The sequence below is a fragment of the Lissotriton helveticus genome, chromosome 4_1 (genome assembly GCF_964261635.1).
Source record: "Lissotriton helveticus chromosome 4_1, aLisHel1.1, whole genome shotgun sequence".
In the NCBI taxonomy this organism is placed as follows: Eukaryota; Metazoa; Chordata; class Amphibia; order Caudata; family Salamandridae; genus Lissotriton; species Lissotriton helveticus.
Genome location: NC_136063.1, coordinates 594,421,199 through 594,493,287, shown reverse-complemented (window position 1 = coordinate 594,493,287; position 72,089 = coordinate 594,421,199).

Sequence of the window (72,089 nt, the reverse complement as noted above, 5' to 3'; positions counted from 1 at the left end):
CGCTCTTTGGATGACCTTTTTGCTTTCAGAAAAGCTGTCAAAACTCATTTCTTTCCTCTGCCTTATTAATCACTCCATACTTTTTCTGTGTTGTTTGTTATGTTACCTTTTCCAGATATAGCGCCGGGACGCCCCTTAGCTGGGGCAGCTGTGCGCTTAAAAAATCCAAATAACATAACATAACATAACATAACATATATACATATATATATATATATATATATATATATATATATATATATATATATATATATATATATATATATATATATATATATATATATATATATTCACTGGAAAAGAACATAGGTTTCAGGGGCGTTATAGTTAGCTGGACATTTCACTCGTACAAATCCATTGAAATTCCCCCGTTATAGTTAGTTCAGCTAACTATAACTCGCACGCCCGCAATGCACTGCTGATGATGTCACATATTACATCACTCATGACAAGGTCAGTGACATCACTTATGACATCATTGATGACATCTCAAATGACATCACTGATGACATCATCCAGTGAATGTGTGTTTTTCTGAAAATTAAATATGTTTTAATTATGTATATCTCAAGGTCGATGGAAGAATAAATGGGTATATAAATATCTAAATGGATGATTTTTTTTCTAAAATTGTTTATATAACTGATTGATTTGGTGTTTCTTAGTGAATACATGGGTTAGCGAGTAATGTTTAAATATGTAAATATCTATCAGTCTCTCACTTTGTGTATAAGCAGCTGCATGGGTTGGTGAGTAGCTACATAAGTGTCTATATGGGTTATTTCTTGGTTTTTCGAGTAGCAGTATGAGTGTCTGAGTGTCTGTATGGTTCAGTGTGGGTATTACTTAGTGCATAGATGCATGAATGAATGAGTCACTGTTTGTATGTGTTGAAGACAGTATAAGTGCAGGACTGTATGGGTAGATGAGTGTGTTTATGGGTGTGTTAGTGAGTGAATAACTGTCTCAATAGTGTCTTTATAAGTAACTACATATATTTTAAACTAGTGTATGTGATTAATGGTGTATATACGTGAGTATATGTGAGAGTGAGAGATTGGAAGAGTTCCTGTAAGAATAAGTATGTGTTTCTATAAGTGATTGTTTAAAAGAGTAAGTATGTGTAAGTTTCTGTATAAGTAAGTGTGGTGGTGTGTGTATAACTGTATATGCAAGTAAATGGATGTTTGATTCTTTATTAGCATGAGTGACTATGTGTGTGAGTAACTCTATGGATGAGTGGCGGTGTGTAACTGGATGTATAGGTGTATGAGTACATATGATGAGTGAGTACATGTGTGAGTGACTGTATAGGACTGTTGGTGAATGAGTGGACGTGTGTGTAGATCTTGGAATTACTGAATAGGTGTGTTGTAACTGGTATTGGTATGTCCATTGTTTTGAAAATGTTAGTTTGTATTTTTGAGTATGTGTATCAAAGGTTATATTAGGGTGAGAGGAGGTTTGCCACTCTATCACAAGGATGGTGTCATCAGTAATGTCATGAGTGATGTCACTGACCATATCGTGAGTGATGTAATATGTGACGTCATCAGCAGTGCATTGCGGGCGCGCAAGTTATATTTAGCTGAACTAACTATAATGGGGGAATTTCACTGGTTTTGCGCGAGTGAAATGTCCAACTAACTATAACGCTCCTGAAACCTAGGTTTTTTTCAGTGAATTTCTAAGGTTTTTTAATTGCTAATTTCTAACTATAACGTGCCTGAAACCTGTGGTTTTTTCAGTGAATTTCCAGGGTTTTTTAAATGCTAATTACTAACTATAAAGTCCCTGAAACCTATGTTTTTTTAGTGGATTTCAAAGGTTTTGTAAATGCTAGTTTCTAACTATCCCTACAGAGGTTGGACATGTGAAAAAATAAGAAAAATACAGAAAAAAGCAAAGGAAATGCAGAAAGAGGCAACAGAAGTCCTCAAAGACAGAAAAGTCCAGGAAAAGCAAGACATGTGCAGAAAGAACCAACAGAGGAGCAGAAAAAGGCCTTGTTGCAAAATCATCCTGCACCCACAACTTTTTCAGACGGGTACTGGTGGTAACTGACACTGACTAACGAGACCTAGAGCCAGTACTATGCTAAAAGACACTTAGAATACAGTGAAAACACCTACATACACTAGGGAACACTATGCGTTGGGGGATGTATGACGTTACAACGCAAGCTATTACAACGCCTACCTTTACAACGCGGTTTTTACATCGCAATCCATTACAACGCATAATGCTTTTTGGTGTTGGATAGTGAATAGTTTAATTTACTATTCCAACTCCAGTCCCCGTGGACACTAGGGAAGGTTATTGGATAGTAAATTAACCTATTCCCATTCCTAGAGCGCCCCCCAGCGCAATGCGTTGTAATGGTTTGCGTTGTAATGGTAGTGCGTTGTAAAAGTTTCGTTGTAGATTCAGATTCAGATTAGCTTTATTCGATTTTTAGTTAAAAACCATAAAAGCAACAACAATACATACATACATAGATATCTCAACATTTCATTACAAAGTTTTAAGATCAACTATTAAAACAGGATTAAATAAATGTAACGTATCAACTAATCAAATGTTCGTATATATTCAGGACTAATTACAGGCTGGACGATTAATAGCACAGGGTACACAGGATCCCCTTCTCCAAGAATTAGAAGTCATAGATATTGTCATTTGTCTTGGTATTGGAATATGTTGGGAGCCGGGATAAAAATCATACAAGTCCCAAATGCAAATGGGGCCATCTCCTTCTTTGGGCTGGCAAAATCGTAGATAGGGGACAATGTTCCTATTCTTAAATTTAATTAAAATCAAGTCCCCCGAGATGTCTTTAGGCAACGTACCTAGCCACCCCACCCTCCTGACACTCAGGATTCCGCCGTCTAGGTCAGGTGGCAACGGTCTGTTGTGTTCTAGCCAAAAAATGACTTTATTTAGCAGGTCCTGGTGTGTTTTAAGCTTGCCCCGGCTAAGTGCCGGGACCCCAGAGAGGACAGTCACGTATGGGGCAGCTTCGGGAGGTAAGTTAATACGATGCCTTCTTTCTAGAGCGACCCTGGGAGCTCTATGAGGTACGACTGCGGGGTTAAAAGTAATATTAGGGCCAGTAGGTGTGGGAGAAGGAGATTCAAGAGTTTGAGCTTTTCTGCATGCAGAGGGCTTGGACTTTTCGTGGTTGATGGGAGTATTAGGGCAAATAGGTAAAACAGTTTTTTTGGTTGGTATACAGTTCTTTTTAAGTGTTTTTTCAATGCTGGTCAGCCTGTCCCCCAAATCATTAATTTTTGTGACCAGAGGTGATACAGCAGATGTTAACAATTTCTCAAACTGGGCCAGTAAGGACGATAGGTGGGGTGATACAGGGTCGTATGTTCTGTTCACAGCCTTGTCTGGCATAATAGTAGTTGGGTTAGAGGGGGTTAAAGAAGGGCTGGTGCACGATTTCTTAGCGTTAATTTGGATCTCATTGTCATTATCATGCTTCCTTTTACAGTTTAAACCCCGGGACAGTGTGTTGGCTAGAGATTGGACTTTGTTGGGAGAAAGAGGTACATGAGGTGCCGTTTAGTTGGTCAGCATCTCTACCCATTATAGGGGGGGGGTTGATATGTCCGGGATGTACTTAGTGCCACACAGGGCATTCAGCTCCTCCCAGATGGACATGATTAATGGAAGAAAGAAGCCCGAAAAACTACAATAGGCAGTACAATGGGAGATGGATAATGAGTTAAAAGCGTCTCTATACCTCCTCCTTGGAAAGAATCAAGTGGGGAGGCCCGTCCCGTCCTTATCCGGCCTCTGAGGGCCGTAGAGGGCCCGCCCTTTGCCCGGGCTTCGCCCGCTCGCGTCCCACGAAGTGAAGCAGAGCGCTGTTTGTAGGCGCCTCCTGGCGCTTGCGGTGCGTGGGAATGCAGCGCCGCCGCTGAGGCAGCCGGGAGTTGCAGTCCCGGGGCGGCGGCGCTGTCTCAGCAGTGATTTGACTCCTGGCGGTGGCGGCGGCAGAAGAGGACTCCCCTCGTCCCCCCCTGCGCAGGTAAGTATGGCTCCCCCCTGCTCCGCCAAGCAGAGCGCTGTTTGTAGGCGCCTCCTGGCGCTTGCGGTGCGTGGGAATGCAGCGCCGCCGCTGAGGCAGCCGGGAGTTGCAGTCCCGGGGCGGCGGCGCTGTCTCAGCAGTGATTTGACTCCTGGCGGTGGCGGCGGCAGAAGAGGACTCCCCTCGTCCCCCCTGCGCAGGTAAGTAAGGCTCCCCCCTGCTCCGCCAAGCAGAGCGCTGTTTGTAGGCGCCTCCTGGCGCTTGCGGTGTGTGGGAATGCAGCGCCGCCGCTGAGGCAGCCGGGAGTTGCAGTCCCGGGGCGGCGGCGCTGTCTCAGCAGTGATTTGACTCCTGGCGGTGGCGGCGGCAGAAGAGGACTCCCCTCGTCCCCCCTGCACAGGTAAGTATTGTAAAAGTTGTTTACCGCGTTGGGGTACCCCTGTGATTAGCATTACCTCCTCTGTAAGGCCCTAGTACATAATAGGGCAGGGGGATTAAAACTACCTCTTAAAACATGCTACGGGGCGCGTTTGCACAGTGGTGAAGGGAGGGGCGCCTGAGGTGACATGTGTGCAAATACGCCCTGTGGCCATTTTAAGTTGGGAGATTAAGTCCCCATGAATCCTGAGAGTCCCTGGGTCCAACTAGCCCACCATGTACCTCCAGTAAGCACCACAGAGCTGCATTGCTGAGAGGTGGTCCAAGGCCATGCCCCATTTTACACCTCTCTGCAATGCAACTCTTTGGCACTTACTGGATGTACCTGGTGGGTTATTTGGCCCCCAAGGACCCTCAGGATTCAAGGGGACTTAATTCCCCAACTTAAAACGCGCCACAGGACGCGTTTGCACACTTGTAACATTAGGCCACACCCCCTCCCTGCACCAATGCGCAAACGCACCCCCTGGTGCATTGTAAATTGGGGGATTAAGTCCCCTTGAGTCCTGAGGATCCCGGGAGGCCAATTAGCCCACCACTTACCTCCAGTAAGTGGCACAGAGCTGCGTTGCAGAGTGTGTAAAAAGGGGCGTGGCCTGGGCCACCTCACTGTAATGCAGCACAGTGGCGCTTACTGGAGGTAAGTGGTGGGCTAGTTGGCCCCCAGGGACCCTCAGGATCGAAGAGGAATTAGTTCCCCAACTTAAAACGCGCCACAAGGTGTGTTTGCACACATGTCACCTCAGACCCCGTCCCCTCCCTTCACTACACTACTACACCCCATGGTGCATTTTGAGTTGGGGGATAACAGCAGCTGCCTCGTGCATACTGGAGGTACCTGGTGGGCTAGATGGCCCCCAGGGACCCTCAGTATTCAAGGGGAATTAATTCCCCAACTTACAACTTGCCAGGGGGCGTGTTTGCACAGTGGTGAAGGAAGGGGACGGGGCCTGAGATGACATGTGTGCAAAATTGCCCTGTGGTGTGGTTTAAGTTGGTAAATTAATTCATCTTCAATCCTGAGGGTCCATGGAAGCCAAATAGCCCACCAGGTACCTCCAGTATGCGCCACAGAGCTGCGTTGCAGAGAGCTGTAAAAAGGGGCGTGGCCTCTGAACACCTCTCTGCAACGCAACTCCCTGGCGCATACTGGAGGTACCTGGTGGGCTAGTTGGACCCCAGGAACCCTCAGGATTGAAGAGGAATTAATTCCCCACCTTAAAATGCACCACAGGGCGTGTTTGCACACATGTCATCTCAGGCCCCGCCCCCTCCCTTCACCACTGTGCAAACACGCCCATTGATGCACTTTAAGTTGGGGGATTAAGTTCCCTTAAATCCTTAGGGTCAACTTGCCCACCAGGTACCTTCAGTAAGCGCCACAGAGTTGCATTGCAGAGAGGTGTAAAAAGGGGCGTTGCATGGACCACATCTCTGCAACGCAGCCCTGTGGTGTTTACTGAAGGTACCTGGTGGGCTAGTTGGCCTCCAGGGACCCCCAGTATTGAAGGGGAATTAATTCCCCATTGTAAAAAGCGCCACAGGGCACGTTTGCAGAGTATTGCTGGGAGTAGTCGGCCTCCCGCACGATCTGTGTTTTGCATTCTTATATATTTTTAGAAGGAGGCTGTGTTGCCCCCCTTTGTTTGGGCCCTGGGGACCCCAGGGCCTTACCCCCATTTAAAAAAAACCATTTGAATAGGAAGGGGCCGCGTGGTCCACCCTCCCATGGCCAATCAAGGCCTCGGGGACACCATCCCCCAGGGCATAGCCACATAAATATTTTTGTTTTTTGGAGGTGGGCTGTATGGCCCCCCTCCTGAGGCATCTATTGGCCCAGGGACTCATCCCCCGGGGCCGGCCTTTACTTTTGTTTGGGGTGGAGAGGGGCTGCGTGCCCCCCGGGCCACTTCTGGCCCTGGGGACCCCATCCCCCAGGGCCTGGTCATTGGATTTTTATTTTTTTGAGGAGGGGGGCTGGGTGGCCTCCCTCCTCTGGCCACTTATGGCCCCAGGGACCCTAATCCCGGGGGCCGGCCTTATTTTTTTTTTAAAGTTTGTAGGGGTGGGGGGGCAGCCGGGTCACTTCTAGCCCCGGGGACCTCATCTCCCGGGGCTGGCCCTCTCCATTGGGGACCGTGGGGGGGGGCCCAATGCCCCCACGGTCCCTGCCGGCTCCCCGCCTCCTGCGGGAGCGGGCATTGCTTTTCCACACAGGGAAGATGCAGCTCCACGTGTGGGAAAACAATGTGGTTTGATTTTTGAAAGCGAGAGCAGGTTTCCTGCTCCCGCTTTCAAAACCCAAACCACAGTTTGCTATGACAGGGCGGGCCCTATAATAGAAAATTGCAGTGTCCCGGGGCTGGTCACCCCGGGACACTGTAGGAGCCGGCCCTGGGGTGTGGCGGTCCCCAGGGCCATCACTGGCTCCATGAGAGGGGTCGTGTGGCCCCCCTCCCACATATTGCAAAGCTTATATATTAGTGCCCTGGGGAGGTGGGGGTCCCCTGGGTGTGTGGGGGGGCTCGAGCACCCCCATAGAGGTTTATTTTCTTTAAAAAAAGAAGCCCCAGGGGTGGCTGTCCCTGAGGCTGCGGTGGGCAGTGTGTCCCCACGATTATAATTGATGAAAGCCCCGGGGGTGACGGTCCCTAGGGCTTGGGGGGCCTTAGAGGCCCCCAAACTCTAAAAAAACAAGACCCGGGGTGGCGGTCCCCGGGGCTGTGGGGGGCCGTGTGCCCCCTGCATATATTATTGCAAAGCCCAGGGGGGTGGCGGTCCCTGGAGCAGTGTGGGGGGGATTGGGACCCCCCACACATTTTTTTACTGCCCCCGGGACCTGGCCCACCCGGGGGCTTCAATTAAACCACGCTTCATTTTTTTTAAATTTCTGCTGCCGGATTCGCGCACTCAGTGCGAATTTTGGACGATTGTTGTTTTTTGTAATGCTTTTTTGGGCCCTGGGGGTCCTTGTGGGACCCCCTGAGCAGGCCTAGGGGGTCAGGGTGTTTCTATCCTGCCCCCTTTTCTTGTTTTGCACTTTAGTTTTTCTTTTTTCTTGTGCCTCGGTTCTACCGAGGCACAAGATGGCTGCCAACACTTCCTGGTTTGGAGTGTTGACAGCCAATTAGCTTGAAGCTCGTGATCGGCAGGGTGTGCGGATCCACCGCGCCTCTATATATCGATATATATATATTTTTTCTTTGCAACTACTGAACGGATTTACAACATTTGAGAAAAAGAGTTCTTTCTAAGGCAAGGACTACCGTTATGCCAAATTTGGTGTAATTCCGATCAGCAGTTCGAGCTGTAGCCGTGTCTAAAGTTTCCTATGGGAAATACATTTTTTCATCTCTTTTTCTTGAATTTCTCAGGAACTACTGAACAGATTTACCCCATTTAACAAAAAAAGGCTCTTTCTGAACCAAGGGCTACCTTTTGCCAAATTTGGTGTAATTCCGTTCAACAGTTCGGGCTGTAGCCGTGTCTAAAGTTTCCTACGGGAATTAACATGGAGAAAACATGTTTTGGGACCCCCCTTTTTTCTCAGCTCCCGCTTGACTTATCACCCCGAAACGTTCAAGATAGGAGCTGACTGGAGCAGGCCATAAGTTTTTAAAATATCGCGAAGATTCGTCAACCGGCGCCAAAGTTATTGGGAAAAGAATGTTACGATTTTCCTAAGAATAGGACCTAAATATAACTACATACTGGCGACCGCCAGTAGGTTATATATATATGCTACTGGCGTTTGCAATATAAATATATATATATATATATATACGCGTATGTACACTGAGGAAGAGGCTGTATATTCAAAGACAGTCAAATAAGAGATAAAATGAATCTGCGACCTTGGCAAGATTTGAACCCGTCACCTTCAAGCTGTCATTAAGCAACTGAGCCTCTTTGGCACTGGGGGGGTCACCGTCGGTAAATGTGAGTTCAGCGACTGTTAAATAAAATAAACCATCTGCAAATGAGAGTGCACAACCTATAAAACGGGAAAATGTTCATCAAAAGCCTCTCTTGCAGGCTGATAAATCCTACTGAAGTAAATGCTTTCCTCATCTCCCTGTGTTTTAATAAAGTATTCACTTTTTTCTACTCACTCAATTACAATGCTGCCATCAGTTCAAATTACAGGTCAGAGATATGCTGCCTAATGTATGTACAGCCAGTTCTCTCCCACTAATAACCTGTCATTCCCAGGATTTGAATGTCACAATACAGGCCGCTCTGGTAATGCTCTCCGGCAGTGCTCTGATGAAAACTTTGGGCAAATCATGAAAAATATTTCAGTCCCGAATCAGCGGAGGGTTACCGGGGAGAGCCTTTCATCCTCCCCTGACCCCGTGATCTGACAAGTGACACCTGCAAAATGAACGGTCCTCCAGCCGAAATTGTTTAACTGTAGCCTGATCAGTTTTATTATCTTGCTAATCCGGATATCAGCCGTTTCATCAGAATGGGAGATATGCATATCGTGAATTATTTTGACACGGAGACCTTTTAATTTTCGCCGGCAATATTTCACCGCTCCAATCAGGGCCTGCAGTCGGGGATGCGGCTCGCCTCCTGGGGTGTCAGAGGACAGTGCACTCCTGACAGCACCAAATCATCTGGGAGCTGTAACGAGCTATTGCTGCAATTATTATTATCTCCCCTAGTCATGCATTTCATTACAGCGCGGGCGGCCGGAGATTTCAGATGCAGGGCAGTGTTATTTGGCGTCGCCGCCATTTTACGAGCTCGCGGGCCTCGGTCGTGTCATTCAGCCCCGTCTCCATGGACAGCGCACGAGCATGTCTCGTCTAGAAATAGAAAGGAATTAAACAGGCATGAAACATGCAAGACACAGAAGTACACTAACCCGAGAAATTGTTTAAAACGGCAACTCTACAGTAAAGGGAAGCTTGGGCCGCAAGACAATATGCTCCCCGGCAGAAATAAATCACATTATGATAGAGAAAATAATATTCTATCTTTATTCTGCCTTGCCGGACCAAGGCTTGCGTTCAACACAGTGGGGCTCTCTCTGTCAAAAAATAAATCGGACAGCGACCGACATGGTTTTCTTGAGATTATGTTCGAGTAGAAATGCCCTTGTTTTCGCTAGTTAGTTGAAAATGAAGCCATGATCACAGATCTGCAGTTTGAATGAATGCCGGGTGAATTCAACAGTTTTAAAGTATTGAAGGGGAAATATATTCACGCTATTGAAAGTCAAACGTATACACTTCATATAAATCGGTCACCAGACTGCAATACTTATTACATGTACAAAATGAACTTATCATGGAGCCAGGGCACATTAGGATTGGCAAAGCCAAAACGAGTGACCTTTCATTGTGATGGACACATTTGTTTTGTGTTGTGACGGATGGGTGAGTGAGTCAATGCAGGGAGTATGTGAGCGGATGAACTTTGGTAATTGTGAATGGATGAATGAATGAGCATGGTCACACATAAATGAATGGACGAGTGAGTGGATGGCTAACTGAACAGAGGTGGCAGGAGTGAAGTCTAGCCTCCTGCCTTTAACTTGACTGTGGCCATCCGTAGTTAATCGTCCTACCATCTCATCCATCCATGCATTTACTTACTAATTCATCCATCCATCAAGAGTTGTTTACAGCAGAGTAATGAATTGGTGTTACAGGGCTGAAAAACGCACTGAGCAGCAGAGCGGCATGCCCAGCAATTCTGAACGAGTATCAGCAGTGCTTGAATTGGAAAAATAGAAGTGCAGGTATCCTGCAACAGAGTACCTGCAACAGAGTACCTGCTTGTTTCTGAGAAGTGCCAGCTTGCATCTAAGAAGTGCCGGTACTGAGTATCAGGGGAAATGCAAGTCTTCCTCGTTCATTAGGGAAAAATAGCGCTTACGGTGGCATATTACCAAGGAGATGCGATAAATATCGCAAAGAGTGCTTAATGCTGTTATTGCTATCGCCGGCTATCGCTGGATTAAATCGCTGAGATAGCATTGTATTATCAACGTTTATCTCAAAGGCGATAAGAAATCCATTGATAGCAGGGTTTTCCATGGAACATCTCTGGTTTTCCAGCGATGTTCCATGGAAAACGTCGATAGGCTTGATAATAAGGCCCTGTGGCATTAGCCGCACAATCCGCCCCCCATTTTAGGTGTACCTTAGTCAGGAATTTAACAGACATTAAATTCCTGCATTAAGGCAGAGTTAGCACGATTCAAATTATTGCCTCAACTTGTTGGTAGTATCGCGAAGCTGCCTTTGCGATATTTACCCGTGTTGTTTCGACAGCCACGCCTACTTTGCATCTCATTAGCGATGCAATGGTAGGCATGCTTGAAACGGGCGCAAAGTAAGAAAAACACGTGCTAGCATGTTCTTGATGATATTGCGATATAATTATCGCCGCTTTTCGCCCGAAAGCGGATGCTAAAGCGGCAATAATCATATCGCCAGCCCTTGATAATATGCCCCACAATTTGCAAAGGAGCAGCGGTAAAAGGAGCCCTGGACAGCAAGAACACCATCTTTTTTCCGATCTGTTTTTTCTTGTCTTCTCACTGAAGGGGCTAAACTCTGGGAAGTGAAAGCCTTCTTGTTCGCCCTGACAACAATTATGACTCTTGCAATAATTCACACGCAGTAGTAAAAAGGCACAAAAGCTTTCCCTGATAGACGCCGAACATATATTATTTCCCATCTAGCTAGTGATTTTAATTGACAGCTGGTCTGGAAATCATTGGATGTACGTTTAATCAAAATAAACACTGCCAAACTCAAGAGCAACAAAAACATGTTAGACTCTTCAAGTTATTAGATAACTGAGGGCTGTACGTGGCTCAGACCTTCCATTAAATTCAGAACCTCATTATGAGTCCCACACACCAGAAATTGGGGATTCCCCGTTGTTTTTCCAGGAAAATGGAATAACATGACCCAGGACGCTGGGCCAAAATCGATGTGTTTTCCCCCTTTTAGGGATAATACAGGCCCCAAATCCACATCCTTTCACTAACTGCTTAGACTAGATTGTAAATGGATGTGGTGGTTTTGTTGTGGCCTGTGGTGCTAAGGCGGAGGAGCGTCAACCCACTGCTGTCAGAGCAGTGGAAAAAGGAAACATAAAATTATAATAACAAGGTTATTATCATTTTATTTTTCATACCGGCTACGGGGCTATGTTAGACAGGGTGGGAATGGGGTCACAGGGAGGAGGAGTTGTTTGTGCACTAAAGGTGCGCATGATCGTTTGCTAGGCCATCTTGGGCTGGTAAGTCATGCGCACTTAGTATTTCTCCACCTGGCTGTGTTTCACAGCAGGGTGGAGAACAGTCCCAAGGCTACCAGGCACTGTCTGAGTAGCCAAACAGGCACCTCAGACCAGTCATGCCGCTGCTGTCATGCTGGTGACAGCAGCGTTGTGATTGGCTTAGGGGAGCCTGTGTGCTGCCTGGAGCTAGGAAGAGAAGAGGACGTACGAGAAGCTGCGGGCATAATCAGGTAAGTGTTTTTTTTACCCCCAACCCCATCCCCCGGTTCCACAGCAACCGCCACTGGGTGCAGGGGTGGTGAGAACGCAGAGCAGGTGAGGTGTGAGCTGGAGGAGCACGCGCCACCCTTTGAATAGTTCTTCTCTGCGCCCCAGGGATGAATCAACAGCGGTCTAGTCCCTAGACGCACTTTCGTGCTCCCACTTAACTCTGCTCAAATTTTAGAAATCAAACATGGCAATTTCACATGACAGAAATGCTGATCTCATTAGGTCCTACATAGATGGCAGACAATAAAAGTCCTAACCTTAATGGTTTTATTTTAAGGATTTTTGGTGTACAGAAGTTAATTCAACATAGTAAAAAACGCATTAGTCTATAAATCAAAGTACAAAGCTCAAAGTGCAGAATTAATCAATAACTCGGTAGAGTTTAGATTAGTAAAATGCAGAGCAATAGATAGAAATCAAAGAGAGATTCACTTCATAATGTAAGGGAAAGTAGCTCTCTCCCACACCACGAAATCACACTTTTTTTTATATGGAACTAAACAAAGGATTTCATACATTCAATACAGTAGTATATGTTTATGGGGTGCTCAGCTAATTAGAGTAAGGCAAAAGACACATTACAAATAAATACACTCAATATTTTTCTGATAATTTTACTACATAGAGTTTCTCACAAGCAAGCGTCTACAAGTGGAACAGAAATGGTTATCTAGTACATGGTTTCCTTAGGACACCTAGCTATGACCTTAAGTAAGTACACTTTGTGCTGAGCAGTCATTGTCCTTTTCAGTGAGGTAAATTGAATTTGTATTCTAGAGGGACATGAAAATACAAGCCTATTCACATGATACAATTAAACGCCAAAGAAAAAGATGGCTTCTGTGGCCTAGTTTGTCTAAAGGTAGCTCAAGTACGAGTGTGAATTGTACTAAAGCATCAATTTCAGCAAAATACTTCGCTTCCTCAATTTTCCCCATAGTGCCGGAGCTGGGCTGATTGGGTCAGGCGCAGTAGCGAGGCACAACCCCAGCAGCTCCCCTATAGTGGTTAGGATCCATGTCTCCAGCCCTGGGTTTACCAGGCTTGGTATTTGGAGGCCTAATAATTCTGGGCCCGGAGATACCAGCAAAGTTTACTAAGATCGGCATCCCTGGGTAGAATACTTCAGACTGTCTAGAGCAGAGGTCTTCAAACATTTTTGCTCTGAGCCTTCCAAAGCAAAATGTTTTGAGGTTGGGCCCCCCTCCAAAATTTTATGGCAAGGATTGAGAGAGCAGGACGGACATGGCTGTGTGCAGGAGGCGTGGCTTATGAGATGATTTCATGAGTACTTTTTCTATAGTTCATAAACCACTCTAAATATGAGACTTATAAAACAGCAAATGCATCAACACAAAAACATGTATTGTCCCAAAAACTGCTCCCAAGAATTGAGTTTGTTTGTGAGGCCCCATACCCTTGGACCTCAATGCAACTACGCCTACTGTACTAATGATAACTACAGTCCTGAGTAGCAGGCTATCTCCTCTGCATCTTTCACCTCTTCCCCATCATGACTGACCATCACTCCAATCTTGAAATAGGCTCTTTGTACCGCTCGAAAAAAAGGCCTCCCATGTTCTATCCCATTCTTCTGCAAGGGTGCCCTCGGTCATAATGCTAGAAAGGAAAAATATGTCCCATGCCTATTTCCTAAGGGTAGACAGTCATAATTGTGAAGCAGTGGGCCCCTCAAACTCCTGGGCCCCAGTCCTGCTGCATCTGCTTCATTAATGATAACCAACAGTGGCCACTTACACACCTAGCAGCAGTACCTGCTGCACTGATGAATGGCCCTTTAAAAAAAAAGGAAAGGCCACTTATATTGTCCCCTTCTTTGGGTTATCACTCTGAAGAAGCTGTCTGTGGCCATATGTAAACATATACATTAGTCCCCATACAGTGCTCTCAATTCTGGGCCATCTATTTGACAACATTCATGAATCTCGCTACTTTTCTCTTTCCCCTGGACCATATAATAATAAATAATAAATGTTCTTTATTCGGTATTTCATGATAGAAATCCATAAAAGCAACATTATCTATATTATTACAAAATAGAAAATCAATTACACAATAAAACTGAGTTCCTATAAAGAAAAATAATTAAAAGTGAATCTCTGTACATTTCATTAAAATCATTGTTCTGTGATTTAGACATATTCCTCACAGGTTTTTCCTATGCCTAAAGATACATTTCAGGAAATTGACAACATGATAGCAGGTACGTTCGGACTCTAGAAGCTGGAGACGCAACATGGCAGGACGGCACTGTCTAAGGCCCCACAACTTTAACAGAGATAGCAGCCAAAATTTACGATGGGCATGATAAAACTTACAAAACAGTATGATGTGTATGGTAGTCTGTACTGATGTATCGTCGCAAGGACAAAGTCCAAGAGTTAGCTCCCAGGTATTCCTCATTGGCAAGGCTACTAACCGATGGAAGAGGTTTAATCTAAATCTCGTTAGTAAAAAACGATCAAAGATACTAATATCAAGTGTTAGGTAGGGCTGAATCATGACGGACCATTACTCTGAGGCCCCAGCAGACGAGATGATAGGGCTCTGCAACTGAATGCATCCTGCCTGGCCTTCTACCTGCCTCCCCATGGACTTAGCTATCACAATAAAAACTGTCTCTGAACAGTTAATGCTGACTTTGAGGTGCCTCTGCCTGAAAGAGAAGGGAGTGGTGGTAGTGCAGAAAGTTAAAGAATAAACCAGCCTTCTTACCAGCCTTAATGTATGAAGTCACTTAAAGCCAGGGTCACCAGAATTATACATTTCTTCAGTAGCATCGTTTTTGCACATAATTATGAGATTACTGCATTTGCTACATAATCCATAATTTGCTGCATAATCTGCAGAATTTAGGGCCAAAAAAATTTATTCCAGCTCAAATGGAACAAAAGTTACTTTAAACGTAACAAAGTGTTAAGGAGCAGAGGAAGACCTTTTGCAAAGATTGACTGGTAATCTTGTAGCTGCTTATTGCTGTATTTGGGTGTTAAACTGGCAGTAATGCAGTGAAATATTGCTCCTAACAGCATAACCATGAGTTAAAATGTCAAAAATGAAGTAATGCTAACAACAAAATGTGCTGCATTGTGCTGCATAATTTATCTTTTCTTGCTGCATAATTTATTCAACCATGCCGCATAAGGTGGTCCTCTCCTGCTGAATAATTCCAGTAGCTCGGCTTAAAGCTTCATGGTGGCAAATATATATTCTGTTTGAGGTGTAATGTTGGGGTGTTATCAGTTGACTTCTGGAATAATGGAGACACATAAAAACATCTGCATTAGATACAGTCTTATTACTAAAAAATATATATTGTAAAAACTTGTTTTAGCTCAAAAGCTGCATCAATTTGCAGCAGCTTAGACTGTGTGAAATACAATTTTAAAATAAAGACTTACATATTTACAGTGCTTTCTACCACAGACTGGGACCTCATAGCACTATAAACAGGGCCACTGGAATTATGTGGCAGGAGAAGGTCAAATTAGGCAGCAGGGTTAACAACATTTTGCAGCAATCAAAGGCAGATTATGCTAAATAAGGCTGAACATTTTGTGATAGCATTACCAAATTATTTTGCCATTTTACACTTGTTAACACTGTCCTGCCATATTTCCCTTCATAAGTACCAGTTTAATACCCACATATAGCAATAATGCACTTAAATTACTGTGAATACACAAAACAAAGACTTTATTTTTTAGCAACATCTTTGACCCTGCCAGCACACTCAGTGATCTCTGGCCCCAAGGTACTCCGATCACAGTTTTGACTTCAAGGGCACTGAGTAAATGAAGACAGCCTGGAAATGCAGCAAATGCACGCTTTATTTCCAGGTCCTCTTCATTTACATGTGTTTGCAGAGGCATTTGCGGACTCCTGGGAACCCATCCATGCCACCCAGGGGGGAGCACCCCACAGTTTGAAGAACTCCGGCCTAGAGGATACCACTATGGGCCATCATGTTTGATTTTGTGACCTACTTCACTGGACTTCATCAAATAAATGAATATGCTGGAGTGCCTATTGGTGGTGATTGCCATTGGTTAAAGAGAACAGTTGTAGGAAGCTGGTTCTGTACTTACTATACCAAAGTAATGTATAGTGTGCACAGAGTGCAGGGAATTACCAGAGGTATAGTAGAGGCTAAATAAGGTAAGTACTAACAGCACTTAGGCTTTTCCAGATGGTGACTTAAGCATTTATTGTATTCACTCACTTAAGACTGATATACACTCAGAGACTATATCCAGACTGTTAGATCTGGGAGCCTCTAGTTGGCAATGGTTATCACCTTTGTCCAAATAGGGACCCTTACTTCTAAGTCAGGATAAGGGGATTACACTCCTTAATAACCCCTGCTCACCCCCTTGGGAGCTTGGCACAAGCAGACAGGCTTATCTCAGAGGCAGTGTGTTAAGCATTTGTGAATATACACAGTAATACAGTGAAAACACTACAGATGGACACAACACAGGTTTAATAAAAATAAGTATTCTTTATAAAGACTTAAACACAAGTCCACAAACGACAAAAATCCACAATACTACACTTAAGATTACTTAGAAGATGATTAAAGTCTCTTAATTCAAGTTGCTGTTAAATGCGACAAAGTTCTCAACAAAGTACCTGGATGCGTAACGCAAAATAAACAAAAGGCTCGCAAAAGGGGAGATGCGTCGGTTCCATGATCCGGGGGAAAGGTTGCATCCTTCCTCACTGCTTGCACAGAGTAGGGGACTCGTCGTGAGCCTTACCGGAGCGAAGGTGATGCGTAGATTCTCGGCTTGCGGGCCCGTTGTGGTGCGCAAGATGGCGCCTTGATGCGATGCGATGATCCAGTTGCGATGCGAGAAGATGGCGGCCTTGATGCGGCGATGCGATGATGATGCAATGGCGCCCTGGCAGCCTTGCGAAGACTCTGTACTTTGGAGCCGCGACAGGCCCTGAGACATGCTTCTCCGGTGATGCGATGGCGACTCTCTCGATGTTCTCACGCTTCTCCGGTGATGCGACCGCAACCAGCTTCGATGAACACACGCCTCCAGGGAGATGCGGCAAAGGCTCGCTTCTCCGGCGTTGCGATGATTTCAGCTGCGGCGGCGACACGCTTCTTCTCGATGCGTCGCGCTTCCATCTCCCAGCGGCACGCAAGTGACTGGAGTCAGAATTCCCAGCAAGTAAATTCAGGAGGGAGCTGGAGGTGAAGTCTTTTGGCCATGAGACTTCAGCAGGAGGCATGCACAGTTCAAGCCCTTGGAGAATATTCTGTAGATGAAAGTCCTTACCAAGTTCCTTCTCCTTTCCCTTGGCAATGAAGCAACCGCTGTAGGCCAACCCAGCAAACAGCACACTGGCAGAGGGGCAGTCCAAACTCCTGCAGCTTCCTTGGTTCTTTTCCTTGGCAGAAAGATTTCTTGTTCCAGAAGTGATCTAATTTCTTGGGAGCAGGGTCCCAATATTTATACCCCAAAAACCTTTGTTCTCTGAAGGCAGAGAGGCCTCTACCTAGTCCAAACCAGTTACTGAGCACTTTGTTTACATGACTCTCTTCTACCTTTCACTGTGCAGGGCAGAGACCTCAGACGCCCCACAGGAGGGGGAGCCAGCACAAGGGAGGGAAGATACAGCTCTGGAGCATTCTGTTGACATGATTCCTCCTCTCCTTTCACAGTGCAGGGCAGAGACATTAGACAAGCCACGGGGGGTGGAGCCAGCATTGTAGAGGGAAGGCCCAGCCCTATTCAGGTCCCAGGTGCACTCCTCCCTACCATCTGGATATAAATCTCTCTATTCACCACTAGGCTGTCCCAGCCTGTCTCCTGGAATTCCCCAGCCCTGTCACTCGCACACCTAGACAAGGAATACACAACTCAGCAGAGGCAGGCTCAAATGATTAGGCAAGCAAATACCTGCTTTCTAAAAGTGGTATTTGCAAACACAGAATATTAATATAAACTTTACTAAAAGATGTATTGTATTAGTCTGAGTTCAGGCATACCAAATTCGAATTTCTACCATGTTCCCTGAGTCAGTTAGGATTGTAGGAATGTAACAATCTGAAGTGCCCCTATGAGAACAGGTAGCCTTCAATAGTGAAAAAAGAAAATGGCTGTAATTCACTATTAGAACATGCTACACCCATCAGAGCATGTCCTACCTTGTACTTACAATGCACCCTGCCCTTGGGTCTACCATAGGGGTGTCTAATATGAAGCAAAGGGAAGGTTTAGGGACTGGCAAGTGGGTGCACTTGGCCAGGTCGACATGGCAGTGCTAGACTGCACACAGGCCTTGCAATGGCAGGCCTGAGACACACTTTAAAAGCTGCTCCTGTAGGTGGCACAACCAGTGCTGCAAGCCCACCAGCAGCATTTGATTTACAAGCCCTGGGCACACATGGTGCACTATACTAGGGGCTGACAGGTAAATCAAATAACCCAATCATGGAATCCAATCAGTATATCAATTTAACATAGGGAGCACTTGCACTGTGGCACTGATTAGCAGTGTCACAGTGCCCAAACCATAAATCCAGCAAAAACATATCAAAAACAGAGGAGGCAATCCGTCAAAATGGAGGGGAGACTCACACCAATGATGCCAGGTCTAACACGTGTCCCCTTCAGCTGAAATGTGGGGAGAATTACCCTTCCCCTTGGGAGTTCTCTTCACTAAGGCGGAAAAATCTGGACAGACCATCAGCGTTGGCATGTTCCGTACCAGGGCGGTGTTCCACCATAAAGTCCATACCCTGTAGGGAGATGGACCACCTCAACAACTTTGGGTTCTCACCCCTCAACTGCATCAGCCATCTGAGGGGCCTGTGGTCGGTCTGAACTCGGAAGTGAGTCCCAAACAAGTATGGTCTCAACTTCTTCAGTGCCCAGACCACAGCAAATGCCTCACGCTCAATTGCACTCCACCTCTGTTCCCGTGGAAGTAACCTCCCACTGATGAAGACTAGAGGTTGGTCTAAGCCCTCTTCATTAATCTGTGATAGAACAGCCCCCATACCATGCTCTGAAGCGTCTGTCTGCCCAATGAATTCTTTTGAGAAGTTGGGTGCCTGAAGCACGGGTGCTGTGCACATGGCAGTCTTCAGGGCATCAAAAGCCTTCTGACAGGTGTCAGTCCAGTTCACTTTCTGGGGCTGCTTCCTGGAAGTCAGCTCAGTCAAGGGTGCAACAATGTTGCCATACACCTTGATAAACCTCCTGTAGTACCCCGTGAGTCCTAAAAAGGCTCTCACCTGTGTCTGAGTCTTGGGGGTTCCCATACCAGGATGGTATCAATCTTGGGTTATAGGGGCGCCACCTGGCCGCTTCCTACCTGGTGACCCAAGTACAGAACGGAACCCTGCCCGATCTGGCACTTACTGGCTTTGATCGTGAGGCCTGCCTTGCGCAGGGCCATCAACACTTCCCAGAGGTGCTGCAAGTGTTCTTCCCAACTGGTGCTGAACACTGAAATGTCATCCAGGTATGCGGCACTGAAATCCTCCAGCCCAGCCAACACCTGGTTGACCAACCTCTGAAAGGTGGCAGGGGCATTCTTCATCCCAAAGGGTATAACCTGAAATTGGTAGTGTCCATCTGATGTGGAGAATGCTGACCTCTCCTTAGCCCCATCAGTCAAGGCGATCTACCAGTACCCAGACATCAAATCAAACATGCTGAGCACCGGTGCAGCCCCTAACCGATCAATGAGCTCATCTGCTCTGGGGATGGGGTGTGCGTTAGTCCTAGTGACTAAATTGAGCCCTCTATAGTCCACACAGAACAGGAGTTCGGGTGTGGCACCCGGCAAGGCAGCCTTTGGGACCAAGACCACTGGGCTGGCCCAAGGACTGTTTGAGGACTCAATGACCAATAAAGAAAACATCTTGGAGATTTCCTCCTTAATGTAAGCCCTAACCTTGTCCGTCACTCTGTAAGCCTTATGCTTGACAGGAGGACTGTCACCAGTATCCACATCATGGACGCACCACTCTGTGACACCAGGAACCAAGGAAAATATATCAGAGAATTGCTCCAACAGCTGGCGACGATCTTGTTGCTGATCAGGGGTCAATGTGGCAGAGAGGCTGACACCATCCACTGACCCATCTTGCTCTGTGGCAGACAGGAGGTCAGGAAGAGGTTCGGTCACCTCCTCCATTCCATCATCCGTCGCTAGGAGCATGCCCACTTCGGACCTTTCTAAGTGGGGCTTCAGGCGGTTGACATGCAGGACCCGCAAGGGGTTCCTGGGAGACCGCAAATTCACCAAGTAGGTGACATCACTCTTGCACTCCACCACCTCATATGGACCTGCCCACCTGTCCTGGAGCGCACAAGGCTCCACAGGGGCCATGACCCAAACTTTCTGTCCAGGTTGAAGCTCAATCAGAGTGGCATTCTGATCGTACCACCGCTTCATTTCCTCCTGGCTGGCTTCCAGATTTTCCTGAACAAGATCTCTGAAACGCCGAGTCTGATTCCTGAAGGCCAGCATGTAACTATATACATCCTGGGGAGGTTTCCTGAGAGCTTGCTCCCAGCCTTCCTTGACCAGACTCAAAGGTCCTCTTATCGGGTGACCATACAAAAGTTCAAAGGGGCTGAACCCTAGAGACATTTGTGGTACCTCACAGTAGGCAAACAGAAGGCATGGCAAGAGGATGTCCCACTTATGCTTCATTGGTTCCTCAAGACCCATGATCATGTCTTTGAGGGTCCGGTTGAATCTTTTAACCAGCCCATTTCCTTGTGGGTGGTAAGGAGCGGTGAACTTGTTGGTAACACCACACTCCATCCACAGAGCCTCATATAATTGGACGTGAATTTTGTACCTCGGTCAGACACAACCTCTCTGGGGAACCCCACACTGGAGAAGATCCCCATCAGTGCACGTCCCACCACGGGGCCGTCACTGTCCTGAGTGGAATGGCTTCTGGGTACCGGGTAGCATGGTCCACCAAGTCCTGGATAAACCTGTTGCCCATGGCTGTCTTGGGGTCCAGTGGCCCTGCAATGTCAATCCCCACCCGTTCAAAGGGGGTACTGACTACAGGGAAAGGTTGGAGAGGGGCCTTGAGCCTCCTTCCACTTTTCCCACTTGCCTGGCAAGTTTGACAAGTCCTACAATGAGTATATGAACTCTTTCGCATCTGGGGCCAATAAAAGTGGGAGACAAGCCTTTCAAAGGTCTTGTTCTGCCCAGATGACCAGCTAAAGGAACATCATGAGCCAAACCCAGTAGGAAGGCTCTGAAGCGCTGGGGTACCACCAGCACATGGGCTGACCCAGGCTCAGGAACCTTAGGCTTGCTATACAGGAGACCATTCTCCCAGTAGATTCAATGTGATCCAGACTGATCACCTGTTGCCTGGATTGTGGCCTGTTGCCTCAAACCCACAAGAGAAGGGCACTTCTGCTGCTCTTCACAAAATTGCTCCCTGGAGGGACCCCCTTCTTGCTGCCAATGGGTCACCTGAGGAAGGTTCCCCACTTCAGAAACTTGCTCCCCTATAGGTTCCAGAGCATCCCCCTCAAGGTTTGCCTCCTCCTGGACCGTGGGAACAATGGGGGCTGGTTTCCCGTGCCCCCTACCTCTTTTCTTTAAGGCAGGTCCCTGGGCCATATTTCCAGGCTCCAGGGTCTCTTGAACACCCTAAGCTGCCTTAGACTGAGTGGTAACACATGCCCACTCAGGCAGACCCAACATCTCCAAATGTGCCTTCTTCTCCACCTTAGCCCAAGGAGAGCTTTCTAAATCATTGCCTAACAGGCAATCAACAGGCATGGCTGGCCTCACAGTTACTTGAAGAGTACCAGAGACCCTCCCCCCACTCAAAGGGAACTCGAGCCACCTTGCAATGGCTCTCTGTGTTGTCAGTGGCAACAACTGGGAAGAATGCATGAGGGACTACCTGCTCTTCAGAGACCAAGTGACACTTGACAGCTGTCACACTTGCTCCTGTGTCTCTGAGAGCCTCCACTCTATGGCCATCGATGGTCACCCACTGCCTGTATTTGTTAGTGTTAGCAGGCAGCTGAGTTTGAGGGACCATCTCAAAGTCTCCTAATGAGACAAGGGACATTTCTGCGGGACCCCACCCACCTTGGGCACCCATCGCCTCCCCACCTAGGGCTACACTGGCCATCTGACGGGGTGGCATATACTGTCCTTTCTGAGGACTTTGGGGATCATTCCAATGGTGTCCCACCTGCTTACACTGAAAGCAGGTAACAGGACCCCTATGAACAGGTTTACCTGTCGGAGGTCCTGACTTCTTTTCAAGGGGAGGCTGGGAACCCTTACCTTGGTTCCCTTGAGAATTACTTTGGGGACCTTTCTGGAACTCCCCCTGTTTAGCCTTGTCCGCCCCACTCTTCTGCTGGGGACCCTGCCCACCTTTGGCAGAGTCTCCCACAAGATCCTTGTGGACCCTGGTACTAACCCAGCGGTCTAAGATTAATCAACTTGCTATCAATAAGGGGCTGGCGTAGCTCTGGAAAACAATTAGCAGACAAGTGCTCCCTAGCAATCAAATCATAGAGCCATTGAAAATTATCAACATTGCTACCCCTCACCCAACCATCCATAGCTCTGCAAAAGAAAGACACATATTCTACCCAAGTGGTTCCCTCCAGTTTCTTACAATTTCTGAACCTCTGTCTATAGAGCTCTGGAGTTAACCCATACCTTGTCATCAGTGCTTCCTTCATGTGGGCAAAAGACATTCTATGAGAACTGGGCAAGTCTAACAAAGTATCCCTACCTTCAGTTAAAAAGCAGCCCCACAACCCCGCTCCCCAATCCTTCTCAGGTACCCGGTGGGCCAACATTTCTATCTCATAGGCTGCAAACCACTGCCCAATATCTTCACCTTTGTGAAAATCCTTGATGACATCTTTGGGAATATGTACCCTGCCTTCTGAAGGCACAGATGGTGCGCTGCCACCAGAGGGATTGATTTCTAAGCCCTTGGCCTTGATCTCTAACTCCCTCAACATTCTCTCATGCTCCATTCCCATTTTCTCCCTTTCCAAAGACAACCTGTTATTCTCTGTCTCCCTCTGACCCTCCATCTTAAGCTTAGCCAACTCCAGCTTCAGTGTCCTGTTTCTCTCCCTATCTTCCAGTTTTCTGGGGGACAGGTCTTTGGAAGAGATGCTGCTGCCAGGTGGGGATGGCATCCCTTCCCTGGCTGGAAACTCTGCCCCATCGATTTGTTCATTTGCATCCCCTACAGGCTCCACCAAAAGATCAGGGGCCGTTCTTGCTTTTACCCAGGCCCTCAGCGCCTTTTGGTAGTCTTCCTTTTTAGAAATGCCTGGTGTAGCAACTTTCAATTTTCTGCAGAGATACTTGAGCTGTTTCACAGTGTGGGTTTCCAACCTCTCTTCCTCAAAATCAAGATCCATAGATGCAACAGATGCTGGTTTACTCATAGTAGTAAAAATTTGGAGTTTTCAGAAAAAACTAACAGTCCAAGGAAAAAGGATTCTAAAAAAAAGTATGTGGTCGCGTTTGGGCTGCACTCACTAGTAGTGTACACCAATCACTGTGTATGAAACACAAATGCAAATTCCAAATCCTCACCGCTGACCACCAATGTTAGGTCTGAGGGTCTTTAGTTGGCAATGGTTATCACCTTTGTCCAAATAGGGACCCTTACTTTTAAGTCAGGATAAGGGGATTACACTCCTTAATAACCCCTGCTCACCCCCTTGGTAGCTTGGCACGAGCAGATAGGTTTATCTCAGAGGCAGAGTGTTAAGCATTTGTGAATATACACAGTAATTCAGTGAAAACACTACAGATGGACACAACACAGGTTTTTATAAAAAAATAAGTATTCTTTATATAGACATAAACACAAGACTACAAACAACAAAAATCCACAATACTACACTTAAGATGACTTAGAAGATGACTAAAGTCTCTTAATTCAAGTTGCTGGTAAATACGACAAAGTTCTCAACAAAGTACCTAGATGTGTAAAGCAAAGTAAACAAAAGGCTCGCAAAAGGGGAGATGCGTCGGTTCCTTGATCCGGGTGAACGGTTGCGTCCTTCCTCAATGCTTGCGCAGAGTAGGGGGACTCGTCGTGAGCCTTACCAGAGCGAAGGTGATGCGTAGATTCTCTGCTTGCGGCCCATTGTGGTGCGCAAGATGGCGCCTTGATGCGATGCGATGATCCAGTTGTGATGCGAGAAGATGGCGCTCTTGATGCGGCGATGCAATGACGATGCGATGGCGCCCTGGCAGCCTTGCGATGACTCTGTACTTTGTAGCCGCGACAGACCCTGTGTCACGCTTCTCCGGTGATGCGATGGCGACTCTCTCGATGTTGTCACGCTTCTCAGGTGATGCTACAGCAGGCAGCTTCTATGAACACACGCTTCCAGGGAGATGCGGCGAAGGCTCGCTTCTCCAGCGTTGCGATGATTTAAGCTGCGGCGGCGACACGCTTCTTCTCGATGCGTTGCGCTTCCATCTCCCAGCGGCACACAAGTGACTGGAGTCAGAATTCCCAGCAAGGAAATTCAGCAGGGAGCTGGAGGTGAAGTCTTTTGGCCCTGAGACTTCAGCAGGAGGCAAGCACAGTTCAAACCCTTGGAGAATATTCTGTAGATGAAAGTCCTTACAAAGTTCCTTCTCCTTTCCCTTGTCAATGAAGGAACCACTGAAGGCCAACCCAGCAAACAGCACACTGGCAGAGGGGCAGTCCAAACTCCTGCAGATTCCTTGGTTCCTCTCCTTGGCAGAAAGGCTTCTTGTTCCAGAAGTGATCTAATTTCTTGGGAGCAGGGTCCCAATATGTATACCCCAAAATCCTTTGTTCTCTGAAGGCAGAGAGGCCTCTGTCTAGTCCAAACCAGTTCCTGAGCATTTTGTTTACATGACTCTCTTTTTCCTTTCACTGTGCAGGGCAGAGACATCAGACGCCCCACAGGAGGTGGAGCCAGCACAGGGGAAGGAAGATGCAGTTCTGGAGCACTCTGTTGACATTATTCCTCCTCTCCTTTCACAGTGCAGGGCAGAGGCATCAGACAAGCCACAGGGGGTGGAGCCAGCATTGTAGTAGGAAGGCCCAGCCCTATTCAGGTCCCAGGTACACTCCTCCCTCCCATCCCGATGTAAATCTCTCTATTCACCACTGGTCTGTCCCAGCCTGTCTCCTGGAATTCCCCAGCCCTGTCACTCACAAACCCAGACAAGGAATACACAACTCAGCAGAGGCAGACTCAAATGGTTAGCCAAGCAAATACCTACTTTCTAAAAGTGGTATTTGCAAACACAGAATATTAAAACAAACTTTACTAAAATATGTATTTTATTATTCTGAGTTCAGGCATACTAAATTCGAATTTGGCCTATGAGAACAGGAATCCTTCAATAGTGAAAAACGGAAATGGCTTTAACTCACTATTAGAACAAGCTACACACATCAGAGCATGTCCTACCTTGTACTTACAATGCACCCTGCCCCTGGGCCTACCATAGGGGTGTCTAATATGAAGCAAAGGGAAGATTTAGGGCCTGGCAAGTGGGTGCACTTGGCCAAGTCGACATGGCAGTGCTAGACTGCACACAGGCCTTGCAATGGCAGGCCTGAGACACACTTTACAAGCTGCTCCTGTGGGTGTCACAACTAGTGCTGCAAGCCCACCAGCAGCATTTGATTTACAAGCCCTGGGCACACATGGTGCACTGTACTAGGGGCTGACAGGTAAATCAAATAACCAAATCATGGAATCCAATCAGTATATCAATTTAACATAGGGAGAACTTGCACTGTGGCACTGATTAGCAGTGGCAGAGTGCCTGAAGCATAAATCCAGCAAAAACATATCAAAAACAGAGGAGGCAATCCGTCAAAATGGAAGGGAGACTCACGTCAATGAAGCCAGGTCTAACACAGACTAATTAGGTAAGCATAAAAAAGGTATACTTATGTTTTATTTTTAGAACCAAGCAGGACTTGGAATAGGTAGGTAAAATATACTTTCAATCATAGAGCATTTTGACAAGTGCAATAGGGAATTGATTTGCAATCTTTACATGTTGGTATTGGTTCAAAAAGCAGTTGAAATTACACAATAATTACTTTTGGAATACTTTTAGATTACATTGAATACTTGGGGTGGTATGCCTAGATACCACTACTGGGATCTCACAATACAAGGTAAGTAAGACTTTTTAGGATTTGCAGTGTAGTTACTTTTTCTCCATACAGAACATCAGCTCAACACTTAAAAGGTTTTTGTTCCTAAAATTGCTCTCGTATGTGAGAAAAACGGTTATCGGTTTCACAGGTAAGTAAAGGTCTTATGAGTGGGAGTTTTGGGGGTAGGACTAAGGTTCCCAAGGTCTAGATAGGCCTCAAATTGCACCATCAGAAGCACTGGGGCGGCCGGGTGTAGGGAACCCTGTAGATTCCAATGGAGACCTCGACAAAGAGGCTGCATGCTCGGGCAGAGAGACTTCCTGAACTCGACTACCAGCTGGAGAGATAAGTTGGATTCTTGGGGGATGCCTGAACACCATTGGTTGCACCAACCAAGGCTGTGGGGCATCGAGTGCAGGGGTTTCTTTTGGCGTCGTATCTTCTTACCGGTTTCTGTCGCAGTCAGGGGGACCCTTCAGGTTGAGGCTGCAGGCGTCATCTTGAAGCTTGAGGGAGGTTGGGGATCATCAGATCCCAGGTCAGGGTCACTTGGGAGACCTTCTCGTGGTGTTGGGCTACTCAAACTCAGTCGTGGGCATCGGGTGGAAGAGTGGTGCAGAACCGCAGAGCCGCCTAGTTCCGGGTTCTGGTTTTGGAGTCTTTGTTGAGCAAATCCGGTGCTCATGGGAGACAGAGCCTGTAAGGTGAGTGCAGGGTAGGTCATCCGAGCTCTGGGGGGGCTGCTGGACACGCCAGTTTCTGCATTGTAGGCAGGTTGGAGTCGGGACAGGCCGGTAGGGCTGAGGCCAAAGCTGTAGGTCTCCTCTTCTTCCTGGGTCAGGTCAGTTGTTCGGTCTTTCGTCTTTCTTCCTCGAATCTGAGGAGGCAAGGTTCAGGGTTGACCCTAAATACTAGATTTAGGGGTGTTAGTGGGTTGTGCAGATCGGGACCAATGGATGCCTTGCTTGGGATGAGTACACCCCCCAATTATTCCACCCTCCAGTTGGAGGGGGGCATGAGCCTATTACTGATTGGTTGGGTTCCCTCATCTCCAAGATGGAGGGGACTGAGATGTGTGCTTCACCTCGCCTCCCCCACCTGAGGGGTGAGATTGGTAGAGTTGGGCACACCTTTCCTCCTAGCTCGGTTTTCCCGCCGATTCTCTCGCCCAAAGTAGGGGTCAGAACCGTGGGAGCCAGTGACTGGAGCAAAAGGCAGGGACAGAGTACAAAGGCAGCATGCCTTTGAAGCTTCCCCTTTCATGGACCCAACTCATCCTGGGGGAGAAGACATGGCACCTCTGCCAAGGATGGGCTTTGTTTCTGGACCCAGAGAATGCAGGCTCTCTACCCAGGGATCTAGAAACCTGTTTGGTGGTGGCAAATGGAAGGCAATGTGAGAAAAACAAGGACCCCCTTGGTAGTAATGTGAGAAGACTCCTAGGGCAGGGAAAACCAAGTGTGTGCAAAATTCCTAGGCAGTCTTAATATTAGACAACAAGTTATGGTACCCACATATGATTAGGAACAGGCGTGCATAAAAAACATAATCATACGTGAAAGACAAACATATTTTTAATATACATAATAAAATTCATATATACAAAACTAACGAAGATCAAATAATGTGACAAACGAGATTAAAATTATTATATGCGGTTGTTGTATATAATAAAGGACAACAAAAAACAATACACTTTTACAAAATAAATAAACTTAAAACGACACCACAATTAAATGTTATAGGGTATCCAAGAACAGATGAAGAAGAAATTACTCGACGCGCGTTTCGGCGAAAAACGCCTTCTTCAGGAGTCACAAATAATCATCTGCAATTACATATAAAGGGAAATTAATACATTGTATTTTTTTTAATTTCAAAGTATTTTTATTGAGTTTTACATTGTATTTTTTTTAAAAAAGGTCATACATCTACATATACTACTATTAGAACAACAATTAATATACATCCATACAAAATTATATAACATAATACATCACAATTTGCTGCCAACCTATCATAAGAGGGTCTAACATTTCTACTTTGTGTCTATCTAGAGATCCGATACACCTATAAAAGACAGAAGGTTGTATAGTACTCCAATTCAAAGTCTACTCATAGCAATATGATGATTATTAATAAAATCAGATAAACAAAATGTCACATATCGATACAAGTATACAGTAAAGTAAACTTACAATATATAACAGAAAAAACCTTCCATTTGATAGTTTCACGTGAAGGGATGGTCAGATATATACCTGAAAAAACATCTGTACAAAGGCAACATGTATATTAATATATGGCAGTAAAATGATTTAATGCAAAGATCACAATGAGTCAAGTAAGCACGATAATGCCATATAAATGCAAAGGAAACTAGGGTATTACTCAAAAAAAAAAAAAACACAAATTCATCATCCACCGGCACCTTGGTTTAATGATTCCCTTCGCCTAGAAAAATCCAACTGCAAAAAGCTGGAACGCATATGGCGCTCCAACTATAACCTTGATCACAAAGCAAAATATAAGTCTGCTCTTAAAGCCTATCACTCGGCTTGTGATATCGCCAGAGCCAACTTTGCTAACAGCACTTTACTCACAGCACAAAATAGACCCAAGGCCCTGTTTAAAATAGTTAAAGAGCTGTCGGGTGCGTCCTCTGTACCTAAGGACCCCTGTCTGGACACGGCCCAGTGCAATGCTTTAGCCAATTTCTTTCTTGAGAAAATTGATAGGATTTATGATATTTTTAATTCTATGCCCGTAGCTTCCACTCACTCTGTTCAAGTCCTGTGCAACTCTCCCCCTATCACCATTCCCTGCTCTGTGCCCATGACTCCCCTACTCCAAGCGTGGGATCCCATTTCCCCCGTGCTCCTAAAAAAGTATCTTCAAGACATCAAATCTGGCTCCCCCCTTGACCCAATACCCCCTCAAGTTCTGAGTTCACTGGACCCAGCCCCACTCCATATTATTTTGGACGTTTTGAACGCTTCACTAACAGAAGCTATTGTTCCAAACGAATGGAAGCACGCAATGGTGGTCCCATTACTAAAAAAGGCTAACGCAGATCCCAACAACCCATCTAATTTTCGTCCCATTTCTTTGCTTTCATGTTTTTCCAAGATTTTGGGAAAACACGTTAACTCCCTGCTCAATTCCTATGTTGAAACCTCCAATTTTCTACATGGTTCTCAATCCGGGTTCAGGGCTGGTTTTTCTACGGAAACCACTCTTCTTGGTGTGTCAGAGACCATCAGACGTCAGGTGGACAATGGGGAAACGGTGGCAATCATCTTGCTTGACTTGAGTGCCGCATTCGACACCGTCTCCCATCCCATCTTGTTGTCCACCTTGAAGGCTGTTGGCGTTGGTGGTTCCGCCCTGGCCTGGATTGCTAATTTTCTTTCTGATCGCACGTTCCAAGTCTTCTCTTCCACATCTGTTTCATCCATACTCCCTTCCACTCACGGTGTTCCCCAAGGGTCTATCCTTAGTCCCCTTTTTTTTAACTTATATGTGAGACCTCTTGCTTTTTTGGCGGAACAGGCTGGTCTCACAATTTATTCCTATGCTGATGACACTCAAGTCATCTACTCACTTTCTACCAATAAAAAACTCCCCTCCTCTTCTCTTCAATCTGGGCTGAAACAAATATCGGATTGAATGCTGAAGCATAAATTAAAATTAAACGGGGGCAAAACAGAACTGCTCCTGTTTGGCTCAGACACCTCGCTCTGGGGCCCACAACATTGGCCACCAGAGATGGGCCCTTTACCTACTCCCACCGTGTCAGCTCGGAATCTTGGGGTTATCCTCGATAACCAACTATCCTTTAAGCAACACGTGGTGAAAGTCTCCGCCACCTGTACCACCATCATCAGGTGGCTGAGGAAAATCACGTGGATGCTGCCTGCCGACACCCTGAGAACTGTAGTCCAGGCCCTTGTCACCTCACGCCTGGACTATGGGAACATCCTACTCCTGGGTGCCTGCAAGGAAGTGACCAGGAAGTATCAGGTGGTACAGAATATGGCAGTTCGCCTTATCTGTCACCTTCCTGCTAGATCCTCGGTCACACAGCATATGCGTAAACTGCACTGGTTATGCATCGAGAGCAGAATTAAATTCAAAGCACTTTGCTACATGCACAAGATTATGACTGGAAGAGCCCCTCACTACCTTTCTGCTTTGGTTCAGCAATACATTCCCCCCCGTACACTTAGGTCTTCCACTCAGAACAAATTCAGGATTCCACGCATCAACAGAGCCAAAATGGGAGGACGTTCGTTTTCCCTGTTGGCACCCTCTTTATGGAATTCCCTACCCCAATCTTTGCGTTCTGAACTGTGCTTTCTGAAATTCCGTAAAGGAATTAAAACCTGGCTTTTTGACATTTAATCTCCTAGTTTGACATTCCTCACACTCCTTATACCGTTCAGCTTGCTTTAGCGCCGGGAAACCTCTGGGTAGCTGCGCGCTTAATAAATGCAATTATAAATAAATAAATAAATAAATTATCTTAGAAACAGAAGGTTTTGATCTAGATTAGAGCAATTCCATATCTACGACATGCCTACTGATGTGGCAATGGGACCTAGATGCAATAAAAGACATCTTGGAAGGAAATATACAGGAAATAAAGCTCATAGTACCTGTTAGGATGATATATTATTTCTTTGATAAACCTCGATTTTGAAGTCACAGATATCTGACGAGGATAATTTCACTGTGTGTCAATGACTGTGAAACACAAAAATAATAGTCCCCTTTGATTAGTTTGTGAGGACTAAAATTAGAAAACTAAACATTCTAAATTTAATGAAAAACCAAAATAAGAAAGGGGCAGGCCGTTACCTTAAAATTTTTAAAATGGCCATATATTCAAGATCCGTGTATTCAGGACTTATTGGCAAAGTAGGGATAGATACAATCGATAAATCTAAGAAAAGGGAATATATATAGGAATTAGTCTCTAATGCTTAGGGAGACAACCTAATAATCGAAATGATATAGGCATAGATTACCTGAGAAAGAGAAGGAAGTATATTCTATCTTTCACAGATGTGCACTCGGTAAAAAAGTCCATGTGGCGTTCCAATCGTATTTGTCTATGTGCAGTAAGATATTAACTGTAAACATAGAAAAACGCTCGTATTAAATACGAAAAACATATATGGGTAAAAGTCTCACATTTAGATTTAAACCTATATTCCATCAGTTAATGTAAAACCCACCAAAGGAACCTGATTGACAGATCAAGTTCCTAATATAGTCAATGGAAGTTCCTGTTCGCACATATAAAAAAACGGAACGATCCGACAAGGCATGTTTAAAGGTGGGTGATTTTCGAATACGGCAAGCAAAGGCTGGCAAGAGTTCGAAATGGATCCTCTTGACTGATTTTGTTAAAAAATTACGGGCGGAGAACCATAAAAATTCATCAGTCAGTGATAAGAGGACCCCAAAGAACATCGCCAGAACCGGAAAGAGACTTACCGGATAGATAGACACGCTGAATTCCAAATGATATTGGCGGCGTTCCCGTGATGTGGCGTGCCGTCGATTAAGCCAGGATCAACCGGCATGTGTAGGCCAATCCCTTTAAATATGTTACCTAGGGGGCGGAGTTGTCCCAATGACTCAAAGTAGATCGTAGAGATAGAGAAGGGACTCCACAATGCAAAGGGAAAAAAGATTGCAGGGTTTCTTCGATGGATACCCTTATCTATGTTACGATATATGGGCAAAAATCTTAAAAGGCAAAAGAAATATATATAAGAAAATAATACAATATGTAGAATTCAATATATAGAATTCGAGATTTGAAACCACGTAATTACGAAAGAAGTTTATAGTGCGATATATATGTAAATATCTTAGATTACGGGAAGGGTGTCTGTGAGACCAAGTGTGTGGTCAGAATGATGGATACAATGTGTCGAATTCAATGATTAGAATGCTATGTTCAAACACAGGTGGTCTCAAGAGGGATGCTAAAAGAAGGACCAAAGGGGGTAACAGATAAGGTTATAGAGATAAACTCATCAAACGAGATTGTATTAGCAAGAGTCATGTCATAAAAAATTACTATTTTTTGTGGAACTACATAAAAGGAAATTGAATGGGCTAGGACATGTCCAAGCTCGAACGATCCTGAGTTAACAATTGTTGATACGCTAAGAAAGTGATGAGTCATGAAATTATAGGTAAATACTAAGTACTGGAAAGATGTTAATGGAACCTTAAAGGATAGCATTTTCCCAAGGAATTTCTGAATTAAGGCCCTTGTTAAAGGTCCCAAGTGAAAAAATCCAAAAAACCTCACGTTTTTTTCGGATTTTACCTCCACCTTTACTTTCAGGGAGTTTGATTTTTTCAATGATTCGCCATTTGAAATCATCTGGAGCGTGTTGTTTCTCATTAAAGTGTTTTACCAAAGGAGCTGTTAATTTGTGGGTGCGGATGGCTGAACGATGTTCAGTAAGTCTTACTTGGATGGGTCTAGATGTTTCGCCCACATATCCTAACTGGCATGGGCATATGATGAAATAGACACAATTGGCGGTTTTGCAATTCCACATATTCTTTGCATGAACATGGCACCCATTATGCTCAAACGACTCACCTCCTAAGATGTTAGTACATGATTTACAGGAGGAACATTTAACGGTACCTTTAACAGGAAAGTTATTATCAATGGTACTTTGAATAAAATCAGATCTCAAATGATTGCCAGTAAATCGCGAGTGCACAATTAAATCTTTCAGATTTTTGTTTCGTTTATGGGCAAACAGCGGTTTGTCCAATTTAATCTGTGATGTAGGATTAGAATTCAAAATGTGCCAGTTGCTATTCACGATATGTTTCACTGTATTATCTAAGGTGGAGTGCTTAGTAACACAGACAAGTTGGGTATTTTCTTTTGTAGCTTTTTTCCTAAGAAGTGAATCTCGATCGTAAAACCTTGCTCGTTTAAACGAGTCCCTAACTAATCTGTGGGGATATCCTCTGTTCAGGAATTTTTGGCGCATAATGCTGGCTTGTGCATCATAATCGGCTAAGTTGGTGCAGTTTCTCCTGATTCGGAGGAATTGGGAGAAAGGGATGCTTTCGCGTTGGCAGCGAGGGTGAAAACTTTTAAAATGAAGAAGGGTGTTCCTAGCGGTAGGTTTCACAAAAAGATCAACAATCAATTTGTTATTTTCGTGTTTGATACTTAGATCTAAAAATTCCACTTGATGTTCGTCATGGTGAGCTGTGAATTTCAGATTCACATCAGTGAGATTAATCCACTGAAGAAATTCCAGTAGAGTCTCTTCCCCACCGGTCCAGACAAAAAAGATGTCATCAATATATCTGGTCCAGTGGGAAACAGACTCATAAAATGGGGCAATTTCGTTATAAACAAATTTCTTCTCAAAGGCAGCCATATAGATATTGGCAATTGAAGGAGCCACTGAAGCCCCGATACTGACACCACGTATCTGTCGATATAGACTATTTCCAAATTCAAAATTGTTTTCAGTTAAAACTATGTGTAAAAGATCCAAAATGAATTCTTTGGGGCATATGATATCGAACTGGTCAATGAACCAGCTAGTGGCCAGGAGCGCTTCTTTTTGCGGTATATTACTATAGAGCGCTTCGACATCCATGGTTACCATAATGTCTGTTCTTGGATTAAAAGTTAGATTTTCAACTTTGTTTATCATGTCGCCCGTGTCCCTAACATAGGACGTTATTCTTGGTATATGTGGGCGCAAGAAGGAATCTATGAATTTGGAGAGGGATTCGGTGTTGGTTCCGATAGTCGACACAATGGGTCTGTAGGGGGGATCTGTGATGCTCTTGTGAATTTTTGGCATGCCATAAATACATGCGATTTTGCCTTGATTATAATTGAGGAAGTCATGATCTTTTTGGTCAATGTCTCCAGATGAAAGGGCCTGATTAGTTAGCATTAGGATTCTATTGGATACTTTACCCAGAGGATTTGTTTTGATCTTTGAGTATGTGGTGGCATCTGCCAACATGGTGTTCATTTTGAGTTCATAAAGGCTCGAATCTAACAAGACGATGCCACCACCTTTATCACAACTCTTGATTACTAACTTGTCGTTGTTCTTTAGGGATTGTAATGTTTCAAATTCGTCCTTGCTAAGATTATAAATTGGTTTCGGTATGAACCGAAGGGCTCTTTCTAATTGTTGAAGCACAACGAGCTCAAATGTCGCTACCTCTGGACCCAGTTGGTCAAGATTGGGGTAGAAAGTAGATGGAAGGGACAGACGTCTGACTTAAGGTTGTGTCTCATTAGAATCTACCATTGATTCAAAGAATTTTTTAAGTCTAATCCGTCTGAAGAAGGATATTATATCTGTTTGTAACTCAAAGATGTTTACATGAGCGTGTGGTACGTATGAGAGACCTTTAGAAAGTAAGGATTCTGTGGGGAAATCTATAATGTTAGATGAAAGATTAAAGATGGGGATTACATCCCCTGACCCCAATATTGGCGATTTTTTTGATGTCGATATTATAGTTAATGTCATTATTTTTTGTAGATAGCGATATTTTTGTTTTCCGATGTTAATGTAGTCGATATAAAAGTAAACGATGTTTTTGTATATCGATATTACTACCAAGCCAATTCTTATACTGGGAAGGAAACAAGCTTCCGGGGACCGGTTTCTGGCATTTCAGCCGTCGTCCCCGGAAGCTTGTTTCCTTCCCAGTGAAGAATTGGCTTGGTAGTTTGGTCTGCCCTGTTCCCATGATGCACTGGGCCAGGGACAGACTAATTTGCATATAGCCGGGTTCTGAACTGGGATGGTGCAGTGAGCTAAAAAACGGTGATGGATCAAGCCCTGATCTGTTGACTGGGGAAACATCCTTTTCAACGCAACTTTTACCACGCAGTGCCTTTACGACGCAACTATTACAACGCATGTCATTACAACGCATTGCGCTTGGGGGCGCTCTAGGATAGGGAATTAATTTACTTTACTATCCAACACCTTCCCTACTATCCACGGGGACTGGAGTTGGAATAGTAAATTAAACTATTCACTATCCAGCACCCCTTAACGCTATGCGTTGTAACAGCATGTGTTGTAAAAACTGCGATGTAAAGGCATGCGTGGTAAAAGCATGCGTTGTAATGTAATACATCCGTTGACTGGGTAGGAGTGTTCTGATTAACTCAGATACTCTGTCCATCACCACCCCCTTTTTGAAATTATTTTGGCCACCATGAGTGTGGAAGGGTATGCTCAGACATGAGTCCCTTGCTCACTGCACCATAAGGATTCAAGCAAGCCGGGCCGAATACGGCTGTAATGCCAGAAACCGGTCCCCGGAAGCTTGTTTCCTTCCCAGTGAAGAATTGGCTTGGTAGTTTGGTCTGCCCTGTTACCATGATGCACTGGGCCAGGGACAGACTAATTTGCATATAGCCGGGTTCTGAACTGGGATGGTGCAGTGAGCTAAAAAACGGTGATGGATCAAGCCCTGATCTGTTGACTGGGTAGGAGTGTTCTGATTAACTCAGATACTCTGTCCATCACCAACCCCTTTTTGAAATTATTTTGGCCACCATGAGTGTGGAAGGGTATGCTCAGACATGAGTCCCTTGCTCACTGCACCATCAGGATTCAAGCAAGCCGGGCCGAAGACGGCTGTAATGCCAGAAACCGGTCCCCGGAAGCTTGTTTCCTTCCCAGTGAAGAATTGGCTTGGTAGTTTGGTCTGCCCTGTTCCCATGATGCACTGGGCCAGGGACAGACTAATTTGCATATAGCCGGGTTCTGAACTGGGATGGTGCAGTGAGCTAAAAAACGGTGATGGATCAAGCCCTGATATGTTGACTGGGTAGGAGTGTTCTGATTAACTCAGATACTCTGTCCATCACCACCCCCTTTTTGAAATTACCTTTAAGAATCAGCGTGCCGGGGCAGAAATGAATCTCAGGTCTGGTTTCCAGAGCGAGTCAGGGTTGTGAAGATCACTACCGCGTGTGGGCGGGGGGTATGCCGGTGACGGGAGTGTGGAGGGGCGTGAACTGGGCGTCTACCGGGTGACATAGGGAGGGGCGTGAACTGGGCGTCTACCGGGTGACGTAAACGCTGGGTGAGAGGGGGGAGGGAGTGGGAGAGCGCTGAGTCAACGCAGCGAGAAGCGCTGTGTCTACGTAGTGGTGTATTCATAAGGTCAACCATTCTAACACAATAGATCAGGCAAGGTGGTCGCGGAGCATAGTGCAACTAATTTGCGTATAATAGAATGCAGTTACAGATTCAATAAACAATTAGGATATGATTGTCCAGATATTCATAAGCAATTATATCAATTGGCAGTATACAGTTTGATCGACAGAATGCATTATATACAGTTGTACAAAAGGCTTACAGTTATAATGCCACGGCAAGGAGAAAGGGAAAGGAGAAAGGGAGGCAGCGGAAAGCCCAGACGTAATAACTGATAGTGGGGAGTAGAACATTAATCACTTCAGGTGGTTACAGTGCTGTTCCATTCGTCAATTGTATTGAGTCCATGGTTGACCGAGTCACAAATGGTCATCCAACGGTATTCAGCTTTGTTGAGGAGGAATTTGATGTTACCTCAGCGAGTGAGCAATGTAGGTTTATCAATAACTTGCCAGAGAATGTCTGTGTCACAATGTCCCAATTCTAGATAGTGTGCCACTAGGGGTGCTGTCAATGTTTTACAATTGATCCTGCTTTTATGTTGAATGATTCGTTGTTTAATCATTTGTGTCATCTGGCCAATGTAGATGAGATCGCATGGACATTTGATCACATAGATGACGTTTTGTGATCTACAGTTGGTGTGTTTTTTCAATTTGTGAGATTGGCCATTTATTGTAAAGTCGCATACACTACAATTTTGACATTTGTAATGTCCCACAATCGGGTCAAGTCCCCATGCTGCTGTAATGGTGTTTCTCCCATGGGTCGTTTGTGGCCACGTGATGGCATGTACCAAATGACTGGCCAGGTTACTTCCGCTTTGGTAAGAGAATAGTTGGGCTTCATTGAATTGTTCATGTGAGCATAGTAGGGCCCAGTTTTTTTAATGATTTAGTTGACCTTATTGCTGTGGGGACTGAATTTTGAGACAAATGGGATCCTAGTCATTGATTTTTTGAGCTGGGTAGTGAGAAGAAGGTCCCGGTGACAGTACCAGGCTCTTTTCTTGGCTCTGTTAACCAGACGTCTGGGGTACCCTCGATGTATTAGTTTTTTTGTCAGAATGTCTGCCTCTCTGAAATAATCCTTACGCCATTTGCAATTACGGCGGATCCGCAAGAACTGGCCATACGGTAATCCATCACGTAGACCGCGCGGATGATAGCTGGAGTAGAGAAGTAAGGTGTTTTTTTCGGTTGGCTTTCGGTACAGAATGGTGCCAAGTTGTCCCTCCCCTGCATGGATCGTGACATCCAGAAAGGGAAGATCATTGTATTTGCAATTACTGGTGAAATTTAAGTGTTCTTGTGAGCGATTAAGCCAAGTGATGAAAGGGTCCAGTGTTTCAGCCGTGCCATTCCATAGCAGTAGCACGTCGTCTATATACCTTCGCCAAAGGTTGATTTGTTGGAAGAAAGGATTGATAGGTGTTAGGATGAGGGTCTTCTCCAGGTTGTGCACAAACAAGATGGCAAAGTTTGGGGCAAAGCAAGCGCCCATGGAGACACCCTTGATTTGTAGGTAGAATGTGCCCCGGTATAAAAAGTAGTTGTTCTGGAGTGCTATTCGAAGAAGGTTCATGATGAAATCTGTTAGGATGCGAGTGGGTTGAGGTCTGGATAGCAGGAGAGTATAAATGACTTGTAGGCCTTCATCATGAGGTATGTTTGTGTAAAGGTATTCAATATCCAGTCCAACCATGACTTGTGTGGTGGTATCGAAGGGTAGAACCTCAATGGTAGAACCTCAATCCGCGACCACCTTGCCTGATCTATTGTGTTAGAATGGTTGACCTTATGAATGCACCACTACGTAGACATAGCGCTTCTCGCTGCGTTGACTCAGCGGTCTCCCACTCCCTCCCCCCTCCCATCCGGCATTTACGTCACCCGGTAGACACCCAGTTCACGCCCCTCCCTACGTCACCTGGTAGACGCCCAGTTCACGTCCCTCCACACTCCCGTCACCGGCCTACCCCCCGCCCACACGCGGAAGTGATCTTCACAACCCTGACTCGCCCTGGAAACCAGACCTGAGATTCGTTTCTGCACGCTGATTCTTAAAGGTAGGCATATGCCCAGCTCCCTGACATACGATCCGGCTTCGTTTCGTTTGCTGTTACACCTGAATGCCTTGCACTTGTCTCCCCTTCTGCAGGGCTCGTGCACGCATACCGGCTGATTATTGACTGCCGTCCAGCACATCGAGACCCGTTAGTATTCCTTACCCATGATTGTTATCTATTTTATATTCACATAACCGTCCTTTCTATCACTTATGGCTCCCTTTTTCAACAGTGCCCCCGTGTAGGCTCCAGCGCAATCCCCAGAGGATGCTCTCCCTTCACATCTGAAATTGAACTCCAGGTAAAACCCGACCTGACTTGCCCACGTTCCTCTCGCTCTCCCTAAACCCACCCCTGATACTACTTTCCTTTACCTTGCAGCACGCCCTGACTTTGACAACCAAGTCCTGATGACGATCCGAACTAATATGGATTGAAACGCCGTCGACTTAACAGCTCATTAATAGGCGTACTTTTCTAATGTGGTTCAAACAATTGAAAGACATTTGTAATCTGTGATATCACTTTGTCACACGATCTGAACCACCCACTGTAAATTACTTGCACTTTGTTCACAGTGCGCCGTCTATGCTGTCCACTCTTTCACTTGCGTCGCCACTTTCACTACAGTCACTTTTTTAGAGCACCAAGTTTATTATGGTTGTCACTAAATTGATTTTATGCAGTGCTGCTTGAAACTGTATACTACTGACCATGAACTTGTATCACAATATATGATGATTAACTACCTTTATTCAATTCAAAGAGTGTTCTCCTTTTTTCCTTGCCAGCAATGCTATGTGCATGCATAACTAATTGACTATACATCATTACCTATCGGGACATTGTTTCATGTACGCACAATAGTTGTTGCAGCACTTAGACGCCTTCCCTGGTCACAGTGATCATGGTACCTTTTACAAGGGGCTTACCTGTGGCCAGAGATGTGCAAATTGCGGGTATAGAGGTCCAGCTTTGAGGAAAGAGCACAGGCCCTGGAAACCTCATTGAATGGGACCCAGGGCACACCAAGTCAAAAGTGCATCATGTGTCAAGCAAAAAGTGGGAGGTAACCATGCAAAAAAGGGTCACTTTCCTACAACAGTTTATTCCCTATACTGAATAGTACCCCTTACTTATCAGTTGTTACAGTACAGCACTGTTTCATGAGCATTGTGATGTTACACACAACTCTAGTAGGTCAAAGTAGATAGAATTCAATTCCATGGTGACATGCCCCACCCACATATTCTGTGTACGACTAGAACACACAACAAATGGAGACACGCCAACATTTGGTAAATTGTTCATTGCTGATTGCAGCTTAATTTGGTCCCAAATAGATAAGCATGTGTTTCTTGCTCATCAAGTCATGAAGATTGTGCATGCTTGTGGTTATTGTCAGTACAAACATGGGGCACCAGCGGTACTCTTATTCTGCAGCAGTGATACTTTCTTTAGGTTTTTCTATAGACCGAGAGGTCAGTTTTCTAGACCCTCTGCAATTAAAGACTTGGTTCATGTGCCAACCCCAATCAGATAACCAGTCACTGCGACCATTCCACATCCCACTGAGCAGTATTCAAGCTAGATGTGTTCCAGGTAACGATCAATCAATCACATGAAATGTTACAGGGGCAATCAGTGATGCCTCCAACCCTCGTTCAATAAGGAATAACACACTCAAGAACACTAGAACACACAAAATGCATTTTAAAATTATAATCCACAATGAAGACAAATACTACGGAAGCAGCAACGGAAGAAACAGAAAGAATTATAGATACCACTCCAACATGATTGCTTTTATTAATCTATAGCAACCATATGATCTTTCTGCTGTCCAAACTCTAGCAACGCAGAAAGTGGCGGCTCATACATAAAAGTGTAGGGTACCCGCCCCCATGTTTTCTGATTTCTAATTCATTTCATTAAACACACCCAGTCGTACTGCAGTGACTGGAGGAAAGATCACTCTCTGGGACAAAGATCACAGCACTGTTTGATAAGCACATGCAGCAGTGCACATGTGCTTGCCACAGGTTTGACAGGCCTTGTATGGTTTCAGGTTGGGCCTCTGCAGCCAGCCAGGCTGTAGGGTCACTCTCCCCTATGATGTAGGGTACCCTCGCAGATTTAGCAGAACCTGGGCGCTTTAAACTTGAGCCCTGTGCTATCTGAGGTTGTATGTCAATCAGCAAGGGTGCACATTTCCTAACCCGCCACAGGGTGGGATGGGATCAGTAAGCTTATCTGGTCCCAACACACCCTGCGACGAGTTGGAAAAGGGAGGAGAGAAGAGGGGGCAGGAGGGCGGACCTTTGTGTGTGTGAAAGGCATCACCGGTGACATCAGGTTACATGGTGTAAACAGATGGACTGAGCATGCTTCAGTTTACTTGAAGCTTGTGCAGTGTATCTATTCATCAGTTTCTGTTAGTTAATTTCACTGTGCTTCACAGGCCATCTGGGAGAACTGCCCTGCCTTCAACGGATGGAAGCCAACAGAAACTTTTAATGTGCTCCTGGGTCGTGGGTATGTTTGGGACTGAACAAAGGCATGATTCTATTAACCCGCACCAGCCTCAAATTTAACAGTACAAACTCTTGTGTCTGTGTTTTGGTGCTGGCCTCTTACAAAACTTGCAGGTATGAATATTACTGTGTGTGAGGGATTCAGTGACATTATCTCAGGGCAAAGCGGGAAGGTAACCGTTTTCATACATTGCCAAATTGTCATTTTTTTTGTCATCCATCCTTATATAAAAGATAGACAATTTTAATTTGATTCTAAAGCTAACACTTTAAAACAAAATGCACCTTTTCTCTTGTTTGTGATTTGCACAGAAAGAGTTTTTTATGAGTGTGCCTTATGGAAAAGGCCAATTAAGGTAAAATACATTAACATAATGCAATGCAGCGTTATGTCTTAACCATACTGCAAGTCAAGTGAAGTGTAACACGTCCAGCTTACTTCCAGTTTGTCATGTGATTGTTTTTCCTGAATTGTATAGCACCTGTAAAACAAGGCTTTACTTTCCTGTAGTCTGGGAGTTGATCATTGAGGAAGGGAAGAATCACAGTGTGAAAGGCTTTAGAAGGGGTATAGGGTGATGCAAGTTGGAGAAGTTGAATGAGAAAGTTATAGAGAAGGGGAGAAACAAGTATATAGCAACTGATGAGGAAAAAAGGGGAGATAAGGATGAGAAGAGAGCCAGAGGAAGAACCGGAAGGAAGTTAGAGATAGCTGTGTGAAACTAAAATTGTTCCAAGGCCCTGGTGTGAGTAATTCATCTGGGTTTCCTCTGTATTCTGGTATTTGTAGGTTTGCATTTTCTGTAATAAATGCAAAACTAGAAGTATCAGAAAGCAAAGGACACAGGAATGTGTATTTGAAAAGCACACATTCTCCCCTTGGGGCACCTTGCTGCTATTGTCACCAAATTCAGGGTTACTCATTTAGGCGACCTCCGAAGAATGTAAAGCTGAGTCACCCACTTGGATTTAAACCTCTGGCCCTGAGGTGAAACACATGTTTTAGAGTGAATCCATTGGTCTATTGAACCACCACAGGAACTGGAGGCATGTCAAAACAAAGACTTGAAAACTGGGAGTTATTGGAGAAAGAGTACTGAAAGAACGAAAGAGAAAGAGAATGAAAGAGGACAGGCTGCACAAAAGAGAAACATCTTAAACCCTTTACAATCACACATAAGTCCTTTCACCATGTACACAACATGTCCACTTGTACCTATTCCCCAATGTCAGCCATGAATTGCACGACACATGGCGCAGCACTGCATGACACAGGTGCAGCATACGAGGGTCACTACACTTGTGGATCATGGTTGACACAGCATAGAGAGGGGGCATTGTGAGTGCATTTTGCTATATGTATTTCAGAAATTGTTCTGGCAGTGCACAATTTTACTTCATTTTTCTAAATTTCTAAGGGAGTGGTGGAAGCCCAAATGCACCTTGGTACAGATGTGCTCATCGATAGTGCATGCTAATCCAGGATTTGTTCTTAGGACTCACCACATTGAAAGGTCACCAACAGCCACTGTGCACACCCATATGCCTGTTTGAGCAATAGCGTTCTATCTTCAATAAAATAGCAAGGTTTGCTAATCTCACCTCACAAGGACGGTTGCACTGATAAGTCAGCAAGCGAAGGCTAAGTGCCTCCTGTCCAGTAGCCCTCAATCAGGAACTGAAGATATGATTCTGTACTGCTTGTCCCAGTGTCCCCTGGCGTGAAGTCTCCTCTCTGCCCTTCACTTTCTGTGCATTACTTTTTGAACAATCTCATTGTTGTAGAAAGAATTAACAGAAAGTGGCCTGATGCCCTTTCAATTATTTTCTTTCTATGAGATTGTGTTCTTTTGAAGAAAACCAAAAAAACAACTAGACACATAGTTGTCAACCATCTACATTCTCTTGGAAATAAATAACAAGCTAACATAAAACAAAGCAGTCAGTATGTTAAATACTGCAAATGTATTCACACAAGATTGATTATCACATTGGAGAATATAATATAAACCACATGTGAATCATATGAATCATACATACTCATCACTCTGATTAATTAACTAGCACATGTAACTCAAGCAGGAGAATGCCAAGAACCGAAAAAAGACAACATTCCTAACTTTGCCAGAATGATAAGATACATACAATTAATATATCTGTATTTAAATGCAAAGCTATATGAGCAATCTTTAAAGAAGGAAGCTGGGCATTCAAATTAATTCTTTAATTCTTGCAGGAATGAGGCAAAGTCATGAACTGGGTATAAATAGTAAAATATACAAATTGTCCCTTTGTTATCTTTTTTCTTCATGCAGCTTCCGAAAATGGAGGAACAATTGATTTGCATATAACCCCATCCTGCTACTAATCATTTTCTCTCAGAGACAGGGGCGGACATGGATCTTCCAAAGAATGTAGATGATGAACTTCTAGATGACATGGAAGCCATTGAGGACAATGACAGAGCAGTGTAGCTTGTAAAGCAGCATTTGCCTAGTTCAACATTGTTGTTTGGTTGGTTGACATTGAAGCTTGGACACGTACATACAGAAACGCTGCATCTTGGAAATTCAAGGATGTAGACACTGTCTGCATACTGATTCTTGCCAGAGCAGATGACGGAGCAGGTGTTGCCAGGGTGGGAATTTCATCATATGCTGCATATTTCAGGATTGACAACTTTATGTCAGTGCAGTATGATTAGTGCAATTTTATCGGTCAAATTGCTTCTCTCATATAGATTGCCACCATTGGCGGCAATTCCAATCAAACATCAAAACAAATAGTTTTATAACAGATTATACACATAAAAGGTCTCATTTGAGGAACGAGGAACATGCAAAACTATATGGTTCAATTTGTACTGATTGCATTCAATAATTCACCAAAATAAAATGCCATATTTTCCCCAGCCCTGCTGCTCAGTTGGATAGAGATCATTTCCATTCACGCTGGGATTAAAACTAGCTTTATTTCTTTACTAGGAGAAAGATGGAAATTATACAACCATTAGCAGGGTAGTAATCCACTAAACAGATCTGAAAAAAGTGAGATGAAGAATGATTTAATCCAAAAATGGCTTTAAAACCAGTCAGTGGGCCAGATCCAATATTTTTGAAAACTGTAGTTATGCCAATTATGTTTGATGAAGAAAATCTAGTGAGCAACAGATCATCAAAATTAGTTGGAAACTGTATCTGTATGAGTCGTTGACTTTCGGAGGATGAATGGGCAGCTTGCAAAACAAATGTTTCTGCTGCAGAGGTTAAAGACATCTCCTTCTGCATTAATATAGCAACAAAGTTATTTAATTTATGAAAGCAAATATATATCATGTCTAGTTGTGGCTATGAAACACTTTCGAACAACTTTTTGAGAGGAGGATTCAATTTAATATCACAACATTTCACCATTTTTTTAACCTTAAACAAATAAGTGATCCTGGAAGCCATCCCACAACATGTATCATTTGTCCTTATTAGATAGGATCAACTTCAGAGGAGCATGCAATATGAAGAATGAATGAGGCCGGTGTGGCAGGCGAAGCCAGGTGACAGAGGGTTAAAATCACATTGCAGAGTCCTGGAATTGCAAAGGAGTGTGACTTAGAGAATTAGCGTACACAGATGTGCTTATGAGTGTTGGATTGCCGCTAAACGAAGGCATCATGGATTTTTTCATATCATCCTAATGATGTATATTTTTGACAGTCATACAAATTAAAGACCGTAATTGACAAGGAGATTACAAGTAAAAAAACAGGTAATTTGAGGGTCTTTTGCCACCGAAAATGGGGTGCTTTCTATTTTTTCAATGCTTAAAAGGGTATATGATGCCTCTTTTGTAGCCATTGTTCTCTAGGTTGATGTCAAATTGTAAGGATCAAACAAAGGAATTTTATTTATAAGCTGCCAGTGTACTTTACTAACTCTTAAGGTTTGTAATCTCTAATTTACCATTGTTCTTGAATACACCTGAGCTTGCCTCTATTGTAAAAAAAAAACTTAATTTAGAATATTCAGGGGTGATGAGAGTATAGTAGGGATTGTGAATACTTGGTTTGAAAGGATCTAAAAGACATCTATGTGCTTAAACATGCTCTGAATTATTTCTCAGTCATATTCACTAATTCTTTCTGCAGCTTCACTTTCTGAATATGTCTGCTCATCATTAATAACAGCACGTATTAGAATGGAGAGAAACCATTTACATTTTTTACCGAGTAGTGACCGAGGAGGAAATCATTGAGATCCATGTCTTCGCTCATTTTAGATGGATGTTCTTTCACAGCAGTTAAACTAAAATGACGTATCCACTGCTCGCACAACCTACCCACACCATATGGAGTTACTGTTTAAGGGAAAATATATGCCATATCAGGAATCTTGTCACTATGCTAAGGGACCAGTAGCTTTAGAAAGAAACATGTTGATGGACACAGGGCAATTCCATTTGATCCAAATATAGTCAGGATATAAGTATCATTTTGAAACACAGCATTCCATTCAGCATTGGTAATGTTTTCTTTCCACTGCCAGGAACTGTGCTAAATGAACTTTTGGAATGGATGGTGTTTTTAGGTCTTTAATGGATGAAAATCCCATGCATGCTGTCTGCTGAAACATCTTGTTTAGAAATATAATTTCTATAGGTATTATGCATTCTCTCAATACAGCCCCTGTATCCTTAATCTTCCAAAACTTTCTACAACAAATACTTTTTTCACTTATATTTTCTTTCCAATATCCATTACCTTGGAGTGCAAGTGCTTTAATAAATTCTGTCAATTAGGAAACAAACAAAACAATTTTTTTTATTGCAGCCTTCTGTTTTAGTAATTGTATTGTCATGGTTTTAATTAACTGAAACAATAAACTTTTGTGACTTGTGTCAATAATGAAAATCAGACCTGCCCTCACCGTTAAAATAAGGGAACCATTTTCTGGAAACTTTTGGGAATGTTTATGGGCAGAGTGCCACAATGTTACTGTTAGACCTGGCATATTTTGGTGTGTGTGGCCTGTCTTTTTGGTTTCTGAGCTCCTGTTTTTGATGGTATGCTGGACTTCATTTTTGCTGGTTTAGTGTCTATGCGCACTATTTCACTGCTATTCAGTGGTAAAGTGCAAGTACTCAGACTGTAAATTGTGTTTTGATTGGTTCTCCATGATTGGAATACTTGATTTACTGGTAAGTTCCTAATAAAGTGCACTGTGAGTGCCCAGAGCATGTGAATCGAATGCTACTGGTGGGCCAGCAGCACTGATTTTACCAGCCACACAATTAACCTTTCAAATGTGTCTCAGTGTCTGTGCACGCAGTTTTTAACTGCCATGTCAACATGGCAAGTGCACCCAAATGCCAGGCCTAACCCATCCCTTCTATTACATATAAGTCACCCATAAGGTAGGCCCAAGGTAGCCCCATAGGCAGGGTGCAGTGTATTAAAAGGTAGGACATGTAGTGGTGTGTTTTTATATGTTCTTATAGTGAAATACTGTGCATTTCGTTTTTCACTATTGAAAGTCTATCTCTTTCGTAGGTTAACATGGGTTCTGCCTTGAAACATCTTTCAAGTGCAGATTCCCATAGGAAGATGATAGAAAGTTGAAGTTTGGGATCTCTGAACTCAGAATGTAAAAATACATCTTTTAGTGAAGATGGTTTGAAATTGTGTGTTTGAAAATGCCACATTTAGAAAGTGCAAAGTGTACGCAGCCACGGTTGCACTCAATAAGCAATCTGAACAGTGTTTTCAGATATATTGAAAATAATCTTGTTCTCTATTTGGCGTGCATCAGGTGAAAAGGCTTTGCTAAACCTTTGTCCTTAAAGTATAAAGTAAGATCCTGGGACACTACCCAGGAAAAACCGTGCACAGTAATACTCACTCAAAGAGTGTAGTCAAAAAACAAATTTTTACGGATTTGCAAAGCTAAGGCTTGAGTTCACATTTTACCAAATGTTAACAATTCAAACATTAAATCATAGTCCATATAACGCAATAATGAAAATATCTTCAGTTGTTGATTGAATCCTTGTTTATTCCATATTTGCGGAAATTGTTAAAGGTGTCACAAAATCCAAAGCGATGGCATCATCATTCAGAAAGTGGGCATTTTCCTGCTTAACCATTCTGTGCCTGTCTTTTAAATCCACGTCTGTGTAGCTGACAGCTGGGGCCTCCTGCATACACTCTAGACAGCCACACCATCATATCCCGAAGACTTATCACCAGGCTGATGGGCCTTCCTGGGCTAAAAGTAGTGGGAGCAGTTGTCACTCACACATGAATAGGCTGTGCATGTCCTCTTGCAAATAAGTCTCCACTACCCTGGAGAGCATCTGGAGGCAGTGTAGGGAAGAACAGGACAGAAATGGATTTTGCGAACAACAAGGACTTTCTTTAAAGTTTGTCAACTTCAAAGGTCAAAACTGGTACAAAATACTTGGGGCACAACCCCCACATCTTCAGCACTGATACAGTAGCACTTATACCAGCATGTGCAGAGGCTATCTCTTCTTGAGCTGGTCTAATTATTTCTAATGTACTTCAATAATTAGGAATAGGACTATCCTTGACTCCAGGTATGAAAAACTATGGGTACATTATCTTCAGTGAGTTATTTAGAAGGAAAGCCATTAGGAAGCTTTTCTCCTTTCAGTATTGTCTGAATTGCTTCCAAAAATGTCTGCATCAATCTTAGTCTGAAATCAGGTTGCAACATAAAGGTTTGTGCTGCTGTGTTCATAGTCAAGTCTGCTGCATAGTTCCCTTTAGTGTGAATTCCTTCTTTTTTATGGGCCGTAGTGGGCTCTACATGAACCAGAGGAAACGTATCTTATACGATAGCCACCTTTCCTCAGAGTTGCTTAGTCTTCGTTGATTTCCCTTTGGAATTTCTGAATCCCTTTCGGTGCCAATGCAGAAAATCTACATTATAACCATGGACACAAAATGCTGAACCAACACAATAAGTGTTGGTACTGACAGATACACTTTCTGTATGGCAAGTACAGGGCATGTATTACTGTGAGTTGTGCAGTAGAATCACCTAAAATGTAGTGTATATGCATAGTAGCTTGAAGTCAAGCCTTTCAAAAATTCCCTCCACTGCAGCACAAGCCACAGAATATTTTTGTTTAATACCAACTACAGGCTGAGCAGAGCTCTTCGTGTAGAACGCGCTTTTGTACTCATGCATGGGCAGAATTTTCAGGGTTTTGCAGTATGTTTTGCGTATATTGCTAACATGTTTGTGTGAGGTCATACACAAATATTACCTCAGTCACATTTAAATAATAGGCCTATTGCACCCAATGCAGATTTAGAGCCTGAGAATTAAAAATACTGACTTTTATATCAACTTCTAGTGTAGGTATGGAAGAGACTATAACAACAGGTTTTTCCTGTGCAAAAACATGCTCTTTTAAATATGACTAGCTACATTGCCGTGAGACGTTTCTCTTCAGGGGTGAAACTCTCTTCAGCAGAGAAGTGCATATATGGTCTGTATGGAGTCAGGGTTCCTGGCACTTACTGTAAATGACTTATGTGTAGTGTGAAGGGCTAGGATTAACTTTACTTACTCAGTTCGTTTTACTATTTTAATCTAAAAATCGTCTCTAGCATATCTGCTTGCAGTCCATGCTTTTGTACAATGTTTTTCAGAAAATGTGGGCGTTATTAAATCATACAAGGGCTTCAATTGGTCAGCATAATGTGGCAAGTAAGCTCATTTGTAGGACATACTGTTGAAGTGGCCTATAAACAGACATTTCCCATGTCAGTCACTGTCTTATTCTGGAATTGTCAGTTTCACTGGGTCAGGACTATGTATACCAGCCAACACAGGTCATGTGGCCCTGTCATTACTTAACAGTCCATTCTAACATTGTGTACTACTTGTGGTAGTTGACAATTAAACCACACCTGAGTTCTGGATATCCTACTGGGACTTCTAAGTCACAATAGGGAACATAATTAACTTGTGTTGCAGCATGTTTATCTGTATGAAAATGTCCAATATTGGCATCTACAGGATCAAACTCCTAGCATAATTAAAATATTTCAATAGGATATGCATGTGCATTAGCACCTATCAATACTTCACCCCCAGCCACAATGTTAGGGATAGTCTTTACAATGAGATGTTGTATGACGGATGTGCTGCAAGTTGGACCTATCAGAATAGGAACAAGAGACATTTTCAACAAACAGATTAAAAAACATGAGATTCAAATAGACTACCCATGTGCCTGACAAACCAACAGCACATAGGACCCGAGCATTTTTTACTCCAACATAGAACAGCAATTACTTTGTGTCAGACCTATCACCTGGAACATAGAACCCCAGCAGTATTTTCCATTGCTTCGCCCATTTGAGAGGAATATGTGATAGTCTCCTGCAATTTAGAAAATATCCAGAGAGACCATTCAGAAAGGGCGAGTTTCTCACAAAATATAATGGCCACATACTAGAAATGTCTGGAGCACTTGAAAAAGTCTGTACTGACCTTGAAAAAAGATTTATGGGAAAAGTCTCTGCTATTGAAGAGCACAAAAATCACACCAGTTCTGCCTTTTACTGAACCCTATTTGTGCTGGTATTACCAATCTGGCACTGAACAATTGGCTTGTAGGCAAGTTAAATGTCAGATGATGGCTGCAGTGCATGCATGTTTGACCCAAAAATATGGCTGGCAGGAGCACCACTGTGCTCTGGCTGGGCTGCATTTTAAAAGTACCTCAGCAAGATACGGCAGGGAAAAGTGTCTGCAATAAGAGAAAAGCTATTTTTATGGATGGCGGTGCTATATTAAACCCCTTTTTCTGCCGGTCGACGAGTCGACTGACGGAAAAGCGACGGACGGTCTTTCCATCCGCCCGCGGACCCCCCAGCCATCATAATGTGGCGGGGGGTCTTTGCAGTGATGATGGCGGGCGGATCGCCCTCGCCGGGCTGGCAGTGGACGGGGTCGATCAACCCGCCATCTTAATCGACCCCCTAGATTCTAGTCAGCTCCATACCTTGAGAATGAGAGAGGTGGGAATCTCTTTCCAGGTCTCAAACTCTAACACCGCGTGAAGGGAGTCAGAACACTGGCAGCTGGATTCTCTGCGAGCAGGGATGACAGCGTCTCTTGTCAATGTGTCAGGCCGGGAGACGGGCTCCTCTAAAGTCGAGGTCTCCTCCTACTTGCTTGGGCAAGGGAAGGTATATTTATACCTGGTAGATGCTTTGGAATGTTAGCATTGACGTAAAGTCGAGCAGAGGAAGTCGTCGGGAATGAACCCTTAGGGAATAGCGGTTCATGCATAATAAATTAGTTCTTGGAGAAATAAAGAGGGAAACTCCCAAGAGCTTAAGGGTCTGGTTTCTAAGAACTCATTGTGACGTTGGGTGGACGGATGTAGGTGACCACGCCTGTATTTGGATAGCATGGCTAATGCCTAAATAAGGATTGGGATATTATGCCTATATAAGGGCAATGCGAATTGTGCCTACATAAAGACATGTTTCAGGAAAACCTGTATACGGACACCTAAAGTGGAATATAACAAGTTTGTCAGTCAATCCCTCTCCAGAGGCTTAATACACATTTGTGGCTGAGAGTTAACAACCCTAAAACCTGAATAAAATGCTTGGCCTTTGGTCCCCAGAAGGCTGGGCATTGTAAATGTAATTAAAAGAATTAGCGATAGGGAATGGGGTAAAAACAAATTGGGAGACCAAAGAACAGCATTCACGGTGCCCCTTTTGACTTGGAGCTTGAAGATACCAAACATGACCAACAGGATCTGCTCCCATTCTGGCTCCAGCCCCAATACTGAAAAACAGTTCTTACCTCATCCAAATAGCGGACTGGCTAAGGGTGAGCCAGATTCCTTTTAGGTGGAATAAGCGGTTAGGCATTTGGGATTTAAGGCATCTGGGAGTTTATACAATAAAGCAAAGAGACCAACTTCAAAATGAGGTTGGCAAAGGGTGAGAAAGCAGAATTGAGAATTGCCTACACCCAATACTATCACTGGCTAGGATAAGTTTGACTCCTCACCACTAATGTCTCAGATCACTACTGGAGCTGGGAAGACAACACTCAAAGAAAACAGTCCTTCAGCTATTTTCTTTTAATGTGGTTGTCTGACTCCTATTGACAATAAGGGATTGGAACTGCTCACCAACGGTCAGCTCACTGACCTCCTCTTTATCTACTTCAGGGACACAAAAATCAGAAGGACTTGAGGAGGGCAGAGAAGACAACATAGGACTGTACCATGCAGGAGTCCTGGATGGACAGAGACCTAGGGCCCGATGTAGGTAAAATAGATTTACCGATTTTTAATTACCGAATCATACCGATTCGGTAATTAAAAATCGGTAAATCTAAGGGGTGGAGATGTAGGAACATCCAGATGTTCCTTTTACCGAATCGGTAAATATCTGTATTTACCGATTCGGTAAATACCGACCGGTAATGCCCCATTCATTCCTATGGGCTTTGAAGCCCATAGGAATGAATGGGGCATTACCGGTCGGTATTTACCGAATCGGTAAATACCGATTTTGACAAGGGTGCAGGGGGTGTCACTTTGACACCCTCTAGCACCCCCACAAAAGATGCGGGGGCCATGTGGCAGGCATACCTGCCCTAAGGGCAGGTCTGCCTGTCATATGGCACAGGTGTGCATGCACACATGTGCATGCACACCTGAATCGGTATTTTACCATCAAATATATTTGATGGTAAAATACCGAATCGGTAAGGGTTGTGGGACTCAGAAGAGTCCCACCTACATAGCAAAAATACCGAATAGGTATGAATACCGATTCGGTATTTTACAGATTCGGTAAATTTACCGATCGGTAAATTTACCGAATCTGTAAAATTCTGGGCCCTACATACCAAATCTTATTTACCGGTCGGTAACGGCCGAAAATACCGATTTTCGGCCGTTACCGACCGACCTACATCTGGCCCCTAGTGCCTAGAAGCCTCTCCAGGTGACCCTGGAGCTGCAGGTGTGATCAGAAAGAATTGTTTCAGCAGTTGGAGAAAAGTGGGACTCTGCCCAGGTCCACAGGCAGTGGAAAAACTAACTGAGTGCGGAGGCATTCCCAGGGAGGACGCATCCTAGATGGGCAAGAAGATCAGGTCCATCCTGCTCTGAGCTTTCTCCCACACTGAGAAGAGGTGCAATGGGACCCCATGGTAAACATATCTGTCCTTGTGGATCCTTGCCGCTGGAGAGATTTAAAGACCCAAAAAAGTGGCTGAGTCCAAAGGTAAAACCTTTGACCAGATCAAATCTATCCCAGCGGTGAAGCAACCTCGGCAGCTACAAAATACAGCTTTGTACCACTTCAAGTTTTTGGTGCAAAACCAAGGCTTCAGTGACAGCTTAACGATAAAGTACTCAACTTCGAGGGATCCTTCTCAGCTTCTGTTTTGGACCTTGTTCAGCTTTAATTATTTGATCTAAAAAAAAACTAGGAGCTAGATGTATAAAGATTCTTAATAAGAAATCATAAATTACATCAAATAGCAATTTTGGATCTATTAATAGGAATCTACTCAAATGGATTTGGTTGAAATTGGAGCAATAATATGTATTAATAGGTTAGTTCATGAAATTCTGATTTGTAGTTGGTTGCAATTCAACTTACAACATTAATATAAATGAGGTCAGTTGCCAATTGAGACCCGCTGCAATTGGTTAGAGTCACAGGCACAGTGACTTGCTGGGGTCAGCAGACCACCATGTTTGTGATTGTTGTTAAATACAGCAATCTTTTCTTTTTATGCAGCCCGTTTTCTTTACATGAAAATGGGATGTGTACGGAAAAGAAAATGAATAATTTTGGAGAGAATATTTTCAGAGCAGGCAGTGGTCCCATGAAATTGATGGTCAAATGTTAATGTTTTGACATCGCATTTCATTTAAAGAACAATAATTCATGAGTTCAGTAATCGGGATTTAGAAGGGATACCCTTTACATCCCACTTCCAAATACCAATTCTGAATTTTGACTAAAAACCAGATTGCGATTCAGTAACGTATTACTTGGTACTTTTAAAAACGTGTTAGTGTCACGAAGGCTCAAATTTGACATTTGAGACCATAAAAGCACTTTGTACATTGGGCCCTAAGTGCCAAGGTAAAAACTTTGCCAGAGGTGACCAACTTGGTGTATCCAATCTCTTCCACATCACAGTTGGTCTGAAATTGTTCCTAGGTTCTGGACAAGCATGAACTGATATTTTCAATGAGGCTTTACCTTTTCCAGGTGCATTCTGGTAAAACTTTAAAAAATCATATTACAGTTTCTGCTTTTCTGATTTTAATAATTTTGCTGCCTTTTACGCGAATTAAATTGTTCCCTCGTTTACTAACTTGGGGGCCGATTATGATTGCGGTGAATCCGCATCCTCCGGGCCGGCGGAAGCCACCGCCATTTACATTGTGGCGGGCGGTGCTGCAAGTAGCACCACCCACAATGTAAAATATACATGTTGTGCTTTTACATGCACAACGTGACAGGCACTGTGCAGTGCCTGCCACATAGTACATGTAAAAGCTGGGGGTACCATAGGTACCCCCATGTGCACCTCCCACCCTCCCAACACCCTTTGATGCCCGCAACGGGCCCCTAACAGCAGGAACCACCAGCCTTTCCATGGCGGTAAGGTTGATCACGGCCTGCATTGTTATATGGTTGGCGGTGCTATATTAAACCCCTTTTTCTGCCGGTCGACGAGTCGACTGACGGAAAAGCGACGGACGGTCTTTCCATTCGCCCGCGGACCCCCCAGCCATCATAATGTGGCGGGGGGGTCTTTGCAGTGATGATGGCGGGCGGATCGCCCTCGCCGGGCTGGCAGTGGACGGGGACGATCAACCCGCCCGCCAGATTAGGATGGCTGGGGGGTCATTGGCAGACGGGGAGACCGTCCGCCGCTTTTCCGCCGCGAGACCGCCGCGTAAAAGCTCTAATATGGTGGCGGTGTCTACCAGCCATATTAGGATTTGCCCTGGGACATGCCTTTCCGAAAAGGCATAGGGTCTTTTCTTTGGGGGCCCGTTGCGGGACCCCAGGGTGAAGGGGGGGATGGGGGTGCACATGCACTATGGTACCCCCCTGCATTTGCATGCACGAAGCGGCAGGCACCGCGCGGTGCCTGCCGCTTTGTGCATGCAAATGCACTGCTTGCAGTTTTAACATTGTGGCGGGTGCTGCTTCAAGCAGCACCCGCCGCAATGTTAAAAATACAGGATGTGACCGCCTGGGTGGCGGTCACATCCTAATTCGCACGGAGGGATCACCGCTGCCCCTGCGGACGGTCCCTCCACCTCTGGGGTGGCGGACAGACGCAGGTCCGTCCGCCATCCTAATAGGCCCCTTGGTTTGGAAATTGTATTACGGTTTCTTCATTTTAGCATCACAATCAAACAGGGTATTTTTATTAAGCTGGTAAGAGTTCCCCCCTTTTCAAACCAATGATCTACTTTCTGTCATGTATGTACAGGTCACAAGGATGTATTGGAAATACCATTTTATGCTATATGTATGTGAACACAGCATTAGGGTACTGTTAGAATTAAAGCAATTTGCCAAATGCCCTGAAATGGATATTGTACTTAAAAATTATTTGAACACCAACTATCACTATTGACATTACTATGCCAAAATTACATCTGCACAATTACACCTAGATATAATTTACCTTCCATTGCAGAAGGGCCAATTACTGGCTAAATGTGGTAGCAAGCACTCAAGTTTCAGTAGTCACCAGCTAAATAGTACCACGTCTTTATGCAACGATAACTGTGCTGAGAACATCTACAAGCTGTTTTTAATAGTGTTTGAAACTGATGTCTACACCAGGGGAGTAGCCAGAAAAATAAAATACCGCACACAGTGAACCCATGTGAGTCCAAACCTCCCTAGAAGAGCTCCATTTTCTCTTTCATCGAATAATTGATCTATTCATCCCTCCACGATTCCATTCACCTACTGATGGGCACCATTTCACCTTTTCATTTTTTCATCCATTTATTCTTTCATTCACCATGAATTTTTCACCATTCCAATTATCCATTGGCCATCCCATCCATCCATCCATACAGACATCAAACATCTATGCTTGCATCTATCTATAAAACCATCCACTTACACATCCATGATTTGACTTATCCATCCATCAATAAAGCCTTTCGTACATCAATTGATCCTTTTGCCCATTCATTTATCCATCCTCTTAGATTTCCGTTTACTATGTCATTCTTTCACCCACCTATCCACCCAGATACTCCATTCACTCTGCTATCCAGTCATCCTCTCAGATCCTCATTAACTATTTAATCATTTCAATCCACCTACCATTATCACCCATTCATCATCAGATTTCCTTTTACTCTGCCATCCTTTCACCCATCCATCCACTCATCCACCAATCCATCTATCCATCCTCACATTCAAATTTATTCTGCCATGCTTTCATCCATTCATCTCAGATTCCCATTTATTCTGCCATCATTTCAGCCATCCAGCCATCCTCTTAGATTTCTATTTATGCTGCAATCTTTACTTCCACTCATCTATCCTCTCTTATTTCTGGTTAGTCCGCCATTCTTTCATCCACCCATCTACTCATCAGCTTACGCATCCATCCACCCTTCCACTTTCACCCACCCATCCTTTCACCCACTCTTCCATCCAACCTTTCACCCACCCTTTTACCCACTCTTCCATTCTTTTACCCACTAACCCTTTCAATCACACATCTATCTTTTTATCCACCCATCTTTCCATTCTTTTGGTCATCTACCCTTTTACTCACTCATCCATCTATCCTTTCATCGACACATCCCTTCACAAACACATCTATCTATGCTTTCACCCACTTATCCGTCCACCCTTTTATCCACCCTTTCATGCACTCATCCATCCTTTCACTTTCTCATGCATCTACCCACCAATCCTCCTTTCCCTTTTCCATCAGTCTTTCTTTCTTCTTTTTAGCACTAATTATAAGTTGTTGTTTTTTTCTGCCAAGCTGCAGATAAAAGAGGCCCATAAAGAAACTTACCCCACTGTAGCTGTTAAAGCGGGGATGTCATGATGCGGCAAAGCACAAAGTTCATCAAGGTATCCTCATTAACAGTCAAGTTCCCTTTGTTTAAGAAAGCAGACATGAGGTGACAAGCAATGAACATCTTTGGGCAGGACCTGACTGTGTGCAGGCTTGTATCAAATTCTACCTAAGGTCATAAACGATATACTGAGAGAAATGGAGAAGGAACGTATTACAAATGTACTAAGAGGTACAGTGAGGAAAGGTTACATCCAGACTGGATATTATTAGTTTTCTAATGACAAGTGGATTTCAAAATGCTCCACAGTCAGGGATTTCCCAGTCAGCCTACAGCTCACCTTTCATTGGGTGAGTCAAGTGCTTAGTACCCAGCAGAGGTACAGCATTTCAATTTTGCATCATGGGAAAAAGCACCAGCACATAAAATGGGGATCCCATGGGAGTCATGGTGTGCCTACCAACATTGGTACTACCACAGTCACATCATTGTGTAGAGAATCAGATTGTTAAGCTATGGTATGAGAGCCCAGAGATTGGGTGTGATCTTTAACTGGGCCCCCACAAGGCCCAAATGGTGCACAATCTCTCACTGATATGGGAGGAGATTTAAATTCTATTAAACACCTGGAGAAACAGATTATGACTGTAACCCTGAACTTGCTGTTTTACTTCTACAAGAGATTAGCTGTAAACAATTCTTGAATGATAGTTAGAAAACTTGCAATTTACCTATCATTTGAATGGCTCCAAGAACTTGCAACTCAAGTGTCACCTTCCTTAAAATTAAACCACTAGACACAAACAACCATTAAAGTGTTGCAGGGATTCTGCAGATACACAGAACTATGTGCAGGATTATGGCACCTCAGTGTATTGGGGCTAAGCCTTCCCACCACCTTAGTGCCCATGAGCCCAGGACCGAATAGCTATAGTGTCTCACTCGCTCTCTTGCACACTCACAAAGAAGGAAATGATTAGACACCCCAGAACACAACTCTCCCGGATCTCTCAAGAATCATGGTAAACAATTGAATGGAAGGCCAAAGCACTGTCTGAAACATATTTTGTTTTAAGAAATGGTTAACTTCAGAAAGAGGCATAAATGCAGCCGACCACCATTTTGTGCTCAGTGCATAACTGACACTGTTCAAGAGCACGTGCCTCAGAGAGTTCCTGAGAGAAACACAGCCATCTTTGAAGACAGTGCACCCATCAGTGCAAGTAGGGACAACGTTCACACAAACACACTCATTTTAAACATGCAAGTAGATAACGATTATAAATATTAATAACAAATTTGTTTTTATTGATAGATAACAGGTCAGATTTTTTGCTCTCCTAATTTACTTACAACTATAAAAATACTAAAAAAGTAAGCAGTTTCTAAATTGTATTTTAGAATATTTTGGTACTCTTGTCGGTGCGTGGTGACAAACCGACAGACAGACCGCCAAACTCGTAACAAGGCCCTTCATACAACAGAGCATAACCACTCTGCCTATGCAATGGAGATTGACATAAGAGAAAAAGTCCAACACTAAACAATGTTTGCATCCACCTCCAATGATCCCTGTGGCTCTGTTTTGATGGAGGTATCACAAAATAATCCCATACATGTTACAAGCAGTATGCCTTCCATACCCAACTTACATAGAATGGTTCAAAGACAAAAACTGGCCAGCAATCCACAACAGGTAACCCTTCAAACATATTTCGATATTAACATACCCCTGAACTAAGTATACTTTTCAGTGAAGAACCTTTCCCTTTCCTGCTGCATGACAACCAAAACCCTAAAAAAAGAATACACATTTTTAGCACAGCCCATAATCTTGTTACACTTGAGAATAGTCAAATTTGGATGATGGATGGGACCTTTTCGTCACCCAAATTTACACTATTCATGCTAACAATAATAATACTACAGTACCATTTGTATATAGTTTACTCCCTGATAAGCAATCCTCAACCTACGCTGAATTTTTAGCAGTGATAAAAGCTAAAACTTTGAATAAAAGTCCTATAAAATTGATAATTGGCTTTGAATTAACTATGATAAACACGGGACCCAAACTGTACCCTCAAATCCAAACCCAAGGATGTTTTCTTAATTTTTCACAGGCGTTTGGTGTAAAATATAAAAAGCATCCTTAGTTGAGGATTACTTCCCAAACAGTAAACTACAATTTGAATTACGAAAACTAACCGCATTAACCTTTGTGCCTCCTGACAGTGTAGAAGAATTCTACACTTCCATTTCAGAATCAGATTTCTTTATCCAAAATGATGACAAATTGGTCCCTCTAATAAATTACTTTAAGGACACCTGGATTGTCTAAGAAGATTGGGTCACAGGAAGAAACAAAGATTCTCAAGTGAATGGTGTAACTGCTTCACAACCTGTTTAGATGGAGGTGCAACAACTAACAATGCCATTGGAAGGATGTACAGTTGCTTCAAAAAAGCAAATGGAAAACATGACCTCAACCACTATCAGTTCATGGAAATTTTGAAAAAGGAACAAAGGGGATCATTACGATGACGGGTGGACCGTAACGGTATACGGGACCACCCGCCAGGGGTGCGGCGGTCCCGCCGTGCAAATTAGGATGCGACTGCCACCCTGGCGGTCGCATCCTGCATATAATGAATTGTGGTGGGCGGTGCTGTCAGCAGCACCCACCACAATGCACAATATGCATGTCGTTCATTTGCATGCACAACGTGGCAGGCACCGCGTGGTGTCTGCCACCTTGTGCATGCAAATGGAGGGGGGTACTATGGGAACCCCCCAAGTGCACCCCCTACCCCCGTAACCCCAGGAGTCCCGCAACGGGCCCCCAAAAGTAAACTCCACCTGACTTTCCATGGCGGAGTCTCCGCCATGGAAAGCCCTGCACCGCTGGGCACCGCCACTATATTGTAACCCTGCACCGCCCGGTCGCATAGCCGAGTGCCGGAAAACCAGCAGATGGTCTTTCCGTCTGCCGGGGTTCCCTCCGCCATCGTAATATGGCAGGGGGGAAATGGTAGGCGGGCAGTGGAAAATGACGGGCGGATAGCCACCGCCATATGGGCGGTGGCGATCCGCCCGCCATACTAATGACCCCCTAAGTTTCCAACAAATAAGAATTGAACAATCACTGTCTGGTAGTCTGAACCAACTGGTTTCTAAAAAAAAGTAAAGATATGTCTCAGCTATTATTGGCCAAAATGCAACAGTTTTCATTGACAGTGGCTTCAGACTACCCTGACAGTCTTGCGTGCACTTTACATTACTAACAGTATCTATCTAACTTCAACAGTACCTGCCTGTTTTTAAAGAACAACACAATTCAATTGGCTTTTTTACACTTTTTTTTAACCAAATATAGAAATTTCTGGTGTTTGTGCCTAATGATGTCTTCTTTTTTCGCCTCTTGTATGATGCTTTAACATCACCTGTCCCTAATAGATTGCAAATCTCAAAAATATCCTTCAAGGGCCTGGTAAATCTACTGCTTTGCAGCACAAAGACATGCCAACCAACACCATCACCAGCTTGCCAAATACTACAATGTTTAGAAAACATCTTATTGTGAAAACTGTCTCTTGTCTTAAAAACAATCCCAAATTGTAGAAATGTGTTATCCATAAAAAGTGCTGGAAAAGCATCCATTTTTCCAAAGTTACCAAGCATAAGAATCAAAACATAGAGCCGTGGCCAAATGTGCACCTCTAAAGCACTAGCCCAATCTGGACATCCATTCTTCTTTTTTGCAAAGCTTTTTCAATATTAAAAAAACTGATAGTAATACTAAAAATTACAAACTGAAATCTTGCTGAAAAAATGTTGTTGTTAAAATCCATCTTCCCCCAGAAACTATGTGCTCCTTGTTCAATTTTCACACCAATCTTGAACAGAAACATATTGCAAACAAAAAATAAAAATGAATTTAAAATCCCAAAACTTTTTTTAAAGTCTACCTTGCTATTACTTGACTTTTAAAAACCGAATTTGAGTTTAAAACAACCGCCATGATGTGAGTACACTGCTGCAAGCTACATGGGTAAGAGTTGTGTGATTTCAACATGCATAAGATACATTTTTTAAACACCAACATTCTACATACCTTCCTCTTTCTCCCTTAAAGTAAATCTAACCACTGATGTAGCTAGATTATTTTCTTAAATCGTCCTTACCTGCAGCAGCTCTTCCTTCCTTCCGATCCTGCGTACGTGAGGCCTGGCAGCAGACATAAAAAAAGGGCATTTTACTCCATCAAATCAATACAAAACCATAGGAAAATGTTTTCAAAAACTTTAAAAAGGTTTTCTAATGTAAAAGTGTAGTATGATATTTTAAAAAAATCAATGTAATATATTATTTTGTTAACATTTTTGTCTGCTTTTTTTGCTTTTAAATAAATATTTAATCTTTAATACGCATAGGCAAAACCTAAGAATGGACCCTACGTACAAAATACTCATATGTCAGACTTTCACATCCAAAACCCTTCTAAAAAGATCAGACAAATGCATATTTCACTTGGCAGATAACTAAAAGATGTTCATTATTAGTAACTGCAATAAGAAATTCTAACAATTCTAACATCAACTAAACAGAATACTTGGGACTCAGGGGAACTTAAGAAACTGCTCAAGTTCCATTCTTAACAAGGAATGCTGATGTAGAGGTTCACTGTTCACTAAAGAATGACTCACAGACATTTTAGACCTGTAACCATTAACATTTTTGTGTTTAACTCTTTACTCTGCTAAAAATGTTTAGGTTAATAAGAAATAGTTTACACGTTTTTTTTAAAAATATTGTAATAACTTAAAAAATGGTTTAAAATGTACTTTTGGTACGTTTTAAAAATATATTTTTCTTTTTAAAATAACATTTATTCAATATAATTAACATTCAATTATTAAAATTAATGCCGGAGTATTAATACATTTCCCCACCCAAAACCTGTTTTCCCTTGCATCCCATCCCTAAAGGTTAGTGTTTTTAAATTATTTGAAATATAAATAACTTTACAAAAATGATTAAACATTGGTAAACATCTCTAAAAAATAGTACTTACATTTCAACATTAATACCTGAGTAACACTCACCCACCTAAAAACCCTATTTCGCTTTCATCCCATCCCTAAAGGTTAGTTTTCTTAATTTAATTTAAATGTAATTTTCTTTTAAATAGATTAATATATATTTTATTATCATACAATGAATTAATACTCAAGTATTAAAATGAATACCTGGGTAATAAGACACCCCCATTCCCCTTGCATCCCATCCCTAAAAGTGAGTGTTCTTTTAATTTATATTAAATATAAATTACTTTTAAATAAATTAATACAAATATTTAAAATTATTTATAAATTAGTACCCGAGTAATAAAATTAATATCCAAGTACACTCCCCCACCCAAACCCCCTAATTCCCTTGCATCCCATCCCTATAGGTTAGTGTTCTTCATTTAGTATAATTGTAAGTTACTCTCAAGAAATTAATAAGTACTTTGTAAAAATGATCTATAAAATAATACCCAAGTACTACGTTTAATACCTAAGTATTAATACACTCCCCCAAACAAGAATCCTATTTCCCTTTCATCCCGTCCCTGTAGGTTAGTGTCCTTAATTTAATTTAATAATGAATCCCTTTTAAATACATTAATAAATTTAATTAAAATGAAGTGTGAGTTAATAGCCAAGTATTAAAATCAATACCCGAGGATTAATACACTCCTCCCCCCAAAACCCCTATTTCCCTTGCATCCGTCTCTATAGTTAGTGTTCTCAATATAATATTAATAATTAATCACTTTTATATAAATCAATATATTTTATTAACATTTTTGAATAGTTTGAAAACCCCGCGCATCCACAGAGCCAGAGCGGGCAGAAGATCGTTCTCCCACATTGCCGCCAGAACCTGGAACGATCTACCAGCAAATATCTGACTAGCCCCCAACCTGAACAACTTCAGGAAGACCCTCAAGACCTTCAGCTGTACGGATCTACACACCCCTCCCCATAGCACCTTGAAACCCTCACTGGTGAGTAGCGCGCTTGCAGTTCCCTGATTAATTGATTGAATGTCGTTTGAAAATTAAGACCTGAGTATTAATATACTCTCCCACCCAAGACCCCTGTTTCCCTTGCATACTGTCCTTAAATGCTAGTTTTATATTTTTTATTTAAATATTAAAATACATTTTGTTAAAAATATTAATATTTTGCAAAATACCTGTAAATTAGTACTCAAGTTTCAAAATTAATGTACTTTTCCTGAATGCCTACAACCCATGCACCTAGTCCCTAAAACATTAGTGACCTTGCAAGAAAATATTTTTAAAAGACTTTAAGTTATTATTGTTAAAAGAAATCAGGTTTAAATGTCAAACATTAAATTTACAAAGAGTATGTACTTACTTGAGTAAAAACAAAGTTTTGCGGTAATGACATGCGTTGTAATCTACAATGATAAATTTAGCTGTAGAGGCACTGTAATGCCGTTCGTTGTCAAAAATAATTAGTTGTAGTGACTCCCTCGTGGTTCAGGATTCATTGCAAAGGGTGTTTAGCCTTCATTGTTAAGCATGTTTCTGCCAGGCAACAGGGCAGCAGGTCAGTACAGCAAGGCAGCAGTTCCTGTAGAGCAGCAGTCCAGCAGAGTGGCAGTCCCTGTAACAGCATAGCAGTCCTTCTTTCTGGCAGAGTAGGCACAGGTCCAGAAATGTACTGAAGTAGTGATGTCTACGATCCTTCTTTTATACACAGTTGAGCCTTTGAAGTGGGGAAAAGCTTCTAGAGGCATGCCTTTGAAGGGCACAGACGCCCTGTCTTCCCTGCCCTGCCTCCAGCCTAACTACAGGGGGTATGCAACACTTTGTGTTGAGACAGGACACAGCCTATTCAGTTGTGAGTCTGGGCCACACTCCTCCCTCCCACCCTGAAAGGGATGGCCCATCCTGTCACACCTAAGCTCCCAGTGCATGTGGCGGTCTAGGAGAACCGCCGTTCCCTGGTGGCTGCAGCAGGTTTGTGGCTGTCCCACTGCCCAACTCATAAAAGGGTAGTCAGGAGACCGCCACTGCTGTGCCCCCGCGAGTCTGGTGGTCCCAACATGTCTGGTAGTTTGTGGACCGCCAGACTCGTAATTAGGGACTCAGTGTAAGAGTAAATACTGAGTAACAAAAATGGAGACTCCCCACATGCCCCTCAAATCAGACAGACCAGATAAGCCATGAGAGGCAGAACACCCATATTAAAAGAAGATTAATATGGCATTTCATATTACATAACAAAACATTTTAATACCCAACTGCCACATGTCTAAGGGCAAGTAAATGAAACCCCACGCACATTTAAATGTAGTCTCATCATCTACAATCTCTACAATATCGGCATTGTTCTCCTTTAAGGTGCAAGTTTGGCAGACGGGAAGAACATAGGGGGCTTAGGGAGTGGTCTACAGTGGGAGGGAGGAGTAGGTCGGGGAGGGGAGGCAATGTGAGAGGGTGTGGGGGAGGTTTAAGCAAAACCAGGGGTGCAGAAGGGAGTCAGGAAAAGCACTGACAGCTGGCAGATGGTTTGCAGACACATGCACTCTCATTTGTAAACGTTTCTAAAAAGTACCTTTGAGATGCATGTGGCCAGTGGAAGGACACTGGTCACAGGAAGCCGTACTTGGTCCAAGTTCTACACCATGAACGAAGACTCCAAGCGCAGGAGGAGGAAGCCGGAGGCTAGGAGGAGTACTGACCAATAGGAAGCAAGGAAACAAGAGTGACATGGGAGCCAACCAATGGTAAGTAGAGGTAACTAATGGGCGGGCTGTAAGCCCTTTTTAAAAAAAAATGTATTTACAAGAGATTTCACAAGCACTGTGCAGGCAAAACCTAAAAGCGGACCCTCAGGAGAGAATATACTTTCACATACAAAACCCTTCTAGAAAGATCAGACAAATGCATAGTTCACTTGACAGAAGGCTAAAAGATGTTCATAATTAGTAACTGCAATAAGAAATTCAAACAATTCTAACATAAATGAAACAGAATACTTAGGTCTCAGGGGAACATAAGAAACTGCTCGAGTTCCATTCATAATAAGAAATGCTGCTTCAGAGGTTCACTGTTCACTAAAAAATGACTCACAGACATTTCAGACCAGTAACCATTAACAGTGAAACTGCCTTACCATGAGAAAAGAGTCAAATATAACAATTAACTCACTCTATTGGATACGCACAAATGGGATCAGTCTGTTGTTCCACACATCAGCTTAACCAGATTGAGGAACCTTCTAGTTTTTTATGGAAATTCACTGACAAAAATAGTTAGAAACTGGGTTTTGGTTCTGACTCACAAGTGTAAACCACTGAACTTTGCTTATTATGCTTGATGGACAACACATAATCCACACCACTCCCTTGTGCTGCATATGCATAAAAAATTCCATAATTGGGATTTGAGTGTGAGCAGTCAGGGTTTATGACAAGGAAGTACTTATATTCTGTAGTCCAGTGATTGGTCTTCAGCCAGAACTGGCGCACAACCCTTTGCAGAAAGCCAAACGCTTTGCAATAGGCCTTTAGGCTATGCGCTGCTGGGATTAGCTGCCAGTGGCAAGATGGAGACCCACTGCCAACCCCTTCTGTGCCCAGCCAAAAGTTGTGCACAGCAGAGGTTAGAAGCTTGATGAGAGTTGGATGCAGGGCCTGGCCGCTTCCAGCCAACCTCCTTGCACATAGCCAAAATCCATGTGCAGAGGGAGTAGCTTCCAGAGGAGGGTTGTGTGTCAGGTCTGGTTAAAGGCCAAACTTAGTGGCCCTTAACCGCTTTGCACAACTGAAGGCCATGTGCGAGGTTGGTGACAGTTTTCAGAAGGTGGGGTGCAGAGCCTGGCCATAAGCCAGTACCTGTGGCCAACTCCTATGGTACACTGTCAAAGGCCATGGCCAGGGGGAACTGTCTGGTCCTGTGTCAGCGCATGGAACTGTTGTATGTGGTACATGATTTTTTTCAAAAAGCTGTGTTTTTTAAGAGAATTGCAAAGGTTTTTTTAAAACATGTTTTTTAATGTGAAGTTATGGTTACAAATTAAAACCAAAGAAACACTGAATTAGCAAGTTATTGTTAGGACCGCAATCTATAACTCGCACAGCAGACAGGAAAACCATAATTCGCCCAACAAATGTAATGCTCATTGTTGCACTGGGGCCTAGGGGCACAGATAGACACAGCGCGGCATGCGCGGGGGCAGGAGCGCGCAGCGAGGAATACACAGAGCCCACACTTTGCTCTCGGTTGGAAGTGATGACCTCCAGTGGATGCCCCCCTTTTATTTTAACCCCGCAGGCCATGTCTGGCCTGCGGATGTAGTGGATGCGTGTGAGTTGGCCACTAGACCGCCAATTGTTACACCCCTATCCAACTCAGTTCAATTTCAAACAAACCCAGTGTTTTAATCATCTCAATTGACAAGAGAGCACAGTCTCTGTACTTGCATTGACCTCGGTGGGTGGTGTCCGGAGCCCTCAGCATACAAAATCCCTCAGCCGTTGGCTCGGCGAGGGTTCGGTCTCAGGCTGTACCGTTAGGGGCCGATGTGCACCCCTGTGCCACCCAAGCCAGTGTCCTCAGATCGAGCCCCGGGCTGAGGGGACGGGCTCACCTCCGTGGTCTCTCCACTTCCGCCACCTCCTGATCTTTCCTCGCGGTGTTCCGGTGTGATGGCGGTTGTTGGACTTGTTTGGTCACTTGAGGTCTTTTGGTGGTGTTCTGATGGGACCTCCTTGAACCATGAGATGTTTCGAGACACTTCCTCGTCTCCTCTTCTTGCAGTTACCTTGGTGCAGTGGTTTGTAGTGACTGTCCATGTGCCTGGCTTGTAGTTCGTCTGGAATTTCCCTCCTGGACGGCGGTCTCGTAGGATGATGGTCGCTCCTGGGTGGATCCCTCTAGAGGCGGCACAACAGCGGAAGCTCGCCTCCTGATTATGTTGGATCCTTCTCTCTTGTACCTCTCCCGCATCCAGTGGGGGTGACTCCCACCCTGGGCAGGTGGGGAGCAGGTCTCTTCGGGTCCATGGAGCATGAGTGCCCATGGGCTCTTGTGGGTTGTGCAGTGGGGTGTACTTCGGTATTCTCTTAGAAACTCATAGAGTCTCTGTTCTGGGTCCGCTTGTTCAACGACTGCTATGCGGAACATCTTGTTCAAGGTGCGCATGAAGTGTTCAACATCCCCGTTGCCTTGGGGCCATTGAGGGGTGATCCACCGGTGAGAGATACCTCACTGCTTTAGGAACATGGCAAACTCTGATCCTTGGAATGGCGGCCCGTTGTCGCTGCCTACTTCTTGGGGAAACCCAAACATGGCAAAGACCTTCTCCAGTATTGGTCCCACGTGGTTAAAAGCTGTGGATGCAACGGTTTCTAATATGGTATACTTTGAATAGGCATCTACGATTACAAGCGTGTGTCTTCCTCCAGGGTAGCACCCAAAGTCTATGCTCACTTTAGACCATGAAATGGTGCAGGCATCCTCGGTGCTGATTGGGATTGGTCTCTCAGGGCCACTTGTCAGCTGACACGGTGAACAGCGGCGGACATATTCCTCAACCATGTCCTCCAGTTCAGGGAACCAAACTTTCTCCCGCATTCGTGCCTTCATTTTGGTTACCCCTTGATGTCCTCCGTGGGCTAGCTGGACTGCCCGATGTTTGAGGCTTTGCGGTATTACTAGCATGGACCCTGTCAGCAAGATGTCGCCGCTGGTGGTACTGAGCTCATGATGTATCCGCCACATTTTTATTAGGGTGTCACGTTCCTCTAGGGCAGAGATCTTCAATCTGTGGGGCGCGCCCCCCTGAGAGGCTAGTGGCGCGCCCCCCTGGGGGGGGCGCGCCACCATCTCAGGGGGGGCGCACACTCCACTGCAATCTGACCTTCGAGCCCATGCTTTTGTCTTGCTAACTCTCCCAGCAGGGGGTTAATTGATAGCGCTGAAATGCTTCAGCTGCAGTGGGAGGCAGGATGTCTCCTCTGTTAAAACCGAAACTGTTCCTTCACTCTTTCGATATCATAGCAGACCACTGCAGCTGAAGCATTTCAGCACTGTGAATTAACCCCCGCCTGGGAGAGTTAGCTGTTCACAGAGAGGAGAAAGAGTTTCCAGCAATGTTTTAAAGCATGGGCAAGGTGGGCTCCGGCCCAAGGCACCAGCCTTTCAAAAGAAGGGGGGGGTGACTGAAAGAGCCAGCTCTGTTCTACAGAGTCTTGCCCTCATGACCTTGACATTTTTTAAACACGTTGCAAATAGCGTTTTAACATCATTACATCATTCATTTTTAATGTGTAAGAGTATATCACAGACATTTTGCAGACAAAATGTGTTTATGCGTCATGCAACATCCATATGAAAAGTTAATTTTAGATCAATACAGGACCTCACATATGAGAAATGGGAGGGTGTGACAGAGATTATTTGCAGTAATGTTAGTGAACTACTGTTGTGTTACATACTGAAAACACACGTCACTATCCCTGAATGTCAGATGTACACACATTTACCATTTGACCAAAGAAGGCATGAAAGAGCTGAGACTGAATCATAAAATCAAAGCTGGTCAGAACTGGGGCCCCCAAAATACATTTGGCCCAGGGCCCCCCAAAATCCTTAAAACGTCCCTGAAAGTTTCTCTTAAAATTACAAAGGCAGGCTCACAAAATGCCAACCAGCCATGTGCTGTTTAAACAGCCTGCGAATTGCTTGTCTTGATACTAAATAGTATGTATTCATGCACTACTATGTATTCAGGGCCGGCTTTAGCGCTAGTGGCGCCTGGTGCCAGAATCATTTTTGGTGCCCCCACACCCCAGGACTGCCTCCTCGGATTCTCTCACTACCACCAGGCATATGTGCTATTCATAAGTTAATTAATAAGTTATTGCTAAACACAGCGCCTCCCCATGAGGTCGGCGCGGCATCCATAGGTCAAGCATTCTAGTAAAAACCATTTGCGCACATTTTATCTTGGAAAGTGGTGTTTTGAGCTGTGTAATAAGCCTCTGTAATTTCACCACACCCACTCACAAACCTGCAGTTTACTAAACACTCTTTTTGTATTGAACATTATTTTCTGGATATACCCGGAATATGTGCATGGCGGGTCGATTCCAGAAATTTCCGTCAAGTGGTGGGGGGGCCCAACATCTAAAAAAATTCAGCTGGGGGGGCTCAGCCTACAAAAGTTTGAAGACCTCTGCTCTAGGGTGCAGGAGTTGGCCAGACGGAGGTAGTTTGTCCAGGATCCTTCCTGCACAGCACGCAGCATCTTGGTGTACACTGCATCTGTGGTGCCAGCCTCTTTCACGTCGTCCAGGGTCATGCTCTGGGGCAGGCTGCAAGGGATATTAGGTGTGCATATTGGTCGACATCCTCGGTCTCTTCTTGTACCTCCGCTGGAACGGGGTGTCTCGAGAGGAAATTAGCTGGGTTCTTAGCTCCTGGTCGATATACCACTTCCATTTCATACGGTTGTAGTTGAACTGCCCACCGCTCAATGCGCGAAGGTGGGTGAGGTGCCGCCCCTCTGAAAAGGGGCACATGGGGCTGATGGTCAGTGCCCATGTTGAATGGTTGTCCTTTTAGGTACACATGGAAATGGCTGCAGGCCCATCTGATGGCTAACGCCATCCCGCTCAATCTGAGCGTATCTTGTTTCTGTGGTTGTGAGAGACTTGCTGGCGAATGCAAGGGCCGCCCAGTGGCACGGTTCGCTTTCTTGAGCCAGTACAGCATCCAGTCCTATGGGGCTCGCGTCGACCAATACTTCAGTTCGCTTGGTCGCATCAAAGTAGGCTAGCGTGGCTTCTCCTAGGAGGGCATCCTTTATTCCTTGGAAGGCTTCCTCCTCTCTTGAGCCCCAGTGCCAGGTTGTATCCGTCCTTGGGAGGGCTCGCAGCGGTTCCGCTCGGGTGGCCAAACCAGGTACGAACCTCCCACAGTACGTGGCCATACCCAGAAAGCTTCGTACTTCTGTTGGTGTCGTCGGTGCGGGGCATCTTTGATTGCCTATGACTTCCTTGGGTCCACTTGGATGCCTTCCTGATTGAATACGTTTCCGAAATACTCGAGGGATGGTTGGAAACATTGGCATTTGTCCTTATGTAGAGTTGCTCCATACTTGCTGAGGCGCTTCAGTGTGTTGCAGAGGTGTCTATGTTGATCTGCGGCTGTTGCTGATTGGATGAGAATGTCGTCGCTCACGTTTAACACCCCAGGTAGACCTGACAATAGCTCCCGTATTGTGTTTTGGAATACTTCAGCTGCTGAGGATATTCCAAAGTTTAGATGCTTGTATCTTCAAGATGAGTGCTGAATGTGGTGATGTAATGACTTTCTTCGGATAGGGGCAGCTGGTTGATACCCCGAGTTCAAGTCGATTTTTGAGAACCATTTGGACCCTTTCACATCTGCGATGATGTCATCCATCGTCGGTGTTCTGTGGCGTTCTCTTCGGATAGCTTTATTTGGTAGTCTCAAATCAATGCAGAGACGTATGGCCCCTGGTTGCTTCAGCTTCTTGGCAATAACCATCGGGGACACCCAGGGCATGGGCCCAGATACTTTTTCGATGACTCCTTGCTTCTCGAGGGCTTCTAGCTCTTTCGCCACCAGTGGCCATAGGTGAAATGGGAATCTCCTATGCCGCAAGGCAACTGGGGTAACTGGCTTGTCAATGTGGAGCTTGATTGGGTCACACTTGATGCATCCAAGTCCTTGGAAGAGTTCGGGAAACTGGCTGAGTAGCTCCTCCACTTGGCATGCCTGGATCCTTCTTGCGAACAAGATGAGTCTGAGATCTTCTGCGGTGTGGCTGCTCAGGAGGGTGTCCGCTACCCTGTCAATGACATGGATGGTAGCCATTACCTCGAGGTCATCTCCTTTGATAGACACTGATATCTTGCTTTTTAGCGGGAGGGGTGCGTCAGCTCCATATGCGTAGATCCGGGTTTTCTACGGCACTACAGGAGGGAGAGGTCGTAGGCGTCGATACTGTTGGAGGCCCATAACATTCACCGTTGCTCCTGTGTTGATGACTGCTTTTATTTCTATTCCCGCAACGTGGACCATTCACGTTGGTTGTGGCCGGCAGAGTTGCTTGAGTTCCCTTGCAAAAGATACCAGGTACACCTCTTCCTCCTCGTCCTCTACTGTCGGTAGGTGCTTCACAGGCCTTCTCGGCATGCTTTCAGGTATCGCCGCGTCAGTCACGGGTAGTTGCCGGACGGCTCGCGTTGGGGGCTTCTGTCCACGGAAGTCTCGGTTCTGGTGCGTCTCCGGCAAACAGAGGCAAAGTGATTAGGTATCCCGCAGTTGGTGCAGGTCTTTCCTTGGGCGGGGCAGACTTTGGCAGCGAGTGGCTCATGACCTCAGTATCCACATATTGACTTTGAGGTGTCTGTATTCGATCTCCTGACTGTGTCTCCTCTGGGTCTTGCCCGAATGGCATCGGCGGGTTCCGTCTTGATGGCGTCGGACTTCGCTTGAGGTTTGATCAGGGCTTGATCCATCTCATTTGCTCTGGTGGCGGACAGGTCGTGTGATGTTGCTAGTATCACAGTGATATTTGTGCTTCCAACAAAATTTGGTTGCATCCCCCTTTGGGCACACTCTTTGAGCCTCCGTTGAGGTTAGAAAATGAATCGAATCCAAATCAAAAGTATTTTCTTAAATCAGTTCCTTTTTATTTGAAATTATTTTCATTTCAGTTTTCCTTCTTGTACATTGTTACTTCATTCATATATTCATGAGTCTCCAATGCATTTCGAACGTTACTCGCTCTTCATCAGGGAGCAATTCTACGATAAAGACATTATGAACTGTTTATATCATTTTGTGCTAACATTCAATCAAACTGTATATTATATACATTCAATGAGTGAAACAATGCCCTGTGTTCATTCTTTACTGTGCTCAATGTTACACGCAGTGAATACGTTGTGTATGTGCTCAACTCGCCCGTCTTGTAAAAATGGTCTAGGATTCTAAACTGTATACTCACGAGGGTGTTGCATTCAAATGCTTGCAACTAAAAGTTACGTGTGTGTGTGTGTGAACAAAAAACATGACCTTCATTAGAGAAATACTGGCGCTCAAAGCATTGTCGCGTCCGATTTTTAAATAAAGTGTTACCCCCGGTCTACTGCTTGCGCCCAAAACACACGTTGCAAGATACACTTACTCAAATATTAGTCTCCGCCGGCTGTGGGTAGGCTCCAGCAGCATGTTCGTGTTGTTTAGTGCGGCTTCGGTTATTATGAACCGAACGCTATGCTTTCCGTGTACGTGACGTAAGGCTGTGCAAGATCTTGCAAGTATCAGCATATCTTCAAGCGCGATTTTCGGCTGGCGTAAGATGAATCCTCTCAGCGTCTTGTCGCGGCACCCCTGGATTAGCTGTGCTCTGATCTCTTTTGGTTGGTCATCTTCGGTACATGTGCTGGCAACCTCCCGGAGTCATGCGTAGAATGTGTCCATCGACTCTCCCTCTCTCTGATGGGCTTGCCTGAGCTTGAATCATTCGAAATCAGGGTTCATCTGCGGGTCAAAATAGCCGTCAAAGCTGTTACTGCTGCGTCATAGTCATTCGCTCCCCCGGTGTTCGGCAGATGCTTGAAAAGCTTGAAGATCTCGTCCCCGGCGTAGTGTAATAGCAGGGACCTCTTTGCTGCATCGTCCTTCTCCCTGGTCGCGACGAAATAGTTGTTGAGGTGCTTGATCTGATGCGGGATCCTCTAATTCACTGAACGGGGTAGGACTCCTGAAGCTGAGTGCTGGAACGGCATGCGGACTGGCGCTGCTGCTTGTTAATCATCTCCCATGGCGTCCTGTTACAGGAGCTCCTGGATATGCTTGAGCAGGTGGGGTACCTCGTGCTCTGGATGTCCGCCTAGGTGAAGATGGCAACGGGTGACC